This window comes from Caretta caretta, chromosome 2, assembly GCF_965140235.1.
Source record: "Caretta caretta isolate rCarCar2 chromosome 2, rCarCar1.hap1, whole genome shotgun sequence".
NCBI lineage: Eukaryota > Metazoa > Chordata > Testudines > Cheloniidae > Caretta > Caretta caretta.
This window is the reverse complement of record NC_134207.1, coordinates 191,102-251,906: the sequence shown is the minus strand read 5'-3', so window position 1 is coordinate 251,906 and position 60,805 is coordinate 191,102. Positions and strand designations below refer to the sequence as shown.

The window sequence follows — 60,805 nt, the reverse complement described above, 5'->3', positions numbered from 1 at the left end:
AACCTGATTGATTTTCAGTGTCCTAAAAACCAAGGGGTTTGGTCTGTGCTCATATTGTAACCAATTGGTTAGTATATTATTCTCAAGCCTGCCCAGGAAACGGGGTGAAGGGGTTTGGGGAAATATTTTGGGGCAACAGGGACTCCAAGTGACCCTTTTCATGAATTTTTGTCTAAATCACTTGGTGGTGGCAGCAATACCATCCAAGGACAAGGAAAGGATCTGTGCCTTGGGGAAGTTTTTAACCTAAGCTAGTAGAAATAAGCTTAGGGGGTCTTTCGTGTGGATCCCCACATCTGTACCCCAGAGTTCAGAGTGGGGAGAGAATCCTGACATACACATAATGTGTGCCATGTTAATTTTATATAATTCTAGTTTTCTAATCAAAATAGGGTGCAGTACCAAGTCAAATACCTTACCGAAGTCTAAGTATATTACATCAACATTATTACCTTTATCAACCAAACTTGTAATTTCATCAAAAAAAGATATCAAATTAGTTTGACGGTCCATTTTCCATAAACCCATGTATCAGTTGCTTCGTTTTCTTGCCATGGATCAAGGTCTTTAATTAAGCCGGTCATCCCATTTGCTTTTTTTTTAAATGGCTCATTAGCTTTCTTCCAGTCTTCTGAAACTTCCCCAGTGCTCCACAACTTACTGAAAATCATTATTAATGGTCCAGTGAGCTCCCCACCAAGCTTTGTTAAAACTCTTGGATTCAAGTTATCTGGACCTGTTGATTTTAAAATGTCTGACTTTAATAGCTTCAGTTTAACATCCGCCAGATATACTGGAATGGAAAGAGTGTTACCATCATCATATGATGAGACTGTGTCATCTGTTTCTTCCCCCAAAACATACCAGAAATATTTATTGAACACTTCTGCCTTTTCTGCATTGATAATTCTACCATTTCCATCTAGTAATGGACCAATACCTTTATTTTTGTTCCCAATAGATGTAAGCAGGGTCTGAATGAATGCTTCTCTGACAGCATGAGAGTGAGAGACTCTGGGTGTGGCTATTTAAATACAGTTTGCTTCTGCTTTGCTTAGATGTTCAGCAGATGGAGTGGTATTCTGCTCATTGTAATCAACTTGGCTGGTATTGGGTCACAAATCACGTTAGTACTGAATGCAGGGATAGTGAAATGGTGTTATCAATGTTGTAATTATTGTGGGAATGCAGGGAAGCAGGACTGTACTTAACCTGTTCCAATTGGGCAGCGTGGGGGGGGGGGGGGGGGAGGGGATCACCCTTAGCAGAGAGGACCTCATGGAGCCAGGGGTTCGACTGCCGAAACCCCGTGAAAGTAAGAGAGGTAGGGACAGGATTCCTGGTCAGGAGGCTGTATTTCCTCCCCTCCAGGATCCTCTCTAGACTGGTTTAACCTGTTCTTCCCACAACCTTAATTCACCCCCTATATACATATGCATTCTGATAAAGTCTTTAATTATCTGATCACATATTATCTGAAATGGTTTCAGAGTAACAGCCGTGTTAGTCTGTATTCGCAAAAAGAAAAGGAGGACTTGTGGCACCTTAGAGACTAACCAATTTATTTGAGCATAAGCTCTCGTGAGCTACAGCTCACTTCATCGGATGCTCAAATAAATTGATTAGTCTCTAAGGTGCCACAAGTACTCCTTTTCTTTTATCTGAAATGGGCCACTCTCATTACCACTACAAAAGTGATTTTTCCTCACTTGTTATCCTACTGTTAATTGAATTGTATCATTAGACTGACCTCCCACTTGGTAAGGCAACTCCCATCTTTTCATGTGCTGTGTATTTATACCTGCTAGTGTATTTTGCACTCCATGCATCTGATGAAGTGGGTTCTAGCCCACAAAAACTTATGCCCAGATAAATTTGTTAGTCTCTAAGGTGCGTTGTTTTTGCTGATACAGACTAACATGGCTACCACTCTGAAACTTATTTTCCCATAAGAGCCCTGTCTCAATCCGTGCACAGGATGGATGGTGCTCTGGGAGTGAACTGGAGTTGTGTAGTGAAGGAGGCTGTTGGCTGCTGGACCCTTGCCTCATTTGTTGCAGAAGCTGGAAGATGTGTAGTGAACAAGGCAGGAGTTTGCAGGAAAAGAAGAGGGTTGTGTGACTAATGCAACTGAACGACACCTGGAAAACTGGATTCTGTCCCTGTCACTTACATAAATTCCTGTGTGATGGTGGGCAAGTCACTTAAACCAAACTTTTCACAAGTGGCTACTAATTGTATGTTCCTCATTTTTTGGGCACAGCAACTTAAATAAATATTTACATATTTTTTGGGCTATAGGGCAAGAATCACTGTATAGCCCAGTGGTTAGGGCACTTATGTGGGAAGCAGGAGACCCAGATTCCAGTCCCCATATACCAAGTAATAATTATTTATACACAGTGGAGAAGCTTCAACAGGAGAGATTTTTGCTCCAGAGTATTCACTAACCCAGTGATTAGGACACTTTCCTGAGAGGTGGGAAACTCAAGTCCCTGCTTCACATGAGGCAGAAGGGGATGGATTTGAATCTGAAGTGTCCTACAACCTGGATGAGTGCTCTGATAAGTGGATTAAAAGTTATGGGGGTTGGGGAAGGACACCTCTATCTTTCACTAAAGCACACTAACCTGGCTTAGTCACCTTCAGGAGAGGGTTAAAAATTCCAAGTTAAGGGAGGCACTTCCCTTTGGCCTGACTTTAGGCACCTAAACCCTTTAGGTCACTGGTTTTCAAACTTTTTTTCTAGCCACCCAATTGAAGAAAATTCATAGAATCAGAGAAGATTAGGGTTGGAAGAAACCTCAGGAGGTCATCTAGTCCAACCCCCTGCTCAAAGCAGGACCAATCCCCAACTAAATCATCCCAACCAGGGCTTTGTCAAGCCAGGCCTTAAAAACCTCTAAGGATGGAGATTCCACAACCTCCCTAGGTAACCCAGTCCAGTGCTTCACCACCCTCCTAGTGAAATAGTGTTTCCTAATATCCAACCTAGACCTCCTCCACCACAACTTGAGACCATTACTCCTTGTTCTGTCATCTGCCACCACTGAGAACGGTCGAGCTCCATCCTCTTTGGAACCCTGCTTCAGGTAGTTGAAGGCCGCTATCAAAGCCCCCCTCACTCTTCTCTTCTGCAGACTAAACAAGCCCAGTTCCCTCAGCCTCTCCTCATAAGTCATGTGCCCCAGCCCCCTGATAATTTTCATTGCCCTCCACTGGATTCTCTCCAATTTCTCCACATCCTTTCTGTAGTTGGGGGCGTTGGGGGGGGGGGGGGGGGAGCAAAGCTGGATGCAATACTCCAGATGTGGCCTCACCAGTGCCGAATAGAGGGGAATAATCACTTCCCTCAATCTGCTGGCAACGCTCCTACTAATGCAGCCCAATATGCTGTTAGCCTTCTTGGCAACAAGGGCACACTGCTGATTCGTATCCAGCTTCTCATCCACTGTAATTCCCAGGTCCTTTTCTGCAGAACTGCTGCTTAGCCACTCAGGCCCTAATCTGTAGCGGTGCATGGGATTCTTCTGTCCTAAGTGCAGGACTCTGCACTTGTCCTTGTTGAACCTCATCAGATTTCTTTTGGCCCAATCCTCCAATTTGTCTAGGTCACTCTGGACCCTATTCCTACCCTCCAGCGTATCTACCTTTCCCCCCAGCTTAGTGTCATCTGTGAACTTGCTGAGGGTGCAATCTATCCCATCATCCAGATCATTAATAAAGATGTTGAACAAAACTGGCCCCAGGATCGACACCTCAGGCACTCGGCTTGGTGCCAACTAGACATTGAGCAGTTGATCACTACCCTTTGAGCCCGACAATCTAGCCAGCTTTCTATCCACCTGATAGTGCATTCATCCAATCCATACTTTTTTAACTTGCTGGCAAGAATATTGTGGGAGACTGTATCAAAAGCTTTGCTAAAATCAAGATATATCACATCCACCACTTTCCCCATAGCCACAGAGCTAGTTATCTCATCATAGAAGGCAATCAGGTTGGTCAGACATGACTTGCCCTTGGTGAATCCATGTTTACTGTTCCTTATCACCTTCCTCTCCTCCAAGTGCTTCAAAATGGTTTCCCTGAGAATCCGCTCCATGATTTTTTCAGGGGCTGAGGTGAGGCTGACCAGTCTGTAGTTCCCCGGGTTCTCCTTCTTCCCTTTTTAAAAGATTGTTGATGCCCGTGACCCAAGGGAGCTGGAGATGAGGGGTTTGGGGGTGTGGGAGGGGTTCAGGGCTGGGACAGAAAGTTGGCGTGTGGAGGTGAGGGCTGCAGGGTGGGGCCAGGAATGAGGGGTTCAGGGTGTGGGGGGCCTCAGGGATGGGGAAGAGGGTTGGAGTGCACGAGGGGGTCAGGGCTCTGGGCTGGGGGTGCAGGCTCTGGAGTGGGGCCATGGATGAGGGGTTTGGGGTGCAGGAAGGGGCTCTGGGTTGGGGGGGCTCAGGGCTGAGGCAGGGGATTGAGGCACAGGGTTGGGGGACAGGCTTACCTTGGGTAGCTCCCAGTCAGCAGCACAGAGGGGTGCTAAGGCAGGCCTCCTGCCTGTCCTGGTACTATGGACTGGACTGGACTGCACTGCACTGCGCCCCAGAAGTGGTCAGCAGAAGGTCTGGCTCCTGGCAGAGGTGCACAAGCAGCTCTGCGTGGCTCTCGCCCACAGGCACAGCCCCCACAGCTCCCATTGGCTGGGAACCGGCCAATAGTAGTGCAGAGCCAGTGCTTGGGGTGGGGGCAGCGCACAGAGCCCTGTGCCTCCCTCCTGCCCACCCAGGAGCTGGACCTGCTGCTGGCTACTTCTAGGGCATAGTGTCAGAACAGGTAGGGACTAGCCTGCCTTACCGGGCAGCACCGCCAATGGGACTTTTAATGGCCCAGTTGGCTGTCGTGACCCAGTGCCGGGTTGCAACCCGCAGTTTGAAAACCACTGCCTTAGGTCACACCATTCTCCTTGGCTTTTCTTACTGGCTAGCTTAGACAGTTCCCTGCTCAGCATGCTGGTTTTTGGGAATCCCATTCTTAGGCCACCACCTCTCATGCTGACCAATATCGTCTCCTTGTTCTCCCCCATCCATCTGTTTCCCCTTGTCTTTTACTTACATTGCAAACTCTCTGAGGCATGGACTGTCTTTTTGTTCTGTGTTTGTACAGCACCTACCACGATGGGGTCCTGGTCCATGACTGGGGCTCCTAGGCACTACAATAATAGGCTCCTAACTTTCCCCAAGCATTGTATAAGGCACTTAACTCAGAGTTGTAAATTCCACTGGATGGCAGGGAGCCAAGTCCCCTTGTGAATCTTATCCTAAGCACTGTCCTAGACTCTTTCCCCCACTTACTGTATCTAGGGTCTTGTCCTGTCCTGTCTGTCTCTATGCAATTTTTAGTCCAGTTCAATGAGATTTTATTCACATGGTCAGCTCTATGAGTGCTGCTGTAAGGAAAGAGGCAGCGAACCCTCAGGTCTCTGTCAAGGTGCGTGTGTGTGATCCCACAGAGGCTACATGCTATGTGTGGACTATGATCCCTTGTGTCCATTTGTCAGAGCAAACACAAAGCACTGCAAGCCTCCCCCACCCCGCATCAGAGAGACTTCTCTGTGTTTGTCAGGAATTGGGTTACCAAGGTGAGTCAGCTCACAGCTTCCCTTATTGGAGCTGCCTCCCGAGCCGCTCCCTCTGCTGCAGTCCTGGGCACCACCCTTTGCACAACCAGTCACAGCTGCTGCCAAGCTTCATAAGGTAGAACATGAAAGACAAAATAACAGGCAGCTGCCCCACCCGCGGCTGAGGGAAATTTCACTTTGTTAACTCTTTGTGATCTGGACTAGACTCTTTTGCCCAGCCACTTCCTTTCACCTAGGCTGGAGCCAGCTCCCTCACCTCAAACCCTCTACTCTGGAGCACGCTGCATTTGTCTTCTCACCCTTTTTGTCATTCCCTGGCTCTGACTGGGGAGGTTGGGGGTATGCACGCAGTTTGGGTGTGGGGTAACCCCTGTGGGAATGATTATTAGTAGCACTACTGTCATGCTGAAGGTTTCAGAGTAACAGCCGTGTTAGTCTGTATTCGCAAAAAGAAGGCTCCAACCACTGGAATCGTGCTGTGCACTGCTCAGGTAGGTAGTGAGACATAGGTTCAGGCCCCGAACAGCTCACATTCTGAGCACCAATTTGTAAACCTCACTGTATTTTCCACTGTATGCATCTGATGAGGTGAGCTGTAGCTCACGACAGCTTATGCTCAAATAAATTGGTTAGTCTCTAAGGAGCCACAAGTATTCCTTTTCAATTTGTAAACCAATAATCTCCAGGTAGCTGCAGTTTCTAAGTATGGCAAATTTCCAGGCCTCTCCGTTGCAAAGGGGTTTGCCAGCCCACAATGACGGCTGCACCGGGCCCTGGCAGCTGTGCTGGGTGCAGATAAGGGCAGCATTTTAGCTCTCTAAGTGGAATCTAGGTGGGTATTTATGGCCCTTACTGTGTGGGGTTGATGTCACAGTTATTGTATCCTATTCTACTCACCCATCACTTGGAAGTCTGTGGGTTTAGGAGGTGTCAAAGTGACTATAGGCCCCTCAGGGCTTGAACGTTTTTGTTGCAACTTTGCCAACATGAGCCTATGCTAGTGAAGACCAAAAAGCTAGAAATCATCTTTGAAACTAACCTGAATGAGTGGCCAGCTGCTGCTAAATACAAGCTATCCCGTTACACTGTGGGGGACACTGGGCCTGGTCAGACCTCACGGTTGGTCATCTGCTGATGGAAAGGACTGGGAACACTCCCGAATGGAGCTGTGCAAGGCTCAGTCAGGGCATGTCTAAATCACTTTCTTTTCGCTCTGTGAAGTGTTGAATTTCAGAATCCCTGGGAGTTGTTTACTCCCTTCCTGCAGGAGGAGACCTGAGCGATAGGCTGTAGGGAAGACAGGAAGGGAGAGGCAGACAGCCTGTAGCTCAGGAATGCGGTGCCCTTATCTCTCACTCTCCTGCAATCCCGAGGAATAACTCTCCAGAGTTTGTGCCTTGCTCGCTCGCTTACTCACCCTCTCCCCTGGGTGGAGCTTCACTCTGGCCTGTCTGAGGTGCCAGTGAATCAGGCTTCAGGCACGTCAGGGGGAGAGGCAGAGCCCAGAGCGAGACCCGCCACCTGCACTGGCTCACCTGGGAAGGTAGGAAAAGTTTAGGCTTCCTACATTACTTAGTCTGAGGGTCTCAGGGGACTCACTGGCGCCCTGGCCCTGGAGTGAGCGAGCCAAAGGCTGCAGGTGAGGGGGAGCTTGGGAACCAGGGACTCTCCCAGCTCGCAGTGGGGGTGCGTTGCCTCAGGCGGCTGCTGCTGTGTCTAAACAGCCATTCTCCCCCAGTTTATGAAGTACTAGTGGGTGGGGAGGGGGAGCCCAGCAGGGGAAGATCCTAGCAGACTGGCTGGGAGGAAAAGGGGATCGCAGCAGAGACTAACCAAAAATGCTTGTTGGGGGAAAGAGGGTCCCTGTAAAGACTAGATGGCGGGGAGGGCGTTGCGGAGGGAAGCTGTTCTCCTCTGTCCCCCAAGCCCTGGGGCAGGATTCTTCCTTGCAGCTTTTTATCAGGTCTCTGTCCAGTCTTCTTCTGAATGCCCCACGGAAAGTAACTTTTCTGATTCCACCTGGGAGGGGATCCACAACCTGATGGAAGCTGCATGCGTGTGACTCACTCCTCAGAGGGGCGCCTGCAGAATGTCTGTGTAATTTGACGGGAAATGCTGCACTGGGAAGTTCTGGTCAGAGCATTAAGATGAAAAAGACTAACTGGGTTACCGGACTGGAAAGGGGAGGGGCAAGGTGGGCAGGGGCACAGAAAGACTTGCTGCCACCCCCTGCTTCTTTGCCTGCCCTGGCCTCCCTCCATATGCGCGCACACACACTCTCTCTCTCTCTCTCGCTTTCCTCTGCGGATGGAAACCTTTGTCTTTCCTATGACAGAAGTTGACTATGTGTGTAGAAAGAACAGGAGGACTTGTGGCATCTAAGAGACTAACAAATTTATTTGAGCATAAGCTTTCCTGGGCTACAGCTCACTTCAGCGGATGCACTGAATAGAACATATAGTAAGAGATAGACAGATACACACACACACACACGAACATATAGTAAGAGATAGATAGACAGATACATAAGCTGGGAATTACCATACAAGTTCCATTGTATGTATGTGTGTGCATATATATATATCTTAGTATATGTTCCATTCTGTGCATCCGATGAAGTGAGCTGTAGCCCACAAAAGCTTATGCTCTAATAAATCTGTTAGTTTCTAAGGTGCCACAAGTCCTCCTGTTCTTTTTGCAGATACAGACTAACATGGCTGCTACTCGGAAACCTGTGTAGAGAGAGGGGAAGACCCAGTGCTTAATTTGTAATGAAAGAGTGGCCTGAGCTCAAGCAATTTTTTTACATTCGTAACTGATGCAGCAAGCCCAGAGGTTCCGGGGCTATGAACTGCCAAGTCTAGAGGTGCTGGGGCTCAGCCCTGGCACGAGTCAAGCACTGGGAAGGCCTCATTTCCCAGGCACTCAGAAATGGTTCTGGTGAATGAAATGCAATTCAGCACTGGGCTGGCTTCAGACTGGGGCTCTCTGTATTGCTGGGACAATCCTGGAAATGGGGACTTGAAGGAAGAATAGTCTCTTTGGCAGGGGTGGGCAAACTATGGCCCAGGGGCCACATCCGGCCCTTTAGTCATTTTAATCCGGCCCTCGAGCTCCAGCCGAGGAGCGGGATTGGGGGCTTGCCCCGCTCTGCATGTGCCATGACTCTGCACAGCTCCTGGAAGCAGCGGCATGTCCCCCCTCCAGCTCCTACATGTAGGGGCAGTCAAGGGGCTTCACGCTGTCCCTGCCCCAAGTGCTACCTCTGCAGTTCCCATTGGCCAGGAACCATGACCAATGGGAGCTGCAGGGGCAGCATCTGCAGATGGGGCAGCATGCAGAGCTGCCTTGTTGTGCGTCTGCATAGGATTCAGAGGGGACATGCTGCTGCTTCCAGGAGCTGCTTGAGGTAAGCGCCATCTGGAGCCTGTACCCCTGACCCCCTCCTGCACCCCAACCCCCTGCCCTGATCCCCCTCCCACCCTCTGAACCCCTCGGTCCCAGCCTGGAGCACCCTCCTGCACCCCCAACCCCTCATCTCCAGCCCCACCCCAGAGCCTGTTCCCCCCCCCAACACATCCCCTGCCCCAGCCCAGAGCCCCCTCCTGCACCCTGAACTCCTAATTTCCGGCCCCACCCCAGAGCCCACACGCCCAGCCGGAGCCCTCACCCCCTCCCACACCCCAACCTCCAATTCTGTGAGCGCTCATTGCCTGCCACACAATTTCCATACCTAGATGTGGCCCTTGGGCCAAAAGGTTTGCCCACTCCAGGTCAATGGTGACTTGATTTCATAGAATCATAGAATATCAGGGTTGGAAGGGACCTCAGGAGTCATCTAGTCCAGCCCCCTGCTCAAAGCAGGACCAATCCCCAACTAAATCATCCCAACCAGGGCTTTGTCAAGCCAGGCCTTAGAAACCTCTAAGGATGGAGATTCCATCACCTCCCTAGGTAACCCAGTCCAGTGCTTCACCACCCTCCTAGTGAAATAGTGTTTCCTAATATCCAACCTAGACCTCCCCCACTGCAATTTGAGATGATTGCTTCTTGTTCTGTCATCTGCCACCACTGAGAACAGTCTAGATCCATCCTCTTTGGAACCCCCTTTCAGGTAGTTGAAAGCAGCTATCAAATCCCCCCTCATTCTTCTCTTCCGCAGACTAAACAATCCCAGTTCCCTCAGCCTCTCCTCATAAGTCATGTGTTCCAGTCCCCTAATCATTTTTGTTGCCCTCCGCTGGACTCTTTCCAATTTTTCCACATCCTTCTTGTAGTGTGGGGCCCAAAACTGGACACAGTACTCCAGATGAGGCCTCACCAGTGTCGAACAGAGGGGAACGATCATGTCCCTCGATCTGCTGGCAATGCCCCTACTTATACATCCCAAAATGCCATTGGCCTTCTTGGAAACAAGGGGATACTGTTGACTCATATCCAGTTTCTCGTCCACTGTAACCCCTAGGTCCTTTTCTGCAGAACTGCTGCCTAGCCATTCAGTCCCTAGTCTGTCGCGGTGCATGGGATTCTTCCATCCTAAGTGCAGGACTCTGCACTTGTCCTTGTTGAACCTCATCAGATTTCTTTTGGCCCAAACCTCTAATTTGTCTAGGTCCCTCTGTATCCTATCCCTACCCTCCAGTGTATCTAACTCTCCTCCCAGTTTAGTGTCATCTGCAAACTTGCTGAGGGTGCAATCCATGCCATCCTCCAGATCATTAATGAAGATATTGAACAAAACTGGCTCATTATCTCATCATAGATGGCAATTAGGTTAGTCAGGCATGACTTGTCCTTGGTGAATCCCTGCTGACTGTTCCTGATCACTTTTCTCTCCTCTAAGTGCTTCAAAATTGATTCCTTGAGGAGCTGCTCCATGATTTTTTCAGGGACTGAGGTGAGGCTGACTGGCCTGTAGTTCCCAGGATCCTCTGCCTTCCCTTTTTTAAAGATGGGCACTACATTAGCCTTTTTCCAGTCATCCGGGACCTCTGTTGCATTTTCCAGTCATCCGGGACCTCTGATGCATCACTGGAGGTTTTCAAAAGGAGGCTGGATAGCCAACTGTCTTGGATGGTTTAGACCCAACAAATCCTGCATCTTGGCAGGGGGTTAGACTGGATGCCCCCTTGCACTCCCTTCTAACCTTATGGTTCTATGATTCTATGTATGCATAGAATGTGGTAAGAGGCGAAGAACCCACTGGGCAGAAAAGCTGTAGCACACTTTAACCGGGGCTATGCGGAGGGTTTATAGCACACCTTTACCCATCCAGCCATGGGCCCAAGATAGCGTATCTTCTTCTGTCTGGGGCTCTGGAGGGACTGTCATGCCCTGTCAGAGGTGGAATACTGTGATGGTATTATGAGAAGGCAACATTAACCTCGTTTTGTGGCTGAAGGAGGATAAAATGCCAAAGTAGGCAAGTGATAGTATCATGCTCCATAGTCTGGTATGACTGCACCAGGGGAGAGTCCTGGCTCAGGAGACACCTGCATTCTGAGCTCCTATTTTCGTGTGCTCAAAACATTCTAAACCAAAAATATCCTGCAGCTGTTCCTGGCACATTTCTAGCCCAAATGAGATATTTTGAACTTTTAGTAAAGTTCCATTTGGCAAGTTTTGCACAGTCCCACTAAGGATGGGAGTTTTATTAGTAAACTCATATGACCCAATCCAGCTTGTAATGAAAACAGAGGCCCAGGACAAACCACAGAGGGAACCTTGTAATCAATTTTGCTGATTTGCCATAATCTCCCCTCCCCAAATTACATCTTCTCTTGTTGCTTTCCCTGTCTGTTACGAGACATCCCTCCTGTGGCTCCCTGCTATGTACAAATCCAGTGTGAGGGTCTGACTTTGTCACTTCAACCCCTTTGCTTGGGGCTGCCCTCTCCATGTATAACTTTCTGCACAGACTCTTCCCACACTCTATCTCCCTTAGTTTCCAGTCTGTTTTCATGTGCAGAAAATAACCAGTTCTAAACATCAGGCTTTGTCCAAGTGACTTTGTGCAGGCTGGATTTATCTATCCCTCACCGGTAACACAGCAGATTTTTTACTTTGTGAGAGAGGCAGGGATGACTCATTGTCCCAGTAACTACTTCAAAGGGAAGCTTAGAACATGTGACGACTTTGCTACTTTTCTCCTTGCCTTACTCTGGTCTCAGAATCACCTAGATGTTCCAGCCGTCTACCCCCCACGAGGGAATATGCCATAAGTCCCTCCTGAACAGAATGGGAAGGTAGCGTTGAAAAGGGGTCCAGAAGGGTCAATCAGGCATTGAGAAGGATCCCCAATCACTGTCTTCCTGAGGTCTATCTTGTGTCCAGTTGTACCCAATACATTACTAATGTGGATGTTAGAGCTTGTTAGCCTAGTTCATGGGCTGAAGTGTGTATATGCACACTAGGTATGATACAGGCAACTGAATGAAATTGAGAGATTAGGTGAATGAATACATGAAAGTGAGTTCCTCACCCACTAATCATGACCTCAACAAGAGTGAAATTCCTTCTAGACTGATGCAGGCAGGTATTGCTCATTTTTTCCACTGCATCATGCAGCACAGATGGTGACTGGCTCATGTGAAACCATTTTGTGCTAGGAATGGGACTGTATTCCAGTCAAATGCACTAACCTAGAGTGGCAAATACAGGCTGGTCAGATGCCCAGAGAGGAGGTCTGGAGCAAGAGTGAATAACATAACACTGTCACAAGAAGGCACATGCCTCAATAGAAACATAGGACTGGAAGGGACCTTGAGAGGTCATCTAGTCCAGTCCCCTGCAAGAGCCTCCACTGTAGCCCAGGCAAAGTTGTTAACCCTCAGCTCAGACTCCATTTTGCAGGCAGGCAGAAACAGAGAGAGTTCAGTAGAAAGCACAAGAAAAAACATTAAAGGGAAAGAATAATTGCTGTGAGGGCATGGTGGAGACAACTGGTGGGGCTGTGAAGGTCCAAGTGTGTCCCCTGACCAGTGTCCCTGAGCAGCAAGCCAGTCCCAAACTGTTCCTTCTTATGAAGGTGTCCATCCCCATGTCCTGGAAAACAGGTCCTATTTCTTCTCATTTGTGTAGAGGCAGGCATCTTGGGTCTCTGATGTGCTCCTTAGTCAAACCAGGCAGGTTTAATTATTTAAATCTGCCCCCATAACTCAGGTCTTCTTGCTGCTGCTTGTTTCTGTCGCTCTTCTGAACTCCCTTCAATTTGTCAGTGTCTGCCTGTCATTGTGCCCAGAACTAAACATGATATTTCAGGTGCAAACACACCAGTGCCCTAGCAAGAGACTGTTCACATGAAGCCTCTGGATATGCAGCTTCATACTCACATTGATCTGTTTGTTGCCACAGCCCATTGCGAACTCAGGTCTAAGTATTTGTTAACTGCATGTGTCCAGGCTGCACCTCCCTCTGCTTCCCTGCCCAGATTTCTAACCCCTCTAGGTCCTTTTGAATTATATCTCTGTCCTCATTGGGATTTGGAAGCTCCTCCTTACTGAGTAGGATCTTTGGTACCTCAAAGATCCAACAAGTCAAGGAGTTTTCTGTGAAGTCGGTTCCTCTCCACATGTTACTTGTCTCTCATGTGCTGAAAGGTTGGGGCTCTGAGAAAGGCAAGGTGCCTGATCCCAAAATGTTGTGTGTGTGTGTCTGTGCATGCAGGGCTGATGCTAGGAACAGGCAGAGATCACATGGAACCACCCCTTTTCCAGGGGGATTATCCCATGCACTGCTGCCTCACAGCCGTTCTTTCTACTGGTGCATGTAGCACCAGGAAGACCTCAATGTTTGGGAGTGTCTGAGGCAGACAAGCAGGTCTAGTCAGGGAGGGGCTCAGCTGAGAGAGAGGCAGGCTGGGAACTAGCTGTGCAAGTGAAACACGTAACAACAAGCACCAGAGACACAGCACTAGGCAGGAAAATAACAGCGTGAGCCTGGAGCACTGAGACTTCAGTGGGAGCTGACATCCGGCAGTAGAATGTAAGTGAGAAAGGAATGACTCTGACCCACTTCTCCTTTTACTTAGAGCAGATTTACATTGACATAGAACACTGCAGTGATTTCAGGGGCCTCACTCCTGGGTCAGATGAGGGTTAGAGAAAAATTGAGTCCTGTGCATTTGCTACTGATTCATAGATTTAAGGCCTGATGGGCCCATTATTATTTATCTAATTGGACCTTCTGTAAACACAGGCCAGAGCGTTTCACTTAGTGATTCCTATATTGAGCCTATTACTCCTGGTTGAACTAGAACATTTATTTTAGAAAGGCATCCAGTAAGACTTCAAGTGACCTAAAACATACCATGTCCCTATAAGTTATTCCAGTGGTTCATTACCCTCCCTATTTAAAAAATGCACCTTATTTCTCATCTGAATGTACCTAGTTTTGGCTTTCTGTCATAGAGAGTTCTGCTTTTGGCTGCTCAGTTTAGAAAAGAAGCTGTCTAAGGCAGGATTTCCAGACTAATGAATCTTGTGGTTCACACTGGGCTGAATGAGTGAGAAAAGAGTTGGGTTTAATTGAGTCACTCCAAGTTACATGAGGATGTGTGGGAGTAGAACTGGGCCCTAGCCCAGCCCAGAGGGAAACTTCCCATAAGGCTCTTAGACTGAAAGGCCTCCCAAGGTACTAAGGGACACCTATGAACTGTACTCCTTCAAAGGAGTGGGTCCAAAGGTCTTCACTGCTTCCCTCAGCTACCAGATAGTAACAGAGGGCTCACGCTTGATCTTCTCCTCTTCCCCTTCCCCTGCTAGCCTCCTCTGGGTACATACAGAAGTGGAAAGGACACTGCTTCCTGTACAGAGGTCCCCAGAAGCAGCGACCAGTCCAGCTTCTTTGGACAAGGCCACGCTGAAGGGTGGGGAAGATAGGCCTCTAGAGCTAATTGGAGAAGGATGCAAGACCTGTGGACCTGATTCTGTTGCTCTCCATAAGAATGGCTATACTGGGTCAAACCAATGGTCTATCCAGCCCAATATCCTGTCTTCCGACAGTGGCTAATGCCAGCTGTCCCAGAGGGAATGAACAGAACAGGGAATCAAAAAGTGATCCATCCCCTGTCATCCACTTCCAGCTTCTGGCACACATGGTGTTGCATCCCTGCCCATTCTGGCTAAGAGCCATTGGACTTATCCTCCATGAACTTATCTAGTTCTTTTTTTAACTCTGTTATAGTGTTGGCCTTCACAATATGGTCTGGCAAAGATTTCCACAGATCGGCTATGTGTTGTGTGAAAAGGTACTTCCTTTTGTTTGTTTAAAACCTGCTCCCTATTAATTTCATTTGGTAACCCCTAGTTCTTGTAAAAAGAAAAGGAGTACTTGTGGCACCTTAGAGACTAACAAATTTATTTGAGCATAAGCTTTCGTGAGCTACAGCTCACTTCATCAGATGCATTCTGAAAAGCTTATGCTCAAATAAATTGGTTAGTCTTTAAGGTGCCACAAGTACTCCTTTTCTTTTTGCGAATACAGACTAACATGGCTGCTACTCTGAAACCTAGTTCTTGTGTTATGTGAAGGAGTAAATAACATTTCCTTATTCACTTTCTTTATACCAGTCAAGATTTTACAGATCTCTGTCATATCTCCCCTTAGTCATCTCTTTTCCAAGCTGAAAAGTCCTAGTCTTATTAATCTCTCTTCATATGGAAGCTGTTTCATACCCCATATCATTTTTGTGGCCCTTCTCTGTACCTTTTCCAATTGCAATATATCTTTTTTGAGATGGGGAGTCCAAATCTGCACACAGTATTCAAGATGTGGGCGTACCATGGATTTATATAGTGGCATTCTGATACTTTCTGTCTTGTTATACATCCCTTTCCTAATGGTTTCTAACATTGTTAGCTTTTTTTGACTGCCCGGCACATTAAGCAGATGTTTTCAGAGAATTATCCAAAATGACTTCAAGATCTCTTTCTTGAATGATAACAGCTAATTTAGACCCCATCATTTTGTATGTATAGTTGGGCTTATGTTTTCCAATGTGCATTACTTTGCGTTTATCCACGCTGAATTTCATCTGCCATTTTGTTGCCCAGTCACCCAGTTTAGTGAGAACCCTTTGTAACTCTTCACAGTCGGCTTTTGACTTGAGTAATTTTATATCATATGCAAATTTTGTCACCTCATTATTTAACCCGTTTTCCAGATCATTTATGAATATGTTGAACAGCACTGGTCTCAGTACAGACCCCTGGGGGGATGCCACTATTTACCTCTCTCCATTCTGAAAACGGACCTTTTATTATTTTTATGTCCTGTGCCTTACATGGCCATTTATAGCAATGCAAAAGTGACTGTAAGCCAGAGCATCACTCCAGTGTGTGTGTGAATTGGGTCCTACAAGTACAACTCCAGAACTTGTACCAAGACTGAGAAACTCTAGAAAGACCTAGCCAAGCTAGCTGACTTGGGAAGTAATGGCAGGTGAAATTCACAGTGGAAGAGGGATTTTGGACCCCTCATACACAGTGCTTCACAAGTGCCTCATCTTGACTCTTAAGGCCCTTCATAATTTAGTCCCATCCTACTTAATGTTTCTATTATCTTGCCATTGACCCTGCCTTGGACTCTGCTGTGCCTACAGTGCTAGTCGTGAACCTGCTATTCCACTTGTCCACCCTGCACCTTTCCATTTTTTCCCATGCTGCCCTTACACATGGAGAAAACTCCTTGTCCTCCTTCAGATCCCTTCTTAGAACTTACTTCTACTGCTATGCCTGAAAAATACTTGTCCTACAAGAGCTGGGGCTACTCCAACTATGCTAAACTTGCTCATCTTCCTGGTAACGTGGCCATAGCCCATTTCTCTCTTTCATCCATCCATTGTATCTTGTGGGACCTAGATTATGAGATCTCTCAGGCAGGAACTGACATTAATTGCTTGTACAGCACCTAACACAATGAGATTCTGGATCCTTGATTAGATTCTCCAGCTGTTACTGTAATACAAACCATAAACAAATAGCAACATTGCTTGCTTCCCATCATTAAATTAGAAGTCAGGAAAATGACCTTGTCAGTGGGCATCAGGGCTCAAAGCAGTAAACAAAATGTTAGGAATAGTATGCTGCAAGTGTTATGCCTTTTATATAAATCAACAGGATATTCTTATCTGGGATACTGTGTTCCGTTCTGGGCACCCTATTTCAGAAAGGGTACAGCAAAAAGAGAGGGTTCAGAGGCAGTTGAGGAGAAAGCTTGGAGAGACATCTGTTCACAAAGAGATTGAAAAGATGAGGACTTTAGAAAAACTAGGAAGGCGAGAAGTTAACTGGTAAGGCTAAATACCAGGTTCAAGAGATTATTCAAGACAAAGAGAGGTCCTCCAGAATGTGAAAGGTTAACCCGAATGAAGGCAATAAGCAATATGTAAGAAAGAAATTAGGAGTACTGAGATGGATTTTAAAGAGCATGTAACTAAAAGATTTTTTTTTTTTTAACCTTTCCTCATAGGTCAGGTTTTCTAAACCTTGTACCATTTTTGCTGTTCTCTGGACTCTCCAATTTATCCACATCTTTCCTGAAGTGTGGTACCCAGAACTGGACACAGTACTCCAGCTGAGGCCTCACCAGTGCCAAGTAGAATGGGATAATTACCTCTTGTGTCGTACATACAACGCTCCTGTTAAATACACCCCAGAATGATATTAGCCTTTTTCGCAACCGCACCACATTGTTGACTCATTGGGTTTGTGATCCCTGTAGTCCCCAGATCCTTTTCAGAAGTACTACCACCTAGCCATGGTTGCTGTCCATTTGATTTTTCCTTTCAAAGTGTAGTACTTTGCACTTGTCTTTAGAAAACTGGTCTGAAATCAACACAATGAAATTCAGTAATTTGCCAAATTGATTTTGAATTTTAATCCTGTCCTTCAAAGTCCTTGCAACCCCTCCCAGCTTGATGTCATCTGCAAATTACTGTACTGGGGCCAATACTGTTTCACATATTCATAAATGATCTGGAAAAAGGGGTAAACAGTGAGGTGTCAAAGCTTGCAGATTATATGAAATTACTCAAGGTTGGATTTAACTAAAATGACTGTGAAGAGTTAAAAAGGATCTCACTAAACTGGGTGACTGGGCAACAAAATGGCAGATGAAATTCAGTGTTTATAAATGTAAAGTAATGCGCAGTGGAAAACAATGCCACCAATACATACAAAATGATGGGGTCTAAATTAGCTGTTACCACTCAAGAAAGATCTTGGAGTCATTGTGGATAGTTCCCTGAAAAAATCCACTAAATGTGCAGATGCAGTCAAAAAAGCAAAAAGAATGTTAGGAACCATTGGAAAAGGGATAAATAATGACATGGAATATCATCATGCCATTATAGAAATCCATGGTATAGCCGCATTTTGAATACTGTGTGTAGTTCCGGTCGCCCCATCTCAAAAGAGATCTATTGCACTTGGAAAAGGTACAGAGAAGGTCCACAAAAATGATTCGGGGGATGGAATATGAGGAGAGATTAAAAAGACTGGGACTGTTCAGGTTAGAAAAGAAACAACTAAGGGGGGATATCGTAGAGATTTATCAAAAACAACGAGGAGTCCTTCTGGCACCTTAGAGACTAACAAACTTATTTGGGCATAAGCTTTCATGGGCTAAAACCCACTTCATCAGATGCATGGAATGAAAAAAACAGTAAGCAGAATGACAGGTTTCAGAGTAGCAGCCGTGTTAGTCTGTATTCGCAAAAGGAAAAGGAGTACTTGTGGCACCTTAGAGGCTAACAAATTTACCACCTTCCACCTTAATTGAATTGGCTCGTTAGCACTGACCCCGCACTTGGTAAGGCAACTCCCATCTTTTCATGTGCTATAATATATATTCTGCTTACTGTTTTTTTCACTCCATGTATCTGATGAAGTGGGTTTTAGCCCACGAAAGCTTATGCCCAAATAAGTTTGTTAGTCTCTAAAGTGCCACAAGGACTCCTTGTTGTTTTTTCTGATACAGACTAACATGGCTACCACTCTGAAACCTGTCACCACAGAGATTTTCAAATCGTGAATGGTGTGGACAAAGTGAGAGGAAGTGTTACTTACCCGTTCACATAACACAAGAACTAGGGGTCACCCAATGAAATTAATAGGCAGCGGGTTTTAAAAAAACATAAGGAATTACTTCTTCACACAACCTGAGGAACTCATTGCCACGGGATGTTGGGAAGACCAAAAGTGTAGTTGGGTTCAGACAAGAATTAGATAAATTCATGAAGATTAGTCCATCAATGGCTGTTAGCCAACATGGTCAGGGATGCAACTCCATGCGCTAGGTGTCCCTAAATTTCTGAGCGCTAGAATGACTGGATGACAGGGGATGGAAGCATGTGGCATGAGTCACTGTTGGAATACAGGATACTGGGCTAGATAGACTATTGGTCTGACCCAGTATTGCTATTTTTATCTTATGTAGATTTTATGAGCAGCTTCTCCACTTCATCGTGCAAGTCTTTAATGAAAATATTGACTAGTACTAGACCCAGCATTGAGCCCTGTGGGACCCCACTAGATCTGCCCTTCCAGTTTGACAGTGAACCAGTGTTAATTTCTCTTGGAGTATGGTCTTTCCACCAGTTGTGCACCCCACCTTACAGTAATATCATCTAGGGGACAAATCCCTAATTTTCTTTTGAGAATGTCATGTGGCACTATGTTAAAATCTTTACTAAAATCAAAATATATCACATCATCTGTTCCTCCCATCCACTAGGCTAGTAATGGTCTAAGAAGGAAATTAGGTTGGTTTGGCAAGATTTGTTCACGACAAATCCATGCTGGCTAGTCTTGATAACCTTCTTATTCTCTAGGTGCTTACAAATTGATTGTTTAATAATTTGTTCCAGTATCTTTCCAGGTAGGGAAGTTAGGCTGACTGGTCTATAATTCCCCCAGATCTATTTGTTCCCCTTTTTAAAGATAAGCACTATGTTTGCTCTTCTCTAGAACTCAGGGGCCTCACTCGTCCTGTATGAGTTCTCAAAGATAATTGCTAACAGTTTGGAGATTGCTCCAGCTATTTTTTAACCTTTCCTCATAGATCAGGTTTTCTAACCCTTTTATCAGTTTTATTGCTTTTCTCTGGGCTCTCTCTCCAAGTTATCCACATCTTTCCTACAGTCTGGCACCCAGAGTTGGACTCGGCATTCCAGCTGAGGCCTCACCAGTGCTGAGTAGAGCAGGACAGTCGCCTCCTGTGTCTTACATACGACATTGGTGAAGACTGAAGCAAAACAGGCATTGAACACTTCAGCCCTCTTGATGTCATCAGTTATTAGCTCTCCTTCTCTCTTATGCCCCTTGTTAGGCTAAGGCACAAAATGATTTACACCTATCTGATTTTGTCCCTACGTGCTAGTGCTAATCTCTTGTGCGCTTCCTTGGCAATTTGTCCATGTTACCACTTTTTGTAGGATTCCTTTTTGATTTTCAGCTAAAGAGCTCCTGACAGCACCATATTGGTCTCCTACTGTCTTTCCTTTGCACTTGTGCCTTTAATATTGTCTCCTTGAGAAATATAGGCCATAGAATTTCACCCAGCTACTCCTGCACTGAGACCAATAACTTGTTTGTCTAAAGCATGTCTTCAGGAAAGGCAAGATCTTGATTTTTAAGGCATCACGAGATGGAGAATCCACCACTTCCCTCTGGGGCACCTGGCATTGGCCTCTGTTGGAAGACAGGATATTGGGCTAGATGGACCTTTGGTCTGACCCCGTATGGCTGTTCTTTTGTTCACTTTCCTTGGCAGCTTGTTCCATGGTTAATCAACTTCACTGTTTAAAAATGTGTGCCTTATTTAAAATTTAAATTTGTCTGGCTTCAGCTTCCAGCAGTTTGTTCTTGCTCTGCTTTTCTCTGCTAGATTTAACAGTCATTTATTACCTGTTATTTCTGTGGTTCTTTTCTATACCCACTTGAATTTTTCAACATCTTTTTTAAAATGTTGACAACAGAAGTTGGTGTAGTATTCATCATCCACATGTGATAAAGTAAATCATCCTGCTTCTTCCCAAATACAAATCACTTTCCACAAATGGAAAAAAAAACAGGAAGGAGACAACAATCAATATAGATTTGACATTATGAAGTGTAGAAAATGGATAAGGGATACTAAAGACATCAGAGAAAAATATCTATGGCTGGCAGAGCAAAGGATAATAAGGATAAGTATATAAGGAACAAAAGAAATCCTCAAAATTATATAGGTTCATTACTAAATTGATATGATAAGATTGATAGTGATGGTGTAGAAGAGGCAAAAGTGATCAATACATAGTTGTGACCTGAATTTGGAAAGAAGCAGGAGGATGTATTCTTATCACATGTGGATAATGAAGTACTTTCCAGTCCATTAATATGAGTGTTAAATAGCATCTACTATGGATAAACATTTTTAAATTTGCAGGCCTGGATAACTTGCACCTAAGAGTACTAATATTATTCCAATATTCAAAAGAGGGTAAGTGGGATGATCCACATAATTAGAGGACAGTTAGCCTGACTTCAGTATGAAGCAAAATAATGAAACAGCTGATGCAGAAGCCAAATCAATAAAAAATTAAAGGATAAGAATATAACAATTGCCAATCAACATGGAAAATAAATCTAGTCAAACAAACCTGAATTCATTTTTTGATGAGATTACAAGTTAGATTGATAAACGTAACCGTATAGATGTAATATACTAGACTTTTGTAAGGCATTTGGCTTGGAATCACATGATATTCTGATTTAAAAATATAGCACTGTGCAATAACTAAAGCACACATTAAATGGATTAAAGAACTGGCTGACTTACACATCTCAAAATACAGTTGTCAAAATGGAGAATCATCCAATTATATATTTCCAGTGAGGGTCTGCAAGTATCAGTACTAGAATCATAGAATATCAGGGTTGGAAGGGACCTCAGGTCATCTAGTCCAACCCCCTGCTCAAAGTAGGGCCAATTGCCAATTTTTGCCCCATATCCCTAAATGGCCCCCTCAGGGATTGAACTCACAACCTTGGATTTAGCAGGCCAAAGCTCAAACCACTGAGCTATCCCTCCCCCCCAGTAGGCCCAATGCTATTCAATATTTTTATCAGTGCTCTGGAAATAAATAAAAAAAACACTGCTGATAAAATTTGTGGCTGACACAAAGATTGGTGGTGTGGCAAAAAATTATTAGGACAGGATTTTGTAACACTCCCCCTCCCCCATCCCACCCCTGGCCCCTGAGGGGGAAGCGGGGAGTGAAGCGGCTCCGCACGTTGCCCCCGCCCCGAGCACCGGCTCCACATTCCCATTGGCCGCAGCTAATAGGAGCTGTGGGGGTGGCACTTGCGGGTGTTGGCAGCGCACGGAGACCCGCTGCCTCCCTCCCCCAAGGGGCCGCAGAGACGTGCCAGCAGCCAGCCACTGCTGGTACTGGCGTGGGGCCAGGGTAGGCAGGCAGCCTGCCTGAGCCCTGCTGCGCTGCTGACCGGGAGCTGCCTGTGATAAGTGCCTCCCAGCTGGAGCCTGCACTTTGCACCCTCTCCTGCACCCCTTTCCCATCCTGGAGCCCCCTCCTGCACTCCAACTCCCTCCTGCACCCCAATCCCATGCACCAGCCCGGAGCCGTCTCCTGCACCAAACTCCCTCCCAGAGCCTTCACCCCCTCCTTCCCCCCAACACTCTGCCCTACCCTGGAGTCCCCTCCTGCACCAAACTCCCTCCCAGAGCCCGCACCCCTCACCCTCTCCTGCACCCCAACACTCTGCCCCAGCCTAGAGCCTCATGTAAAACTCATGAAATGTCCAGTGGATTCTATGAGATTAGGTGCAGTGTGACCATATGACTCCTGCACCCAAACTCCCTCCTAGAGCTTGCACCCCTCACTCGTGCACCCCAACCCCCTGTCCCAGGCTCAGCCCGGAGCCCCCTCCCACACTCCAAACCCCTCGGTCCCAGCCCAGAGCCAGCACCGCACCCCTGCTCCAGCCCAGTGAATGTGAGTGAGGATGGGGAAGAGCGAGCGACAGAGGGAGTGTGGAATGAAGTGAGCGGGGTGGAGCCTTGGGGAAGAGGCGGGGTAGATCCTGGCTTGATCTTAAATTCATAAAGTAATCTTGTGCATGAAAAGGTTGGAGAATACTGATCGAATGGTTCCTTCTGGCCTTAAACTATGCATCTATTGGGCATCAGTCCAGGAATATCCCAAAACAAGTATCTACAGCTTTCACCAAGCTTACATCAGCAGTAGCATGAGCTCAGTCTGCATTTCAGGAACAGAAAAGTGATGGTAAAACTACACAGGCTTTTAAAAACAAATAACGGAAATGATAAATAATAAGGTTTCCTCTCCGTTGTCCAGTTTCAGAGTAGCAGCCGTGTTAGTCTGTATCCACAAAAAGAAAAGGAGTACTTGTGGCACCTTAGAGACTAACAAATTTATTTGAGCATAAGCTTTTGTGAGCTACAGCTCACTTCATCGGACGCATTCTGTTGTCTGATGGTCTTAAAACACTTTACAAACATTAGTTCATGTATCCTTCCAAACCCCGTTTTGAAGCAGGAAAGAGAATTATCCCTATTGAACACAGGGGGAAATTGAGGCACAAAGAGGTTCTGACTAACATTTTCAAACTGGATACTTAAAGCTAGGCAGCTAAATGAGGGGGCTGGTTTACAGAGGTGTTGAACGCCTATAACTCTTAGTGAAGTCAATGTGACCTCCACTTGCTTAGCACCTCTGAAAATCAGGCCCCTCATTTAGCTGCTTAACTTTAAGTATTCAAGCTTGAAAATTTTTGCGTAATAGTTGGTCTACACTGCAAAAAAAAAAAAAAAAAAAGACCCACGGCAGCAAGTTTCAGAGCCTGGATCAGCTGATTTGGGCTCACACTATCTGGCTAAAAATAGCAGTGTAGACATTAGGGCTCATGCTGGAGCCCAAGCTCAGAGACACTCCCTCGTCGGGTTTTGGAGCCCAGGCTCCAGCTCAAGTTTGAATAGCTACACTTCTATTTTTAGCCCCAGAGTGCAAGACCCACAAGCCTACGTCAGTTGATCTTGGCTCTGAAACTCACTGCCAATGGGTGTTTTTTGCGTTGCTGGTCTACCCTGAGGTATGTCTACACTGCGATTAAAAAACAGCAGCACAGCCTTGGCTGGCCCAAGTCTGCTGACTTGGGCTCATGGAGCTTGGGCTATAAAATTGCAGTGTAGACATTTGGGCTGGTCTGGACCCCAAGCTCTGGGACCTTCCCCACTTACTGGATCTCAGAGCCTGGGCTCTAGCCAGAGCCCAAATGTCTGCACTGCAATTTTATAGCTCTGCAGCACAAGCCCTATGAGCCTGAGTCAGCTGCCTCCTTTCAGAACAGCAACAGGTCTTTCATTGCAGTGTTCGTGCACCCAAGATCACTCAAGAATGTTGTGGGAGAACCAGGAACACAATTCAGATCTCATGACTCAGCCCTGTGCATCTATCACTGTTATCTTTCACCTCTAAGGGCATGTCTACAATACAATCTTAAGTCGACCTATGTTAGGTCGACTTATTGCGGTGCCTGATGTCCACACTATCCTTCTTCTGTCAGTGGTGCGCGTCCTCACCAGGAGTGCTTCCACCAACTGAAGAGGGGCAGTGTGGGGGGCTGAGAGCCAAGACTCTCGGCTCTATGCAGCTCCCCACCAGGAGCCTAGCTGTCCCCCAGTCTTCTCACCTCCCCACTCCCAGCTGGGAGCGAGGGAAAGCAGCCTGGGGCTTCTCGCCTCCAGCTGGGACATCTGTGCCCAGTGTCCGGTCAGCTGTCCTGCTCCTGGCAGGGTACAGGGATCTGGGACCCCGGAGGTGGCAGCCCAGTTTGGACATGACAGCCCGGCTTGGAGTAGAGACTGGGTAGCAGCCTGGCTGGGGAACCAGGAGTTGGCTTTCTTGTCAATTTCATAGCTCCAGCAGAGCCAGGAAATTGACAAGACAGCCAACAGCCTGTGGAGGAATGCAGTGTCTACACAGATATTTCATCGCTCTAACTACATCAACATAAGCCCTCCGCCTCTCATGGAGGTGGAGTTATGTCAGTGTAGTAGGGCACTTACATCGGTGGGAGCAATGCTGTACTGTAGACACTGACATAGTTAGGTTGACATAAGCTGTGGCATGTTGACCTAACTGTAGTGTAAACCTATCCTAAGATGATGAGGGTCTAATTTATGAAAAACAACAAGGAGTTGTTGTGGCACCTTAGAGACTAACAAATTTATTTGGGCATAAGCTTTCATGGGTTATAACCCACAGACTAACACGTCTACCCCTCTGAAACCTGTAATAATTTATCAAAGCAACGTCAGCTTTTGGTTGCCCACATTTGAATGTATGGATAAAAATGGTAAAACATGTCTTTTTATAATAAACAGGAATTTGTGGGATATATCCCTGAAATAGATCTGGCATTAATTTTCTAAAAGCAAACCAAAAGTCTTTGAATTTATTTTGTATGACTGGTGTGCAAAAGGTATTTAGTCACAATTTTCCACTAGAGATACACCTGTTTAGAATTCTTGTGACTGCAACCAGTAAGTGTATCTTACCACTAAAGAAATGTGTTAGAATAAAATAATTAGAGAAATGGAACCATTGCCTGCCTATGTTAGATTAGCAATGAGGAAAGATGGGTCAAATGGGAAAAAGTGATAAAAAGAAGTGTTGATAACTTTTATAAGAACAATCTTTAACACCTAGCCTACCCTACCATACTCGGACTTCTGAAAGGCATTTAACTTAGGCCCAGATGATAGTCTGACTAAAAAATTAGCACTGTACAAATATCAATGCAGCACATATTAAATGGATTAAAAACTGGTTAACTAATAGTTCTCAAAGTATATGTAAAAGGAGAATCATCATCCAATGAGGTGGTTTCTAGTACAGTCCTGCAGGGAACTGTTCTCACCCAGCTGGTATTCAATATTTTTATCAATGAGCTAGAGAAAATAGAAAAGCATTGCTGATAAAGTTTGCAGATGATGCACAGATTTGTGGAGTGGTGCATATAGTTTGGGACAGGTCAGCTACAGAGCGAGCCGGTTCCTCCTGGACTTTTTCTTCTCCCAAGCCCACATGCTGCATGTTGGGGGAGGATGCTGAGGTATCACTTGGGTCCTAGTACCTCTAGAATTGTGCAGGGATCATCCTGGTCCCTCTGAGTCCAGGGGCTGCTAGTGGGGAGGGGTGGCTGTGGCTGGATCCCATCTTTCCTCTTTCCCTCAGGCTGTAATACCTGCTGAGATGGCTTCTCTGCTCCTGCTGATTTGAGAGTTTCTTTGCCCTCCCCTCCCCCCACCCCAAGCTAGCTCCTTCCTGGAATTTCTATTTTCCTCCCAAGCTGCATTGATCCAAGTGTGGGTGGATGGGAGCGGCATTTCGGGACCACTCCTGCATACCTCAGGGTCTGTCAGGTACTGGTCTGCACCAGGTGCCAAGTTCACTGTGGTGTAACTTTCTGGCTTCAGTTAATTCAATTTGCCTAGGACAAATTGGGCCCTAGGTACTTGGCTCTTAAATCCAGCTGGTGTCTCAGATATGAAATGCAGCCCAGGAACTTATTTCTCTTCCCCAGGATTTCAGGTCTCCAAGTCAGGTAAATTAGGTCTCTGGCTCTTCAGGAAGCAATGAGCAGACTCCACCTTTCTCTAAAAATAGTTGTAAACCTTTCCTGGTGGCACAAGACTTCATAGGAGATGCCTTTCTCTATACAAGATGATGATTTCTTGCCATTGCTGGTCAGCCTCTCACAGCTCTTGGTGCACCAATCTGAGCAGCCCAATATGTCATCCCATCTTAGATGCACTTAGTGTAGGCACAAGGGGTGGGCAAAGATGGCCTAAAGCCACGTCTCAGTATTCTAGGCCTTACTGGGGCAGCCTGGGATCATGAGGGTTTGGTGTAGAGCTGGCCCCTGAGCACCCTCCTTCTATGAACATTCCAGAAGGGGTAAGAGGGATTGGTTATTTACATGGCATAAAGGGCCTTAGAGCAATAACAAGTCAGACCCTGGGCCTCTGTAAAGCATGTGTTCATTTGCTCTCTTGGCTCACAGGGCCTAAACTTACAGCTTCTTAAACTTAGGCCTAATTGTTGAGGCTTCTCTCTTTGAAGCCACCATTGGCAATGTGGCTTTTGACTCACTGGGACTGGTTCTGCTCTGACACCAGAGAGAGGCAGGATATCAATGGCTACACTAACATACAAGCAATGTAAGTGGGATCAGAATCTCGCTATCTCTGTCAGACTTGGGGCTGTCTGTCAGTAACTGATGCTTCTCCCTCCCCCTTGCCTCAAATTCCTTCCAACATCTTGAATGAGTTGGACCATTTCTTAAAGCTCATGGTCTCATTGGAGGAGGTTAGTAATATGCTAAACTCTAGCATATTACTAACCCCCTCATTGGAGGGGGTTAGTAATATGCTAAACTCTAGCTAACCTCTCTCACCTAGCCTTGCTTTGCTGATAAGGGGATTACCGACTGTCTTGTTCAACTCCTTTAAAAAGATTAAAGCTTGAGTGCAGACAGGGCTCAGAGACCACTTAAGGCTTCTCAGTACCTCTGCAAAAACAAAACCCTGACTATATTTCCCAGGCTTGCTCGTTTTCCTGATGAAACTTTGAGGTAAAGGCTTCTAATTGTATGTATCTGAATATGTGCTTAGAATGGCAACGGCAACGCTACATAAATTTCACAGACTCCGAGAAGGCTTCTGATAGCATTCACAGGACCTGCCTATGGCGCGTTTTGCGGGCATATGGAATTCCTTTCCGTATAATCAACGTCATCAAAGTTTCTATTTCAATGGCACATGCAGTGTTATCACAGTGAACTCAGTTTTGAAGTCAAGACAGGAGCACGTCAGAGGTGTGGTCATGTCTGCAATCCTCTTCAACATTGCCATCGACTGGGTAATGCGGCGTACAACAGAAGACATGCCAAGAGGCATTAAATGGACACTCTTCTCATCCCTTGAAGACCTGGACTTCGCAGAGGATGATGAGCTCCCATCACATACCCAACACCATATACAAGAAAAAACAAATCAGCTCAACACATTCAGCCAGCAAATTGGACTGAAAATCAACCGCAGTAAGACAGATATCATGACCTTTAATATTGCCTCACCGTCACCAGTACAGATTGAGGATTATGTTCTGACCAATGTAGAAACATTCATATACTTCGGCAGCACCATCAGCCAGGATGGTGGAACAAGCCAGGACATCCGGAACAAAATCAATAAATCCAGGGACACCTTCAAGAGCTTAAATTCAGTCTGGAAATCGTCAAAATATAGCACCAAAACCAAACTCAAGATTTATCAGAGCTGTGTACTTTCAACACTAGTTTATAGTGCAGAATGCTGGGAAATCAGAAAGTATGACATGTCAAAACTGTCTTCATTCCATACAATGTGCCTCAGAAAAATCCTCTGTATCTTTTGGCCCAGAACAATCTCAAACCAAGATCTATTGAGACAGTGCAGCCAAGAAGATCTGAGCACCGTGATTGCCAAGAGGCGTTGGAGATGGATCGGTTGTGTGCTTCGGATGGAAACTGATTCCATCACCAGAGTAGCAATAAGATGGACACCTGAAGGCAAGCGAATGTGAGGCTGCCCGAAAACAACATGGCGAAGAGCTGTGGAAGCCAAGCTGAAAAACCTGGGGCACAGCTGGGGAACTATTGAAAGACTTGCCAGAAACAGACAGGAGAGGAGGAGCTTCGTCACTGCCCTAAACACCAGAGGCGTAATAGAAACGTGATGATGATGATAAATATGTGCCAGGCCAGTCCTCTGGGCTCATGTGCACTAAAATAGAAAATGTTAACCCCTCACTCTCTGGAAGGGCAGTTGATCCTACACCTATAATCTTAAATTGAGTGTCTTAAAACCATACAGAATGTAGACGGCAAAAGATGCCCTATCCCAAAGGTCTTAGAATCTAACTAGACAGAACAATTCACCTGCACGTGTTTATAAACTGAAAGTCCAGGATTCATATGATTATTTTTAAAATATGATGGAGGTGTTGGTAGCAACTCCAGAGCTAAGGTGGTGTCATTTCTGCTCAGAAGACTAAAATTGTTCCACTTTGTACTTTAGTGATTGAATTTAGTCTCCACAGTATAGTCACTAACTGACCAAGTGAAAACTGGATTTGCCAGTTATCTTTTTGAGTTAAAATATAACTAATTTTGTACAAACTTTTTAAAATGCTGCTGCTGCTGTTTTTTTTTTAATTTTACTCTATTTTGGTTTGGGTTCCTTTGGCTAACAGACAGGCCTCACAAACTCTGCACAGAGTCTGACACAAGCCACTTTTGAAATTTCATAATTAATCAGATTATTTCCTCAGTTAGAGATAACAACATAATTGAAAAGCTAAGATCCATTAGTTACTTCTGTTCAATGCAGCCTTCCTAGGTCCTTCTCTAAGGGAGGTCTACAGTATCGCTTAAGTTGACTGATGTAACTTGCGTCGCAGGACACCCCCTTGAGTGATGCAAGTTACATTGGCTTAAGTGCTGTCCACACCAGCGCTATGTCGGCAGGAGACACTCTCCCATGAGGATAGCATGTCTTCACCAGATGTACTACAGCAGCGCAGCTGTTCCAATGTAGCGCTGTAGTGTAGACTTGCCCTAAATCACACAAGCGTGACATAGCCTGATGAAAGTGTGTCCATCAATTAAATAGCACTGTCCCCCTCAGATCATAGTTCATCTTGTGCATCAGTGTGAAGTAAAGGATGGAATGCATGCAATGCAGACGGCAGTACACAAGATGCCAGAAGGAGATTACTGGAGGTGAGAAAGCTAAGTGTGCTAGGTCGGTGGGAAGGCTGCTCTGGATGTTAACATATAGGGATTCCACTGGTTTTTAGGAACTATGGCTAGGATTTCCAAAAGGTGCCTAAAGGAATTAAGTGACCAAATCCCATTCAGAGCAGAACATAGATGCGAGCAGAGACACAGCAGCCTTCTCAATCTCTCAATGCCTAAGAATTCCTCATTAAGGGATTGCTCTGGTTCTGGCCTCAGCTCAGGTAAGTGAAGGAAGCTGCCAACCAATTCCGTAGCAGACAGAGCTACACACAAAAAGAGACTCCCACTACCCTCTTTGTTATGTAAGTTTAAGAACATAAGAACGGCCATACTGGGTCAGACCAAAGGTCCATCCATCCCAGTATCCTGTCCACCGACAATGGCCAATGCCATGTGCCCCTGAGGGAGTGAACCTAACAGGTAATGATCTAGTGATCTCTCCTGCCATCCATCTCCACCCACTGACAAACAGAGGCTAGGGACACCATTCCTTACCCATCCTGGCCAATAGCCATTAATGGACTTAATCTCCATGAATTTATCCAGTTCTCTTTTAAACCCTGTTATAGTCCTCGCCTTCACAATCTCCTCAGGCAAGGAGTTCCACAGGTTGACTGTGCGCTGAGTGAAGAAGAACTTCCTTTTATTTGTTTTAAATCTGCTATTCATTAATTTCGCTTGGTGGCCCCTTGTTCTTGTATTATGAGAACAAGTAAATAACTTTTCCTTATTCACTTTCTCCACACCACTCATGATTTTATAGACCTCTGTTATATCCCCCCTTAGTCTTCTCTTTTCCAAGCTGAAAAGTCCTAGCCTCTTTAATCTCTCCTCATATGGGAACCGTTCCAAACCCCTAATCATTTTAGTTGCCCTTTTCTGAACCTTTTCTAATGCCAGTATATCTTTTTTGAGATGAGGGGACCACATCTGTGCGCAGTATTCAAGATGTGGGCATACCATGGATTTATATAAGGGCAATAAGATATTCTCTGTCTTATTCTCTATCCCTTTTTAAATGATTCCTAACATCCCGTTTGCTTTTTTGACTGCTGCTGCACACTGCGTGGACATCTTCAGAGAACTATCCACGATGACTCCAAGATCTTTCTCCTGATTAGTTGTAGCTAAATTAGCCCCCATCATATTGTATGTGTAATTGGGGTTATTTTTTCTTATGTGCCTTACTTTACATTTATCCACATTAAATTTCATTTGCCATTTTGTTGCCCAATCACTTAGTTTTGTGAGATCTTTTTGAAGTTCTTCACAGTCTGCTTTGGTCTTAACTATCTTGAGCAGTTTCGTATCATCTGCAAACTTTTCCACGTTGCTGTTTACCCCTTTCTCCAGATCATTTATGAATAAGTTGAATAGGATTGGTCCTAGGACTGACCCTTGGGGAACACCACTAGTTACCCCTCTCCATTCTGAAAATTTACCATTTATTCCTACCCTTTGTTCCCTGTCTTTTAACCAGTTCTCAATCCATGAAAAGATCTTCCCTCTTATCCCATGACAGCTTAATTTACATCAGAGCCTTTGGTGAGAGACCTTGTCAAAGGCTTTCTGGAAATCTAAGTACACTATGTCCACTGGATCCCCCTTGTCCACATGTTTGTTGACCCCCTCAAAGAACTCTGATAGATTAGTAAGACATGATCTCCCTTTACAGAAACCATGTTGACTTTTGCGCAACAGTTTATGTTCTTCTATGTGTCTGACCATTTTATTCTTTACTATTGTTTCAACTAATTTGCCCAGTACTGACGTTAGACTTACTGGTCTGTAATTGCCAGGATCACCTCTAGCGCCTTTCTTAAATATTGGCATTACATTAGCTATCTTCCAGTCATTGTGTACAGTAGCTGATTTAAAGGACAGGTTACAAACCATAGTTAATAGTTCCACAATTGCCCATTTGAGTTCTTTCAGAACTCTTGGGTGAATGCTATCTGGTCCTGGTGACTTGTTTCTCAATTAATTCCAAAACCTCCTCTAGTTGCACTTCAATCTGTGACGATTCCTCAGACTTGTCACCTACAAAAGACAGCTCAGGTTTGGGAATCTCCCTAACATCCTCAGCCATGAAGACTGAAGCAAAGAATTCATTTAGTTTCTCTGCGATGACTTTAAGTGCTCCTTTTGTATCTCAATCGTCCAGGGGGCCCACTGGTTGTTTAGCAGGCTTCCTGCTTCTGGTGTATTTAAAAAACATGTTGTTGTTACCTCTTGAATTTTTGGCTAGCCGTTCTTCAAACTCCTGTTTCACTTTCCTCTTTCATTTTTACATTTAATTTGGCAGTGTTTATGCTCCTTTCTATTTACCACACTAGGATTTGACTTCCACTTTTTAAAAGATGCCTTTTTATCTGTCACTGCTTCTTTTACACGGTTGTTTAGCCATGGTGGCTCTTTTTTAGTTCATTTACTGTGTTTTTTAATTTGGGGTATACATTTAAGTTGAGCCTCTATTATGGTGTCTTTGAAAAGTGTCCATGCAGCTTGCAGGGATTTCACTCTAGTCACTGTACCTTTTAATTTCTGTTTAACTAACCTCCTCACTTCTGCATAGTTCCTCTTTCTGAAATTAAATGCCACAGTGTTGGGCTGTTGAAGTGTTCTTCCCACCACAGGAATGTTAAATGTTGTTATATTATGGTCACTATTTCCAAGCGGTCCTGTTATAGTTACCTCTTGGACTGGATCCTGCGCTCCACTCAGGACTAGATCAAGAGATGCCTCTCCCCTTGTGGGTTCCTGTACCAGCTGCTCCAAGAAGCAGTCATTTAAAGTATCGAGACATTTTGTCTCTGCATTTCATCCTGAGGTGACATGTACCCAGTCAATATGGGGATAATTGAAATCGCCCACTATTACTGAGTTTTTTATTTTGATAGTCTCTCTAATCTCCCTTAGCAATTTTCTTGCTGACTTGGTAAATAGTAATAGCTACAACTCTCTAAAGTACCTGGGGATGGGCAGCTTCAAGGAAAGATGCTATACAGAATAGAGGTGCATTTCATTATATGCCATAGTTTCCAGCTATTAACTTTGTCAAGGAACTGATGTCATTATGGAAACTGGCATTGCATGGATAGATCACAAGCTTGGAGACTAAAATTTTTCAGATGACATCTGTCTTATAGATAAGTCAGTTGATGATAATGCAGTAGGATAACTGGTCTTGCAAATAGGTCATATCAATAAATCAAAGCCAGAAATTATAAAATGAGTTTATCTATCAATGCTTTTATCTACTTGGAAGAAGGTGCCTTGAAGACCTATTAATACATTTACTTGTGAGTAGCATCAATCACAATACTGGTGATTACACATTTGCTGTAGAGTCCAGAATATGCAAAGCAAGTGTTGTATTTCAAAAATTTCATACAGTATGGAAGTTCAATGTGATTAGAAAACACAAAAACTTTGTAGCTGCAAAGTCCTAAATGTCCTCTTATATGGAGCAGGGTCCTGGAAAAATGAATGAGTCCATCCATAGAATATTCAACAGAAAATGTATAGATAGAATTATTAACCAAGAGGTCCAACTACCTATAACACTACAAGTAGTACAGAAGACGAAGAGATGGACATATTTGAGACAACTTTTAGGAATGTCTGTTAATAGGCTACTAAAAAAGCATTTCTTTGGCAATCCTAGGCAACTGATGAGAGACTGACCTACAGCCACACTCTGTAGCATAATAATGGCTGAAGTGGCATTACTACATCTGAATATAGAAGACATGAAAAAATTAGCCCAGGATAGGGACAACTGGTGTTCTTTGACATCTACCTTATGTACCTGATGATGTGAAAAGGATGATGATAGTTTCTCATGGCATTTAAGGCTATTAGTTCACCTAGACTGACCTCCTATGTATCACAGGCTATTAGAGGTAATCCAAGTACCCCTGTGTTGAACCCAGTTACTTCAGTTACACCAAAATATTTTAGTCCTCAAGAGTCCCCCGGCTGCAGAGGAAGCAGAAAAAAGAGATGCTAAAGGGTCCATGCCAATCTGACATCGGGGGGAATCCTCCCCAACTCCAAATCTGGCAATAAAATTGACCCTGAGCATGTAAGCAAGACACACCAGCCAGGCACCTAAGAAGAGGTTTCTCTGTACCACCTTAGAGGACTGGTCCACCTCATCCAGCATCCTGGCTCCACCTGTGGCCAATCTAATGCTTCAGAGGAGGGTGAAAAAACCCAAAACACACCTGGCCAGTTGTACATCATGGTGGGAGGGATTTTCCTCCTGACTCCTGTGGACCAGAAAAAGCACTGAAGCTGGAGATTTTATTAGTCATTGTCTTAATGCAGCGTTGCAAGAGTTATGAGCAGGTTGAGGAAATGCAGAGTTTCCAATTCTTCCCACAGCCCTTGAAGGAACCAACGCAACCATCAAGCCTGACCTTCCTCCCACTTCCCCAACTATAGAATTTCTCCAAGAAGCTGGATTAAAGCTTATCTTTTAGAAAGATATCTAATTTTGTTTAAAGACTCCAAGTGATGGTGAGTTGACCACTTTCTCAACAAGTAGTTCTAATGTTTAATGACACTGCTAGGAAATTGTGTCATTTCAAGATTGAATTTTTCTAACCTCAACTTCCACCCATTGACTCTTGTTATGGCTTTGTCAGCAAGTCTAAAAAGCACCCCACTGTCAGATATCTCTTCCATGTCTAGGTACCTGTGCAAAGATTTTGTAGATACATGACAACCCTCACCTTCCAGAAATACACCCCCAGCAGTGCAGAGCCTCCTTTGGCCTGACAAATCTGGCATCCTTTGGTTTAACAGAAGCTCCGAGCATGTTGATCTGATTTTTCGGGAGCTTTTCCTACCAAGACCTAGAAACATTTGTCCCTTCAACTTTGACATCCCCAAGCATGAGTTTTTGATTGGATTCAAGGGCTAGGATAGTTTCACTGCAGGAGCACAACAGTATGCTCCTGAAGGTGTTTATAGCCCCTGTAATTCCATCTGATTTCCCAGATTCCATGGCAGCAAAATATCAGGTTCCCCTCTTGGACAAGTGTGATGCATAGACTCTTGCTCCGTGCTTCTAAGGGCTGAGCACTGTGAAGTTATATATGTGAAGTTCCAACAGAGCACAGTCAGTTGGAACCAGACAGAATAAATGAGATCTCTTGCAAGCACCTTAAGCACTGAGTGATCACTGAACATCACATGGTACCAGGACTAAAAAGAAATCAAGAAAATACCCTGAGGGAAAAATGGACCTGTCAGAAGTTCCACCGGAGCTGAAACTCTGAAAATGTGACAGAAAACTGGAGGAAGTTCAGGCAGTGCTTCACTCTGTGTCTGCAAGCAACGGGTTCCAACAAAGAGGAAGACAGTCAGAAGGTAGCCTTATTCTTGACACTGGCTGGTTCTGAAGCACTTAATGTATTTAATAGTTTTCTGTTAACTCAGGCAGAGGAGTCTAAGTATGAAACTCTAGTACCGAATTTTAAGTACTGCACTCCATGTAACAGACATTTGAAATACATGTTTTTAATCACAGGGTCCAAAGGAAGGTAAAACTATAGAAGAATTTGGCTCTTCGTCTTCAGATGAGATAATCTTGCAATTTTGGGGGGGCTGAGTGCCTGATAAGAGAGCAGATTATGATTGATGCTGGAACTAAAAAACCAAAACAACCTCTTCCACACACACATACTCAAGGTACATCTACAGTGTGATAAGAGACCCACGGCACAGCCACACAGGCTGACTCAGGCTCCCAGGGCTTGGGCTGCAGGACAATAAAAGTGCAGCATAGGCATTCGAGGTTGGGCTGGCACCCAGGCTCCCATAAGGGGAGGGGGTCCCAGAGTCCAGGTGCCAACCCAAACCCAAATGTCTACACTGCAGTTTTATAGCCCTGCAGCCTGAGACTTTGAGCCCTAGTCAGCTGATCTGGGCTCTGAGACTCAGTGCTGCTGGGTTTTTTTTTAGTACAGTGTAGGTGTAACCTCAGGTATTAGTAGAAGAACCTTGACAGGGCATTTAGAATTTGCCAACCTACAGAAGTTGCCCAGTCCAGAATGACGCTTATGGAGGGTGGACAGTGTGTTGTAGTAGCCAGGCAAGGTACTAACAAACTTCAACAGGACTTTGGAAACCTCTTTTCCAAGCTGCTGCTGCACCCTCAGTAGCTCTCCCTCAGCCTCTTCAACTCCTCCCTCCTCCTTCTTGTTTCCTGTCCTTTCAGACTCCCAACAGCCAGTGCTCCCAATTCAAATAATTAAAAAGCAACATCTAAACACCACATTCCCTCCTCTCTTAAGAAACTCTCCCAGTTACAATAACCATTGTCGTTCTAACTACAGGAACAAATAGGAAACAAGGCACTATACTGTTGACAGAATTATTACACTAAAAACACTATAGATGCTACATAACATAGTCTCTAGTCCAGACAGGTGGTCGTCTGGGTCTGACAGGCCCTCTCTCAAGCCCCGGTTCCAGTGCAAAGTCTTGTTGTGTTGATACTACGGTGAAGTCATCCAGTGCAGACTGGGTGTCGGCATAATCTCCTTTTGGTGCATAAGCAGGTGCAAGAGAAGAAGTATTCCGTACCCGCCCATCAGAAAGTCGATAGGTGTAAGGTCCCTTCTTCTCTATGATTTTAAGAGGAGCTGTGAATGTATGGTCCCCTTTGCGTAAAATTCCAGGTTTTCGTATTTTAATGAAGGAACCACACTCAAACTTTGGTTCCTTAGCACCCTGCCGCTTGTCTGTGAAAGCCTTATACTTTGCTTGGTTCTGTTCAACTGTTTTCCTCACATCATCCTCGGTTGGGCCTCAGGTCGTGCCTTTAACAATCCAGCAATGTTCAGTTTAGTATTCATCTGTTTCCCATGCAGTAACTCTGCGGGTGATCTTTGCATTGTGGCATGTCGTGTAGCCCGGTATGCTTGCAAGAAATCAGTAGTGCAGGTTATCCACAATCGCCCTTCCAGTTTAGCCATTTGCAAACTCTCTTTCAAACTTCTGTTAAACCGTTCGATTTCCCCATTGGCTTGAGGGCAGTATAGGGATGACCTTCTGTTCCTCTCTGCTAGAAAAGTTTCAAACTCCAGGGAAGTAAATTGACTACCATTATCTGAAACCAGTTCTTTGGGATTACCTTCCCTGCTAAAAACTGAAGAAAGGAACTTAATTACTGTAGCAGAAGAGATTTGCGATGTAAATGCAACCTCAGGCCATTTACTGAAATAGTCTATTAAGGTGATGGCATAACGGCAGTCAATTGGAGCAGTATCAAAGAGTCCTACAATGTCAATCACCACTTTTTCCCATGCAGATTCAGAAAGAGGAACAGGCTGTAATGGAGGGGTACATGTCACTGCTGTCTTATCATGCATTTTAAAGAATCCTTATTGAGGTTACAGGGACAAACCATCCCGATATGTAGAAAGAATAGTAAATATGGCAGGCGACCAGCTTCACTTAACAGTGAAATCCTTGCTGATCTTAAATACAAAAAAGAAGCTTACAAGAAGTGGAAGATTGGACAAATGACCAGGGATGAGTATAAAAATATTGCTCGGGCATGCAGGAGGGAAATCAGGAAGGCCAAATCACACCTGGAGTTGCAGCTAGCAAGAGATGTTAAGAATAACAAGAAGGGTTTCTTCAGGTATGTTAGCAACAAGAAGAAAGTCAAGGAAAGTGTGGGCCCCTTACTGAATGAGGGAGGCAACCTAGTAACAGAGGATGTGGAAAAAGCTAATGTACTCAATACTTTTTTTGCCTCTGTCTTCACGAACAAGGTCAGCTCCCAGACTACTGCACTGGGCAGCACAGCATGGGGAGGAGGTGACCAGCCCTCTGTGGAGAAAGAAGTGGTTCGGGACTATTTAGAAAAGCTGGACGTGCACAGGTCCATGGGGCCAGATGCGTTGCTTCCGAGAGTGCTAAAGGAATTGGCAGATGTGATTGCAGAGCCATTGACTATTATCTTTAAAAACTCATGGCGATCGGGGGAGGTCCTGGACAACTGGAAAAAGGCTAATGTAGTGCCCATCTTTAAAAAAGGGAAGAAGGAGGATCCTGGGAACTACAGGCCAGTCAGCCTTACCTCAGTCCCTGGAAAAATCATGGAGCAGATCCTCAAGGAATAAATTCTGAAGCACTTAGAGGAGAGGAAAGTGATCAGGAATAGTCAGCATGGATTCACCAACGGCAAGTCATGCCTGACTAATCTAATTGCCTTCTATGACGAGATAACTGGCTCTGTGGATGAAGGGAAAGTGGTGGACGTGTTGTTCCTTGACTTTAGCAAAGCTTTTGACACGGTCTCCCACAGTATTCTTGCCAGCAAGTTAAAGAAGTATGGGCTGGATGAATGGACTATAAGATTGATAGAAAGCTGGCTAGATGGTCGGGCTCAACGGGTAGTGATCAATGGTTCCATGTCTAGTTGGCAGCCGGTATCAAGTGGAGTGCCCCAAGGGTCGGTCCTGGGGCCGGTTTTGTTCAATATCTTCATAAATGATCTGGAGGATGGTGTGGATTGCACCCTCAGCAAGTTTGCAGATGACACTAAACTGGGAGGAGAGGTAAATATGCTGGAGGGTAGGGATAGGATACAGAGGGACCTAGACAAATTGGAGGATTGGGCCAAAAGAAATCTGATGAAGTTCAACAAGGACAAGTGCAGAGTCCTGCACCTAGAACGGAAGAATCCAATGCACTGCTACAGACTAGGGACCGAATGGCTAGGCAGCAGTTCTGCAGAAAAGGATCTAGGGGTTACAGTGGATGAGAAGCTGGATATGAGTCAACAGTGTGCCCTTGTTGCAAAGAAGGCCAATGGCATTTTGGGATGTATAAGTAGGGGCATTGCCAGCAGATTGAGGGACATGATCGTTCCCCTCTGTTCGACACTGGTGAGACCTCATCTGGAGTACTGTGTCCAGTTTTGGGCCCCACACTACAAGAAGGATGTGGAACAATTGGAAAACGTCCAGTGGAGGGCAACAAAAATTATTAGGGGACTGGAACACATGAGTTATGAGGAGAGGCTGAGGGAACTGGGGATGTTTAGTCTACGGAAGAGAAAAATGAGGGGAGATTTGATAGCTGCTTTTGACTACCTGAAAGGGGGTTTCAAAGAGGATGGCTCTAGACTGTTCTCAGTGGTAGCAGATGACAGAACAAGGAGTAATAGTCTCAAGTTGCAGTGGGGGAGATTTAGGTTGGATATTAGGAAAAACTTTTTCACTAGGAGGGTGGTGAAACACTGGAATGCGTTACCTAGGGAGGTGGTGGAATCTCCTTCCTTAGAAGTTTTTAAGGTTAGGCTTCACAAAGCCTTGGCTGGGATGATTTAATTGGGGATCGGTCCTGCTTTGAGCAGGGGGTTGGACTAGATGACCTCCTGAGGTCCCTTCCAACCCTGATATTCTATGATTCTATGATTTGGCAAGTGACACAGGATTTTATGAGTGCTTCAGTTTGAGAGTCCATCCCTGGCCACCAATACGGATCCCATAGTCGTTGTTTGGTTTGAACAATTCCTTGATGAGTATCGTGTGCCAGGTGTATGAGTTTTGACTGTAATTCTTCTGGCATAAGGAGCTGGTGTGTACCGTGTAGCACACAGCCATCAAGCAAAGAAAGTTTATCCCAAACTCTAAAATAAGGCAGCAAAACTGGGTCAAGGTTTTTAGGGTTCCTGGGCCATCTCTTTGTCAGAAATTCCTGTAGTTTTTGTTGAATTGGACATGCTGAACAAGCAGCTTGAAATTGTTCTCTTGTAACTACAGTGAGAGTGCTCGTAATAAGCACAACCATGACATCCTTATCCTCCGGTGGACCATCTGGTGAAGGCAAAGGCAGGCAAGAAAGGCAATCAGCGACCACATTTTGGTTTCCAGGCTTATATTCCAGTTCATAATTGAAGGAGAGTAGTCTTGCAGACCATCTAGCAATATGATATCCTGCTCTTTTCAGTTCTTTTGTGGTGATCAACATTGTCAAAGGGCTGTAGTCTGTGCTCAACTTGAACGTGGGGCCCCACAGGTAAGTTCTCCATTTTTCAGTAGCCCAGGCACAAGCAAGTGCTTCTTTTTCGACTGTAGAATATTTTCCCTCAGCATTACTTAGTGTCTTCGAAGCAAATGCAACAGTCCTCTCTGTGTTGTCCTCATGAAGTTGTGTGAGGACAGCCCCAAGTCCACAATCAGAAGCATCAGTAGTTACAATTGTGGGCAATGCAGGACTGAATAGGGCAAGTACTGGACTATGTACAATCAAGTCTTTCATCGTTTCAAAACTAGCTTGTGCATCCATTGTCCACACTAAGGTTGAACTTCCCCATAGTAATTCTCATTATGGTTCAATGACAGAAGCATAATTGGGAATGAATTTTGCATACCAGGAGGTAAGATCCAAGAAGGAACGTAAGGTTTGCAAATCTGTTGGAGGAGGAGCATTTGAAATTGCCAGGATATAAGCTGGATCAGGTTTTAGTCCAGGCTGTGAAATTGTATGCCCCAGAAAGGAGAGTTCAGTTTGTCTAAATTTGCATTTGGACCTATTGAGCTGGAGGCCTGCTTTGCTGATACAGACTGCAGGTTATTGTCATGCTCCTCCGAAGTATTTCCAAACACGATAATATAATCCAAATAGCACTGAACTCCATGTTGATTCTTCAAAATCAATGACATCATTTTTTGGAAGGCACTTGGGGCTGATGCAAGACCGTATGGAACATGTTTAAAATAGAATAGTCCCTCATGTGTAATAAATGCTGTGAGGTCTCTGCTATCTTCGTGCAACATAACCTGGTGGTATGTGCTCTGCAAATCAAGAGTAGAAAACATCTTTGCCCCACAGAGTTCTGCAAATACTTCTTCTATGTGAGGAAGAGGATGGCTGTCAATCACAATAGCTTTATTTGGCTCCCTAAGTCCACACAAAGGCGAATGCCTTCACCCTTCTTCTGCGTCACTACTATAAGTGAAACCCATTCCGAGGAGTTAATCTCTTCAATAATGTCCTCTTGAACAAGTTTTCTAAGTTCCGCTGAAACAGCTTCCCTGACTGAAAATGGTAAGTGCTGTAATTTCTATCATACAGGCATCACATTATTCCGCATTTTAACTTTATGCAGAAACCCATAAGCACAGCCGAGTTTCTCCTCAACCTGGTGTTGGGTCCCAGCTGAAACTGGTGTGTGTACCGCAAGAGTGCTTTGCTGAGGAAGATTGCCTTTGTGGACAATGTAGAACTCTGCAGTTACACAGTAATCACCAAAAGTAACTATTGTTGGCAGGCAGCCACGTACTGGAATATGGTTTTTCAAATAGCACACCAGCTGAAGCTTGGGTTCAGTAAGAGGCACATCTTTAAAGTAATGCAGATAGATGGAATCAGGTAGTATAGATACTGCTGAGCCAGTGTCCAACATTAGTTGAATAGAGTGTGATTTGCCTGAGGGTATGGCAGAAATGTTTACCGTGCACTTTATTTGTTCTGCAATATGTGCAGTAGCGATTTTGTCCACGCTCAGCACAGTACCATCTGGTATTGTAACTGCATGCACCTGTTGATTGAACTGGCTGCTGCGACATACTTTAGCAAAATGCCTAATCTTTTTGCAATGATTGCACTGAGCTACTTTTGCCGGACATTCTGTGTAGCTTGCAAGGTGTTGTGGGGATCCACAGTAAAAGCACGCTTTTACTGTATTTTGAATTTGCTGATTTGGTGGTTTTTCATTAGTTTTCCTCTTGTAATTGTTTGTCTGCAGTGATAGTGAACTTTTCTGCAAAGGAGTCACAGACTAGACTGTGCCTCCTGTATCCATGCTCATTATTTTGGCTTCAGCTGTAGCTGACTCAATCTGGTTAGCAATGGTTATTGCTTTTTCTAGTGTAAGTTGTGGTTCTAGAAGTAAGTGTTCTCTTACATGAAGCATGGTTGTTTTCTCAATGAGCTGGTCTCTAATGATCTCTTCTGCTGTATTCCCAAAGTCACAAGTTACAATCAGACTCCTCAGGGAAGCAATATACTGCATTATAGTCTCTCCTGGTTTCTGCTCATGCTGGCAAAATCTGTAGCGATTAGCTACTACATTAACTTTTGGTATCAAAAAGTTCTTTAATGCAGTGAGTGCAGTTTCCTATTTATCGTCTGCAAGGGGAAAAGTGTAAAATATATGCTGCCTTTCTGCTCCAAGACAGTCGATTAGCAGAGCACACTTTCTTTCTTCAGAAATCTCTGTAGCACTGATTGCAAGCGGATAAGTCTCAAACATATGGATCCAGGCAGTAAAACCAATTGGAGGCTCACCTGGGCTTTGTAGAAAGGGTGCAGGTGGGTTCAGAGGCAGAAGATCCATCCTTGTTGCCAAAATGTTGTAGTAGCCAGGCAAAGTACTAACAAACTTCACCAGGACTTTATTTTTAAAGTGGGAACCTCTTTTCCAAGCTGCTGCTGCACCCTCAGTAGCTCTGCCTCGGCCTCTTCAACTCCTCCCCCCTCCTTCCTGTTTCCTGTCCTTTCAGACTCCCAACAGCCAGTGCTCCCAATTCTAATCATAGAATCATAGAATATCAGGGTTGGAAGGGACCTCAGGAGGTCATCTAGTCCAACCCCCTGCTCAAAAGCAGGACCAATCCCCAATTAAATCATCCCAGCCAGGGCTTTGGCTGGGATGATTTACAATAATTACAAGCAACATCTGAACAGCACACAGTGCTCTGACACAGCAGCTATGATTGAGAATCCAAAATACCATGTTGGGAGTGGAGTTGGGGGAAGAGAGAGAGGAGGAATCAAAGCACACAGAACTCAAAGTCTAAATCTAGCAAAAACAGCACATGGAGCTGCATACCCTGTGGCAATAAGTACAAGTTAAGACTGTTCCTGGAATGTGGGAACAAAGGCAAAAAGTGAATGGTTTACATCACTTTGCAAGAGTTTGCAAGCACTAGCAGAGAGCACACAGCATGAGCAAAAAACAGCACCATTAGCTCAGAGGATTCTTCATAGGAGCAATGGAGACCACTGCAGCAGATGATTGGACTGTCAACCTGGAAGCAAATGGGTCATTTATTACTTTTAAGTTGGACATTGATACACAAGCCAATGTCTTGCCAGAAACACTGTTAGTAACTGGAAGATAAAGCTACGGGTAGCAGGTAAACCTCAGGGCTTATAGGGGTGTGCTCATTCCCACTACATGGGTACATGAACTAAATGTATAGATAAATAACAAACTGTATCTTGCAACTTTGTATGTAGTATAGTTGTAGCCGTGTCCGTCCCAGGATATTAGAGAGATAAGGTTGGTGTGGTAATATTTTTTATTGGACTTGTCTCTCCCACCAACAGAAGTTGGTCCAATAAAAGATATTACCTCACCCTCCTTGTCTCTCTTTTCCGATTTGTAATAGTACCTGGGAAAAGTGTACCTATTATTGGATTAAAAGTATGTCAAACCATTGGTCTCATCAAGAAGATGCATTCAGGGAGGATCAGGGAACCAAAACAATTGAGGAAGAGTTTGAAAAAATGTTTCTCAGGAAATAGGGAAGATCTCAAAGTACAAAAAAAAAAGGGTGGGGAGGGGAAGAGCCCAACCATCCCACAATTAACACCCCTAACATGTTAAAAAGGGAACATTTTCCACTACCTGCAAGGGGAGAAATTTTGTAGAAGATGGCTGATGCTAAATATTTTTTGTTGATAAACTTTTAAGGTATGCATCAGCAGGCTTCTGGCAAGGCCTATTGGGAAAACAAAGCACGTTTGTGCTCATTCAGTGCCCCCTTTGGGAGACACTGTTGCTGTAGATTGCCATTTGGATTCTGTTCAACACCCAGCATGTATCACCAGAAAATACAATTTTTTTTGATCCTATGGAGGGTACTAAGGTTTACATAGATTACATTTTCATCAGGGAGGGGGGTGGAGTAGGGGATGCAAAACAATAGAAGAGCATGACCAGAGGCTCCACACATCTTTGTCTGGAGCTGATGGGCTGAACAAAAATGTAAATTCTGTACACCAGAAATAATAAACCTGGGAGAGAAGTTAACACAGCAAGGTTGAGGCTATCAACAACATGCCTGCCCCAGTAGACAAGGAAGAAATACAGAGATTCCTCGGAATCATGAACTGTGTAGGGAAATTTGTGCCTACTTTAGCTGCCCGAACCAGCAACCTGAGCTGTATTATGCAAAGCTGTCCAATGAACATGGTGTGCAAATCTTAATAAAGAGAAACTGAAGGAATTAGAGCAGGGGTGGGCAAACTTTTTGGCCTGAGGGACACATCTGGATATGGAAATTGTATTGCAGGCCATGAATGCTCACAAAATTGGGGGTTGGGGTGCGGGAGGGGGTAAGGGCTCCATCTAGGGGTGCGCGCTCTGGGGTGGGGCCAGAAATGAGGAGTTCAGGGTGCAGGAGGGGGCTCCAGGCTGGGGCAGGGGGTTGGGGTGCAGGGTGGGCAGGTGAGAGCTCTGGCTGGGGATGTGGGCTCTGGGGTGGGCTGGGGATGAGGGGTTTGGGGTGCAGGAGGGTGCTCCAGGTTGGGACCAAGGGATTTGGCGGTTGGGGAATGGGAGGAGGTCAGAGTGCAAGCTCTGGGCAGCACTTACCTCAAGCAGCTCATGGAAGCAGCAACATGTCCCCTCTCCGGCTCCTATGTGGAGGTGCGGCCAGGTGGCTCTGCGTGATGTCCCATCCGCAGGCTCTGCAGTGGTGTCTGTGGTTCCCAGTCAATGGGAGCTGCAAGGGGTGGCACTTGGGGCGGGGGCAGCGTGCGGAGCCCCCTAGCTACGCCTACGCGTAGGAGCTGGTGGGGGGACATGCCACTGCTTCCGGGAGCTGCACGGAGCCATGGCATGCACGGAGTGAGGCGAGCCCCAACACCATTCCCCAGCAGGAGCTCAAGGGCCAGATTAAAAGGTCCGATGGCCTGGACGTGGCCCATGGGCCGTAGCTTGCTCACCCCTGAATTAGAGGACCCAGTTCTGAGGTACCATGACAGTAAGCACAAAACTAAGTTGTCCCTAGATGTTGCCAAGGAAGGTATTGGCACATGACAGTATGGTCAGAATTGGAGACCAGTGGCTTATGCACCGTGGGGATTAACAAAAACTGAGTGTTAATATGCTCAAATAGAGAAGGAAGCTTTGGCCTTATTCCATGGGCGTAAAAGTTTAACATATTTATTTATGGGAGGTCTGTGTTATGTGAAACAAACCATATACCACTTATTACCAGTGCCAAAAGGGGTCAGGCAACCCCCACCTCTGCCCCAGAATACATAGATTATTTTTTCAGTTACAAATGTATGATTTGTAAATTGAATACAAACCTGGGAGACATTTGATGGTTGCAGACGCATTCTCTAGAGCATTTGACAAAAGTGCAATGGAACAAAGTCCAGATTTTGTACATGTCATTCTGATTAAAAAAATCTGTCCGGTGTAACACCAACAGACCCCAGTCTTCAGTGGACAGGGTCGAACCTGGGACCTCTGGAGCTTAGAGCATGAGCCTCTACCGCATGAGTGAAAAGCCAACTGACTGTTAGCTCTGGCTGTAGATCAGACTCATTTTATCTCTCTCTAAGTGGTCTTGGTGCTACTAGATGGGACAGAACACCACACCCAGGAGGTGTGTGTTACATCTGGAAATCAGGCTCCTTCTGCCATCCCCAAGTCACTGCAGCACCAGCTCGTCCCAGTGCTGACTCTCTTGCTGACACACCCACTTTCTGTCAGCCTCAGGGACACATTCCTGCTTGCAGCTTCCCCCAGGATCTTCAGCATCACACCCTGCATTCAGCCTCCACCAACCCCACAGGACAGAACAGTCATCCTGCATTAATCACAGCTGAGGCCAGCAGTACAGAAGACAGAGTATCCAGTGTACTTGCAGCAAGAGGACACACTCCTATTGCATAGAAATACAGTGAGGGACAGTGCCATTCTACAGCTATTTTTACTCCAGAGGTCCCAGTCAAGGCCCCGGTATGTTGTGTGCGGCACAGAGGAAAGACCATCCCCTGTCCTAGAGACAAGACTGACAGAAATAGACCAGAAGTAATAGCCAGGCAACACTTATACAACATGTCACAAGTAGAGAGTTAGTTCTATCTCCCCTCACAAACCAATGCCCCATCGCTGACAAGAGGCCCCAGCCAACCTGCCATACTACTTGCTACTCTGAGTCAGGCTGGAAGAAACGCAGAGCAAGAAGATACCCTCCTCTCACACACAAACCTGACAGTAAAACACTTCACACACCAACTAGACTACATGCATACCTGAGCCATTTGTGACAAAGTGAAGATGGTGCTCCCATGACATGAGAGTGACAGCTGGATGACACAACAGGATTAAAAATGAGTAAATTGATAAATTGAAAAAAATTGTAAATGGGGAATTATTATCCAATGAGGATTTGTTTCTAGAGGGGATCTCGCAGGAATCTGTTCCAGGCCCAATGCTATTCAGTATCAATGATCTAGAGTAGGCGTGGGCAAACTACGGCCCACAGGCTGTGTCCGGCCCATCAGACCTTTTAATCCGGCCCTTGAGCTCCCACCAGGGAGCAACACTGGGGGCTTGCCCCGCTCCGGCGCTCCAGCTGGGGAGTGAATTTGGGGGCTTGCCCCGCTCTGCACATGCCGTGGCTCCGCACGGCTCTTGGAAGCAGCAGCATGTCATCCCTCTGGCTCCTACACATAGGGGCAGCTAGGGGGCTCCGTATGCTGCTCCCGCCCCAAGCACTAACCCCCGCAGCAACCATTGGCTGGGAACCGTGGCCAATGGAAGCTGCAGGGGCAGCATCTGCAGATGGGGCAGTGCACAGAGCTGCCTAATCCAGCTACTGCAGACAGAGCGAAACTGCAATTGCTATAGCTCTTAAAATACATACTGTGTCTATATAAAACCTCCCTCCATCAATGAGATGCCTCCAACAGCTAGAGGATCTCCACTGTCTCAAGAGGAAGCAGAGCCTGGGTCCCTCCCTCACCTCTAGGAACCAGTTTAGCAGCTAAATCTCGTGGGTCTGGAAGTTTTTAATTTGTGACCCATGAAGCAGTATCTTGGTCTCTCCAATTCCCTTGCCATGCTGCCAGGTCCCAGCACTGCATCAGGACATGGGTTGCTTGGAGCAAGTAAATGGAGGGGAGTATAAAGTCAGCCTCCCATTTGCACCCCCGCTTTGCACTACTCTAGGCTTCTCCAGCGTTGTCCGTTCCCAGAACACAGCAGCAGTCTAGCACGCAGGGTTGTTGAGAACATTTTCTATATCTTGGCATCTGATGCATCACCAGCAGCTCACCTTAACTCAGTTCCCTGGGGAGTGAAGTAGTCAGCTGATCTCTGAGTATCTGGCACACCATAGATCACCACCACTGTCACTGAGGCTGACCATCCAGTTCTGTTCCAGGACTTTATTAGCATGACTTGCTACATGAGAGTTGCCATTACTAGAATTGGTCTGATAACTACAGAGCTGTGTGTGTGCAGGTGTGGGTTCATCAACATCTGGAGCAGAGATCCCCCACCATACAGTGCGTCCCTGCTTTTCTAGTTCCAGAGTTCTGTGCGATTCTTGCCTTGGAATCTCTGTTCTCCATTCTGTGTGCTAATGGAGATGCCTCCCTGTCCCATCTTCGATGCAACTTAGCCTAGGGGAGTTTCCTTAATCCTGTCACCTTTGTCCCAGGGGTTTAGGTGTGTTTCCCACTGCCTTTTCATTGCTTTTTGTAAGTCTTTCTTCTGATGCAGATTTGGTTCAAGCAGAGGCTGTGGGGGTGGGGGAGGTCTTTTGTGAGTCAGACAGGCTGGGTGTTGCGCCCAGGTTCCCCAAGAACACAGAGCTGATAGGTAACAACAGTGAGGGTAATTAACCATCAGAACAATTTACCAAAGGCTGTGGGGAATTCTCCATCACCTGGAGTCTGTAAATCAAGTCTGGATCTTTCTAGAAGAGCTACTCTACCTCTGCCAGGAGTTATTTGGCTTGAAGCAGGAATCCCTGGGCGAGGTTCTCTGGCCTGTATTAAACTGAAGTTCAGCCTAGATGATCAGAATAGTTTTTTCTGTCCCCCCCCCACCCCCCCGCCAAAAAAAGTCTGTCTAGGACATATAACATTCTGAGCCACATTCATCCAGCCATTGCCATCTGCACACCTGACAGTAAGAGGACATCCCCCAGCATACACAAAACACAAGGGAGACACCTTGCATCCAGCACTGGATTAGGCAATCGTGAGGCCTAGAAACACCACAACAGAGTTCCCTGTGGCTTCATACCTGCAGCACTGTAGCCCCACTCTCACATAAGGGTCCCCTCCCCTTTCCCAGCTTGGCAAGGGTTATACTCTGGGTCCCCAATCTCCTCTTCCTCCAGGAGCAGCAGATCTGAAACCCCCCACCACACCCCACCCTACTCTACCCTTTATAAGCAGCATGGGATCCCTCTCCCTTAGGAGAAAGGAAGGGCAGCCAAAACTCCCACAGTACTTACCTCAGCTACAGGGGTGTCTCTGATTGGGTGGGTGGCCCAGGCCCTCTTTACTCTTCTCTTATTACAGAGAGTTCTCTGCTGGTCATTGACAGGGCTCCTGGAACCGTGGGGCTGGGAGTTAATGCTCCAGTGAGAATCATGGGATAGTTCCACCCTCTCAGAATCAGGTTCCAGAAGCTCTGCAGAACGCGTAGGCATGTTGCTAGTTTAGTTGCCTTTCAGGTACATTTCCAAGCTTTTGTCCAACCCGAAGTGCACACACACACACACCACCACTCTCAGACTCAAATATACAAGGCAGACAGCAAGACAACATTCCATACACCCACATACCAAGAGATAGAGACAATGCACACACACACGACTACACACCAAACTAGTCTATACTATGATTAGGGTACCATCAAGATAAACAAGGGACTTAAATTTAGGATCCTCTAATCCATCAGCAGAAATTGTGACCCAGACAGACACAAGTGTATGCAAATTACACAGACTCCAACATCAAGTAAAGTCCTAATCTAACTCACAAGATCAACAAACCACCACCTCCCTACAGCTAGACTAGAGCTGAGAGGGCAAAGCGGGCCTGCAAAAAACAGAAACCTGATTTCAATTTCAGGAGCACAGTAGGAAAAAAAACACAACAGGAAAATTCCTAAAGAGAACCTAAGCTAATGGGCAACTAACCAGTCAGGAAGGTAGGAAAAAAAGTTTCCAACAACCATAATCCAAGACCCTGCCCTCAGGTCTGTCTTTATTCTCAAATAAGAGTTTCAGAACAAGAGTAAGTAAAGTGTGAAGGCTGGGTACTAACCTAAACTTTCCCAGCTCCCATCAGATGGGAGAGAAGAGACCTCACCTTTCTCTTTAGTAGCCCTTCCTAGCTACTAGGACATACCCAAGTTCTTCTTGCCAGCTACACCTACCCACAGAGGTGTTTCTAGCTTCCTGTAGGCTCCTAATCATATGCCCTGGTGGCTATAGTTCCCAGTTTTAAAGGATCCAAGGGCTTGAAGAGGTGCACAGAGATGTATGAAGAAAAGGAGTACTTGTGGCACCTTAGAGACTAACCAATTTAGTCTCTAAGGTGCCACAAGTACTCCTTTTCTTTTTGCGAATACAGACTAACACGGCTGTTACTCTGAAACCTGAGGGATGTATGAGTGTACTGCTTCATCCAGTGCCTGTTTCACAGAATAATTAATTTAAAAGAGAGACTGATAGTTTGTTTCACTGACGTCCAGCTAATATCCAGACAAATTATACTTGCTTTAACAAAAAGTCTAGATTGTTACAAAAAAATAAAAAATCTAACTTTAGAAAGCCTGAAAATGAACAGCTAAGGCATCCTGCTTTATAATCCCTTATCACTCACCATCACACCGTCCCAATTTACACCATCCTCCCAACCATAACTTTGAACAAATATATGCTAATATGTCAAAGTAACACATTAGTAGGTGACCATACAATCCCATTTCCTTGCCAAGAGATCAATTTCCAAGCCACTATATCACTGATATATAATGCCTCACATACCGCAATAAAAGCTGTTTCTACGGTAATTACTATCCAGTGCACTTGACGTCTGTTCACTGTCTCCCACTATTTTACCATGCATGATCCCTACACATAGCCATTTGGGAGGAGGAAGGTGACAATGGGGATGAGGGTGATGGTTAATGTTGGCTATTAGCTCCCTGCTCTTTATTCCTTTCCTGCAGCTCCCCTGCCCCTCATGGCTCGCCGGTCCCAGAGCTCCTCACAGGGGGACAACCCCCTGGACCCTAACTACCTGCCACCCCATTACAAGGAGTATTACCGGCTGGCTCTGGATGTGCTAGCTGAAGAGGGGCAAGAGAGTTATCATCATTTCCTGGATGAAGAAGGAGCCCCTGACTTTCTCTGCAGCACAGAGGTAGAGCACATCACTCAGCATCTCCAGAAGCCCCAGTATGCCAACCAAGAGGGCAGCTGCATGGATGCCATGCATGACAATGACATGGATGGATCCTCTGGGACTTATTGGCCTCTGAATTCTGACCTTGCTGTCCCTGAGCTTGATCTGGGCTGGCCAATGGTCTTTGGATTCAAGGGTACTGAGGTAACAACTCTGGTGCAGCCACCACCCCCAGACAATCCCAGCATCAAGGAAGAAGCCCGTAGGATGATCCGAGCTGCACAACAGGTGAGATTGAACAAAGGCCAGAACCAACAGAGCTGAAGGGGATGGGGCAGGATGCGGCAGCTCTGCACTGAGTCCCTCTTCTATTCCCTGTGCAAAATTACACTCAGGACCCCTTAGGTCACTCTGACAATTGAAAGGGGTTTTACTGGACTGAAAGCAGCTCCCTGAGACTCCCCTCATACAGGGGCCTCCCTAGTTTGTGTAGAGCAGTGTAAAGGCTCTGCATTGACATTCCTCCCAGTTCCTGGCATGGGGAGGGAAAGGGAGGGTGTTGGATGCACGGCCAGCATTCACTGTACTACAGTTATTCTCTGCTGCCAAGAGGCCATAGGAAACTGCATAAGTTAGAGCAGCCCTGAGGCTATGCTACACCAGAGGTTACACAGGACTCTGCATGGTCTCAGAACACGAGGAGCTCAAAGATGGCTTAAAGACACCACCCCCACTGCCAACTTTAAAGAATATAGGCAATACCTACAGAATGGGGGAATTGTATCTTGCAAAGCTGTAAATCCTGAAAAGGATTTAGGGGGTCACAGTGGACAGGCTACTGAACAGGAGCTCCCACTGAGACATGGTAGATGTATAAAACAGAGAGAGTGAATGCATGTAGGGAAGCAATTTTTACATTGGTGAGTCCGATACTGGAATACTGCGTCCAGGTTTAGTGTCGACATTTTAAAAAGCATGTTGAAAAAGTGGAGAAGATATAAAGAAGAACCACAAAAATGATTCCAAGGCTGGAAAAAAAAAATGCTTTACAGTAAGAGAAAGGACTCAGTCTGTTCAGCTTATCAAAAAGATGTTTAAGAGGTGAATTGATTATGATGTAGAAGTATCTTAATGGGGAGAAAAAAACAGCTATTAAAGGTCTCTTTAATTTAGCAAAAAGAAAAGGAGGAGTTGTGGCACCTTAGAGACTAACAAATTTATTTGAGCATAAGCTTTTGTAAGCTACAGCTCACTTCATCGGATGCATGCAGTGGAAAATACAGTGCGGAGATTTATAGACATAGAGAACATGAAACAATGGGTGTTACCATACACACTGTAATGAGAGTGATCAGGTAAGGTGAGCTATTACCAGCAGGAGGGCGGGGGGGTACCTTTTGTAGTGATAATCAAGGTGGGCCATTTCCAGCAGTTGACAAGAATGTGGGGGGGGGGGGGGGGGGAGGGGAGAATGGGAAATAGTTTTACTTTGTGTAATGACACATCCACTCCCAGTCTTTATTCAAGCCTAAGTTCATTGGCACCCTGACAGCAGGATTGTCTGGCTATGTAGACTCCCTCCTCAGGCCCTATGCTACCAGCACTCCCAGCTACCTTTGAGACACCACTGACTTCCTGAGGAAACTACAATCCATCGGTGATCTTCCTGATAACACCATCCTGGCCACTATGGATGTAGAAGCCCTCTACACCAATATTCCACACAAAGATGGACTACAAGCTGTCAGAAACAGTATCTCCGATAATGTCACGGCAAACCTGGTGGCTGAACTTTGTGACTTTGTCCTCACCCGTAACTATTTCACATTTGGGGACCTTCAAATCAGTGGCACTGCTATGGGTACCCGCAGGGCCCCACAGTATGCCAACATTTTTATGGCTGACTTAGAACAACGCTCCCTCAGCTTTCATCCCCTTATGCCCCTACTCTACTTACTCTACACTGATGACATCTTCATCATCTGGTCCCATGGAAAAGAAGCCCTTGAGGAATTCCACCATGATTTCAACAATTTCCATCCCACCATCAACCTCAGCCTGGACCAGTCCACACAAGAGATCCAATTCCTGGACACTACGGTGCTAATACGCAATGGTCATAGAATCATAGAATATCAGGGTTGGAAGGGACCTCAGGAGGTCATCTAGTCCAACCCCCTGCTCAAAAGCAGGACCAATCTGTCAACTAAATCATCCCAGCCAGGGCTTTGTCAAGCCTGACCTTAAAAATCTCTAAGGAAGGAGATTCTACCACCTCCCTAGGCAACGCATTCCAGTGTTTCACCACCCTCCTAGTGAAAAAGTTTTTCCTAATATCCAACCTAAACCTCCCCCACTGCAACTTGAGACCATTACTCCTTGTCCTGTCCTCTTCTACCACTGAGAATAGTCTAGAACCATCCTCTCTGGAACCACCTCTCAGGTAGTTGAAAGCAGCTATCAAATCCCCCCTCATTCTTCTCTTCTGCAGACTAAACAATCCCAGTTCCCTCAGCCTCTCCTCATAAGTCATGTGTTCCAGACCCCTAATCATTTTTGTTGCCCTTCGCTGGACTCTCTCTAATTTATCCACATCCTTCTTGGGATGGGAATGGGAATAAAGGCTTGAATAAAGACTGGGAGTGGGAAATAGTTTTACTTTGTGTAATGACACATCCACTCCCAGTCTTGGCAACAAAGGCACACTGCTGACTCATATCCAGCTTCTCGTCCACTGTCACCCCTAGGTCCTTTTCCGCAGAACTGCTGCCTAGCCATTCGGTCCCTAGTCTGTAGCGGTGCATTGGGTTCTTCCGTCCTAAGTGCAGGATCCTGCACTTATCCTTATTGAACCTCATCAGATTTCTTTTGGCCCAATCCTCCAATTTGTCTAGGTCCCTCTGTATCCTATCCCTGCCCTCCAGCATATCTACCACTCCTCCTAGTTTAGTATCATCCGCAAATTTGCTGAGAGTGCAATCCACACCATCCTCCAGATCATTTATGAAGATATTGAACAAAACCGGCCCCAGGACCGACCCCTGGGGCACTCCACTTGACACCGGCTGCCAACTAGACATGGAGCCATTGATCACTACCCGTTGAGCCCGACAATCTAGCCAACTTTCTACCCACCTTATAGTGCATTCATCCAGCCCATACTTCTTTAACTTGCTGACAAGAATACTGTGGGAGACCGTGTCAAAAGCTTTGCTAAAGTCAAGAAACAATACATCCACTGCTTTCCCTTCATCCACAGAACCAGTAATCTCATCATAGAAGGCGATTAGATTAGTCAGGCATGACCTTCCCTTGGTGAATCCATGCTGACTGTTCCTGATCACTTTCCTCTCATGTAAGTGCTTCAGGATTGATTCTTTGAGGACCTGCTCCATGATTTTTCTGGGGACTGAGGTGAGACTGACTGGCCTGTAGTTCTCAGGATCCTCCTTCTTCCCTTTTTTAAAGATTGGCACTACATTAGCCTTTTTCCAGTCATCTGGGACTTCCCCCGTTCGCCACGAGTTTTCAAAGATAAATACATGAACACCACCCTATACCGGAAACCTACTGACCGCTATGCCTACCTACATGCCTCCAACTTTCATCCAGATCACACCACACTACCCATTGTCTACAGCCTAGCTTTACGATAGAACCGCATTTGTTCCAACCCCTCAGACAGAGACAAACACCTACAAAATCTCTATCAAGCATTCTTACAACTACAGTATCCACCTGCTGAAGTGAAGAAACAGATTGACAGAGCCAGAAGAGTACCCAGAAGTTACCGACTACAGGATAGGCCCAACAAAGAAAATAACAGAACGCCACTAGCCATCACCTTCAGCCCCCAACTAAAACCTCTCCAACGCATCATCAAGGATCTACAACCTATCCTGAAGGACGACCCATCACTCTCACAGATCTTGGGAGACAGGCCAGTCCTTTCTTACAGACAGCCCCCGAACCTGAAGCAACCACATACCACACAACAGAACCACTAACCCAGGAACCTATCCTTGCAACAAAGCCCGTTGCCAACTGTGTCCACATATCTATTCAGGGGCCACCATCATAGGGCCTAATCACATCAGCCACACTATCAGAGGCTCGTTCACCTGCACATCTACCAATGTGATATATGCCATCATGTGCCAGCAATGCCCCCTCTGCCATGTACATTGGCTAAACTGGACAGTCTCTACGTAAAAGAATAAATGGACACAAATCAGATGTCAAGAATTATAACATTCAAAAACCAGTCGGAGAACACTTCAATCTCTTTGGTCACTCGATTACAGACCTAAAAGTGGCAATTCTTCAACAAAAAAAAAACTTCAAAAACAGACTCCAACGAGAGACTGCTGAATTGGAATTAATTTGCAAACTGGATACAATTAACTTAGGCTTGAATAAAGACTGGGAGTGGATGTGTCATTACACAAAGTAAAACTATTTCCCCATGTTCCTCCCCTCCTCCCCCCCTGTTCCTCACACATTCTTGTCAACTGCTGGAAATGGCCCACCTTGATTATCACTACAAAAGGTTTTTCCGGCCCGCCTCCCCTCCCACCCACCCCCTCTCCTGCTGGTAATAGCACACCTTACCTGATCACTCTGGTTACAGTGTGTATGGTAACACCCATTGTTTCATGTTCACTGTTGATATAAATCTTCCCACTGTATTTTCCACTGAATGCATCTGATGAAGTGAGCTGTAGCTCACGAAAGCTTATGCTCAATAAATGTGTTAGTCTCTAAGGTGCCACAAGTACCCCTGTTCTTTTTGTGGATACAGACTAACACGGCGGCTACTCTGAAACCTTTAATTTAGCAGATAGGCTAAGACAAATTAAAATTAGAAATAAAGCACACATTTTTAATAGTGATGGTGGTTACCATTGGAACAAGTTACCAAGGGAAGTGTTGGGTTCTTCATCTCTTGATGGTTTCAGATCAAGACAGGATGCTTTGTTGGAAGATATGCTTATTCAAACCCAAATTATCATGGACAGTAGGGGGTAATGATGAAATTCTCAGGCCTGTGTTAGGCAGGAAATCAGACTAGGGATATATCTATGCTACAAGTACTACAGGCCATGCCGCTGTAGCATAGACACTTACTACAGTGACGTGAGGGTTTTTTCATCGCAGTAGTAAACCCACCCACCCCCTCAGCAGGGAGTAGCTAGGGCAACGATGAATTCTTCCACTGACCTAGCTGCATCTACAGTGGGGTGAGGTCAACCTACCTGTCATGCAGGGCATGAATTTTTTCATAGCCCTGAGTGATGTAGCTAGTTCAACCTAAGTTTTAGGTGTAAATCAGACCTAGATGATCTAATGATTCCTTCCAGCCTTAAAGTGTAAGAATTCTTACTCTCGGGACATGAAGTGAGTCCAGAAGGGGCAGGTGCCAGAGTGGGGCACAGAACAGGTCCAGCAGGGCATGTGCTGTCAGGGTAGGGGGAAGGAATGCAGCAAGTACAACAGAGGCAGATGCTGGGGTGGGAGGGACTGTGCTGTAAGCAGCTGCCAGTGAATGCTCATATATAGGGATGACGAAGGCAGGCCTGAAACTGGACTGTCCTTACCTCACTCTCTCTCCCACAGGTAGTAGCTATAGTGATGGACGTTTTCACAGATGTGGATCTGCTGAGTGAAGTGCTGGATGCTGCTGCCCGCAGGGTCCCTGTGTATATCCTCCTGGATGAAATGAACTCCCAGCTCTTCCTAGACACAGCTGCTAAGTGCAAAGTCAACCTCAACTATGTGGAGGTGACCTGGGCGGGTTCATCGCTGGGACCCTATGGTCCGGTCCTGAGGAGCTGGGGGGAGGAGGGAGGGAGGGGTTTACAAGGCAGATGGGTGTAAGGGGCCAGGAGAGAAAGGAGTTATCTCAGTAATGAGGGGGAGATAAAGGCGGGAGGAAGCCTGGGTAGTGTCATGATGAGACACTGTAGCTGGACAGAAAGGCAAATAGAGAAGCTAGTGCTGATGTTATGGGAGAGATGGGTATGAAAAAATGAGCTAATGGGGGACAAGGGGAGGGCAAGAGCAGCTGCTGCCTTTGGAAGTCACTGCCTCATCTCTCTGCTGGTTTGCAGTTCCTGAGGGTCCGGACAGTTTCTGGCCCCACCTATTACTGCCGCACGGGGATGTCCTTCAAAGGGCATGTGAAAGAGAAGTTCCTGTTGGTGGACTGCATGGTGGTGCTAAGTGGCAACTACAGGTGAGGGGGTGTAGGGAGGGACTGCAGAATGGCATGGCCCTGTCTCCATTAGGAAGAGATGCTGGTGGAAGAGGGCGCTCTAACTATGACAACTAAATGTCAGTGGCATGTTTGTATCCCTTAAACTCGACATTGGCGCACAATGCACGATTATTCCAAGGGATAATATATAATTCTGTAGCTAAGGAAACTACAGAAATCTAAAGCCAAGCTTGTTTCATATCCAGGACATAAAATATCTGTACAAAGAATTAGTAATTGTTACAACTAATTTAAACACTCAAAATCACTGCAGATACCAGCAGTGCGAGGGACGCTAAGTCCAAATACCACCTGGCTGAAGCCACAACATAATCCGCCCAGACTGAGTCATGTCAGTGATTGTGTCCTGAGAAAACATAGTCAGGTTTTTGAAATATTTTTTTATTTCAACCCAGCACCAAACCTAAGTGTTATCATAGAATAATTAAAGTTGCTAAAAAGATGGGTGGGTTATTAAAATCAGCATCTAGTTACAAGTATGGGAGTGACTACTGCATAATATTAATATATAGAAGTTACTATGTCAATGCCTGTGTTATACTTCTGAGTTTAGGTAGGTCAGTCTAATGAAAACAGCATACTAAGTACTTTTGGTACTAAAGTGAGTGTCCCCACATTAAAAACCCAGATAAGGAAAATTATTACCTCATTGAGGCAGGGAGCATGCTGAGAGAGTGAGATAGTACTTGTGAGGAATGGGGTGCTCTTCCTTGCAGGGGAGTCCTTGTCTCAGTGCTGTACAGGTGGGTACTTTATTTACAAATAAAAAGAATGTATTAAAATAACTTTAAAATATTTAATTAAAAAAAATTCAGACAGGACAATCATATTAGCATATTTTACCATAACCCTCATCCTCCTTTCCGCCATCTCCTCTTCTCTGTGGTTACCACTTGATATGTTAGATCTTTCAGTTTAGAACATGAGCCTATTAGTCTTGGGACTGACTGATGCCCAATGATCAATAATTGTTAATGGGGGACTCTTGTGGGCTGTAGAAAGCTGCCAGAGTAGTACTTGGTGCTAGTAGAAGGCTAGACCTAGTGCATGGTGGATGTGAAGTGGTGCCACTGATTTGACACATCAGATGCTAACCACATCTCATCTTTTCTGTATCTTGGTACAGTTTTATGTGGTCCTTTGAGAAGATTCATCGAAGCATCGCTCACATCTTCCAAGGGGAGCTGGTGTCCAGCTTTGATGAAGAATTCCGAATTCTTTTTGCTCAGTCGGACCCTCTCATTCCTCCAGCCAATGTCTTGGTGAAGGCAGAGAAGCCATTTACCATGGCCCCTTTTGGCAACAATATGCCCTTCTTTCCAAAGAAACCACACCTGCTATTCCAGAGGGATGACAATGTCTTTCCGCCCTTCATGGACAGAGTTGATCCAGACAGATACTTCTTGTCAGCCTTTAGACGGGATGAACTGATGCGCCACAGTATGGAGGGGTCAGCAATGCGCATGTATTCTAAGAAGGCAGAAATGGAGAATTCTCAGATTGATCCTGTCAGAGGTTTATTTCGCTCCAGGCAGTTAGAGCTGGATTCCTTTAAGAGGCACAGCTTTGCTGAAGGAACCTTTGAAAACTTTTCTTCTTCAAAGCAGTGTTCTAGGCAGATGTTCATGAACAATCTGGATGACTTTAAAATGCAGTCCAGTCACTTTCAAAAGGACCAGTTCTACCAGTATCAATTTGAACATCCCTATGGTTCCAGCAGGCCTCAGGGGTTCTTTGAGCGAATCCGAGGAGGTAGGCCGGGATTCAATGAAATGGAGGACTATGCACAGGACCCCAGATACCCTGAACTTGAATCCCACTTCCCACAAGAGGGTTTCCCCTTAAGGCTAGATTATGAGCATTCAAATTCTTCCAGGGAAGTGAGGCATGGTTCTGACCAGGTAAACCCTGCAGGGCTGATGTCACTAAGGAGGCAAAACATAGGGCAGAAATTCATGTGCCAGACATCCCCCACACGGAAGCAGAGCCTGGAACAACGACTGTTTTTACAAGACCAGGACCCAGATCAGGACAAGAAGACCCAGGAAAATAGAACAGGTTTGCGTAACTGGAGGATTTCTTCATACCTGAGTGCATACCAGTCAGAACCAGGAGACGAAGGCATCCCAATGCCCATGGAATCAGAGTCATATAATGATGTTTTGAGCCTTGGGGAGCCCCTCACAAAGCACCCCAGTGACCTGATCCCTTCTTTCAAGTCTCCTATGTCATTTAATAATAAATCATTGGGAATTGAAAGTGCCAAAGAGTCGGCAGGTACTGAGAGAGCAGGCGAGGAGACCTCCCTTGTGAAACAGGATTCCTTTAGGTCCAGGATAAATCCTTTGATCCAGAGGAGCTCAAGGCTCAGATCTTCTTTGATTTTTAATGCTGCCAATTTAGATCAGCAGAATACAACAATGGAGAAGATTCAGATGATCCAAAAGGAGCAAATGTCCAGTGATATTATAAAAGACAATGAAACTATAAAGGCAGCCACCTCTTCTAAAGTGGCAGAGCTTTTAGAGAAGTACAAAACTGTGGGCAAAGACAGAGAGAGTGCTACAGTTAGTCACACCAAAGCTGTTTCCAGTTTTCTACAGGAAGAATCTCAGAATGCAGAGAAAAAATGTACCAAAGCTGTGCAATACAAGATCCTGGAGAGTAGGGTGCTAGACTCAAAAGAATCCTTCAGTAGTTACAAGATGCACATTGAGTCTGAGAAACAGCTTGGTATGTCTCCCTCAGCCACCCAGCTCCTTGACACACTAAGTAAAGATCCTATAACAAATATTAGCAGCAAAATGGAAAAATTATCTTCTCGGTTCTATCCCATAGACAGCAAACCTACTCTTCCAATGAAGGAGAACCTGATGTTTGTAGGAGACACTCAGAAGCTTGCTCTGCCAGAGAAGAGGGAGAAACTGACATTCAGAAGAGACACACAGGAACTAGCTGACACAGAATTCAAGAAACCACAGGCTAGGATAAGCACCACATCAATTCCTGAAAGTTTATCCAAGAATCAAGGGTCTGACAGCTCTCTCAATAAATCTGAGGAAGAGGGTGCCAAACAGGAACAGAGTCCATTGGAATTTTTTAGGAAAGGGTCGCTAAGGTTGAAACAGTTGCTGAATCCAAAAGGTGAAAAGAAATCAGAGGAAGAAACCATTCTTGAGAGTGGAAAGTTTGACAAGCAGACCATGAGCCTTAAACGATCTTCGAAAGGGGATTTTCAGGAAGTGATGGAGGAAGAGAAATCCCAAAGGATCACAACAGCACCTGCTTTCAAAAGCAACCAGCCATCTCAGACCAGGTTTGCTTCTTCCACGGCAAACATCCTATACAGCAGCAACCTCCGTGATGACACAAAGGTGATTCTGGAGCAAATTTCTGCCAACAGTCAGAAGAACAGAGCTGAGTTGGCCAAGCAACTACCTTCCACAAGTAATCCTGATCTTACCAAGTCTACCAGCAGCTTGGAATGTAAAGGCGAGAAGGAGAAAAGCTGCAACATTAGCAGGTCAGAAAGTTTTGGGAGCCATAAGAGGAATCCTCAGAGGCAACCATCAGAGGACAGAGATACCCTTCTGAAAAAGATGGAGAATATGCGAAAGGAGAAACGGGTCTATAGTAGGTTTGAGGTCTTCTGCAAGAAGGATGAACAACCAGTTCAGAGTGATGGGGAATATGACACAGATGCCAAAGACAAGAAAATGGGAAAATTCATGCCCAAACTCCTGGGGACCTTCAAAACCAAAAAGTGACCTTAGAAATGCTGCCTAAATCCCAACTCCAGGGGCTGTAATTATGGTCTGTCAATGGAGAAATGGGAGGTTATGCTTCAGTGATGGACACTAGTAACATACTGAATACTCCTTCATGTTGTTGAGTGTGCAGTTGTGCAACACTGGCCTCCTACAGCATGATTTCCTCATATAGTTACATGGTGAAAGGCAATTTTACTGCAATAGGATCCAAATTATAAAAAAATTAAATCAACAGATTGTTTAAAACAAAAATAAAGTGGAGTCTATTTATCATCTGCAGAGGGAAGCTCCTCAGCAGACAGAACAAGCTTGCTATTATTCGGGGAGGGGTGAAACTATAATGCAAAGCTCTGCCCTGAGCCAGGGAAGTCCGTACTTCTCATTTACAAGAACAATGCTGATTTTTGGATATTTCTCAGGTTGTGGTCCGTTTTTTCCACATATGTGGTACCAGGAGGATCTTTGACAGTTTCCAGGAGCAAGATCTTGCAGTAAATTCTTTGCCCTTACCTGTAGTTATGACCTTGTCCATCGGCACATGTCCAGCTTTTATACTTAGCATTGTATAACCTTATGGGTGTTTTTAAATATAGTTGAAAATATTATTGCTTTAGAGGGGGAGGCATGAGCAGGCAGCTGGAAGGCAGCAGCAGAGGGAATTTACATGCCATGCTGGGATAAAGAGGTGTCTCTAGTTTAAATTAGCCAAGCTAGTAGGGCACTGAATCAAGCCTGTACAATGCAGCCTTCATCAAGCAGAATCTTCCTTGAGGGTGTACCGCCAAGAAGAGGTGTTTTCTCTCAGGGAGGGATTTGTAGCAGAGGA

General features: G+C 45.5%; 1 protein-coding gene across 1 annotated transcript; it reads left to right on the top strand.

Annotated features, from left to right (window-relative positions):
- The first annotated feature begins 7,066 nt into the window (after positions 1-7,066).
- FAM83H (family with sequence similarity 83 member H) lies at positions 7,067-60,235 on the top strand. The gene is made up of 5 exons (XM_048837054.2): positions 7,067-7,175; positions 49,757-50,220; positions 55,549-55,713; positions 56,043-56,167; positions 57,336-60,235. Exons 2-5 carry the CDS (start codon positions 49,771-49,773, stop codon positions 59,974-59,976), a joined length of 3,381 nt encoding a protein of 1,126 aa, XP_048693011.1. The 5' UTR covers positions 7,067-7,175; positions 49,757-49,770; the 3' UTR covers positions 59,977-60,235.
- Positions 60,236-60,805: the final 570 nt, after the last annotated feature.

Excerpts from the sequence above, each read along its gene's own strand:
- FAM83H (XM_048837054.2), top strand. The coding sequence starts at position 49,771 with ATGGCTCGCCGGTCCCAGAGCTCCTCACAGGGGGACAACCCCCTGGAC. Across the intron at positions 50,221-55,548 it reads TGATCCGAGCTGCACAACAG|GTAGTAGCTATAGTGATGGA; the intron begins GTGAGATTGAAC and ends TCTCTCCCACAG. Across the intron at positions 56,168-57,335 it reads GTGCTAAGTGGCAACTACAG|TTTTATGTGGTCCTTTGAGA; the intron begins GTGAGGGGGTGT and ends ATCTTGGTACAG.